The following is a 60,948-nucleotide window of genomic DNA, read 5'->3' as shown; positions in this document are numbered from 1 at the left end:
TTACAGCCCTAACCGTACCTCCAAAGTCTGCCATAAAATATTTCGCTTTTACTATTATTTTTTGCATCATTCTAGTATATCGATAGTCTTTGGAAACAAATGACATCATTTTATTTGTAGCATTCTGTTTTTAGTAGTGGTATTTCCATTTACAAAATATAGTAATCCTCTATTGCGAAAATGTCAAATCCTAGAAAGCATAGCATTCCTATGTGTGATGGTAACATCATTCTCGAACAGTTGTTAGCTGAAGATTTATTTGATGAATCCGACTTACGTATACATTTCTGTTACATTAGGATTAAAGACAAGTTCTGTTTTGAAATAACTCCAAGAAGAGTTTTTATATTTTATTTTCTCATTGAAAACCACTCAGATTTGCTTCAACCTCAAAGAGCATGTTTATGTAAAATAAATGAATGCTGACAGTGAGCTGCACTTATTTTTCCTAACTGAGAAATGGCTTAATTAGGAAATTAAGCATGAGTATGGGACCCTGATTTTCACTTTACAACAAGAAGCATGGTTATGCAATAGTTTAAGTTGGCTCATTCAGGTTGAGATCTATACCAATTTGCCTTTCAGACTCTTGGTCGCTTGAGAACAGCATGGCACTAAACCACACGGCCCTGCCCCAGGACGAGCACTTGCCACATTACCTTCGAGACGGAGATCCCTTTGCTTCCAAACTTTCCTGGGAAGCGGATTTGGTGGCTGGGTTTTACTTAACAATAATTGGTAAGCTTCCTTAAATTTTCTGTGCAAAATCCGCAACTAGAACACTCATGGGCAGACATGTTTATTTTGTACAAAGATTCCAGTATTCTCATAAATATTTTGAGTGGAGGTGAAAAGTGGGAGGAAAGCAGAAGATAGGGTGGCATTCTGGAGTTCAATAAATGTTTTGTAGAAATGACACTATTATCTTTATTATTAGGGATAAATATTCCCTTGATAATCCAAAGTTTTACGGCAAAAGAATTTATCTTGAGACCACATTTCATTTTTGTTGTTTTGATAGTTGGTTTGTCTTCTGAATAACAAAATTAATGATAATGAGCTCTTATTTAAATAAAGTGTTTTTACTTGTTAAAAGATACTTTGATATAATCAAAACATTATAGGCTTAGTGTGGACGTTAGCAATCATCTAGTTCAGCCTCATCTTTTCATGACTGACGAAACTCGGGCCAGTGCTGTAGTGATGATGGACACACTGAGTTTACTTCATCTAAAGTAAAGTTGCACCATGATAGTTTTACTAAGTGATTTTGATAAGAGTCGAAAAGATGTAATGCTAATAAATAGAAGTCAGTCCAGGGTCAAAGGCTTTTGTGTATAATTCACAACATGATGCGTCTGCTTCCAGACTATGCTTTCCAATGTGGTGGCCAAATGTGACTCCTGAGCACTTGAACTGTGATTTTTCCAAATTGAGAGGTGCTGTAGTATAAATACACACCAAATACCGAAGACTATTAGGAAAAAATAATGTAAAATAGCTCATTGATAATTTAAAAAAAAATGACTGTATGTCCCACCATTACCATTTTGGATCTATTAGGTTAAATAAATATGTTATTAAAATTAATTTATTAATATTTTTATTTTGTTTGCTGTGGCTACCAGAAAAAATTAAAATACAAACGTGGCTCATATTTCTGGTTTACATTATGGTTTTATTGGACAGCACTAGTCTAGGCAATTAGAATTCAACCACAATACTTTTCTTAAATTTAAAATTGTTGTTTTAAATTTGGGCAACCAGCATGCAGGTGGGTTATGTCTTTAGGTGTGTCTTCTGCCTTTAAACTTTTCAGATGTTGGGTCAAGCTCTCTCTCTCTCTCTCTTTCTCTCTCTCTCTCTCTCTCTCTCTCTCTCTCATCTATTTATTACTGGCTAAGAATTTTGTTTAAACTTCTGAAATAGCAAAACTCACTAGAAAAGTCTGGAGACCCCTTTATAGTCAGTACTTGAGGCAAAAAAAAAAAAAATGAAGATTGAATCAGAAATTCTGCTGCAAAAGGATTCCCTTGGTCCTTGGCTTTATTACTAGTTATTATCTAACTGATTTAAATGTGTCCTTTCAAACACAAATAGATATTGAGTGTTCATTTTTTTGCTACTATTTAAGTTGTTGGGAAAACAGCAGTGAATAAAACATTTAAGTTCTCTGTTTGCATGAGGACTGTCTGGTAGTAAAATCCACACTGCATTTTTATTAACATAAGTACATTTAGTGATAAAAAAATACAGAAAAGTAGACATCCTATAAATTGAACTTGTCTCAATCAGTTGAAAGGAATGAATTAAAAAGTAACATCTTTAACCTGCCAAAGACAAAACAGAGAAGGAGAGCAGTCCATTCTCCACCCTGACAAGAGGGATCGCAGGAAGAGAGGCAAAGTGGGGTGAGGGAGAATCCAGATAATTTCTCCCTCGACGAATATAAGGTTAGAAGGAAAATCCAGTCATTTTTCAAATGAGCATGCTGCGATGACACTAGATAAAGAGGTCCAAAAAGAGTCTTCAAACAAAGGGAGCATCAGGTGACTCAGGGATCTGGGGGTGGGGCTTAAGATGCATTCTAGAACAGTCATTCAGTCACATCAGAGTCAGCTGGAGGGGCTTGGACTCAACTTAGATCCAGCTCTTGGGCTTGGTCCTGTGTCTAATTTTCACCCCTTCTAGGATACACTTGGGGATGCTCCCAAATTCCTTTTAAGAAACCAGAGTGGAATGACATTCTTGTCTAACTTTGTTAAATACTAGAAGTTGTAGGGAAAACTGGAAGATGAGAAGATAAATCCAAGTTTGGAAGGGAGGAGAAATAAATTAGAGACCCATTTCCACCCTCTACTCTTTTACTATAAATACTTAGTTTATTAACAGTCTACATATGTGATTTTATATTTTTGTATTCATAGAAAGATTCAAGAATTTGATCATCTAAAAAGTCTCCCTTTTAGTCTTAACCTTCTTAATCTTATTTTCCTTTAACTATCCTTGAAAATAAGTTTGTATTCTCCTGATACCCCCTACAGATAAGATTGCCCGTGGAAATAATCTACATACAGGCAGCACACAGAGAGTTAACTATTTATAGGTAATGCTTTGGGCACTGGGTAAAGCCTTATGAGGCAGAGTTAGTAAAGAAAATTTAAGAATGGAAAAGTAAGAAAATCAAAATTCTTAAAAGAGACGTAGAAAGACAAAGGGCGTTTAAATGAGCTTTGTCTATCAAATGCATATGCATAGTTATTGTTTTTAATATTCTTAGATACAAAGCAGATGGCATCTGTTTATAATTTTTCAAGCCATGTTTTTGCATTTTAACTTCCCAGTGTGCCTTGCTTAGCTGGTTTTTGTTAATGAATTATAGGCTTCACTTCAGTTGGTTTGCTCTAGAACTCCATAATCTCTCCTATTTTTTTCCCTCTTCTGTCGTAAGAAAGCTAAAGAGATTTTAAGGACCATTAGGTAGCACTACTCCAGGGATTCAGAATTTACTAAGGGCACAATGCAGTTAGTTCCTGGTGGTTTCATACCATCAGCTGAAACACACATTTCTTTCCTTGCCCCCCAAATGAATTGTGGTGGAGAAGTAGAGATTAAAATAGAAAAATCTGGGTTTCTCCTGTTAATACTCTCCTTATTCCTTACTACTAAAGGCAGCTGTACCAGATTCTCATTTATACACAGCTACACTATGAAGCAAGAATTCCTGAAGAAATCTACTCTACATGTTAAGCTATGGAAGTAGGTGTATTCTTTTCTTAAATAAAGTCAGTAGTGATTGGGTCTTTTTGGATTTAAACTGGGTTTGTAAGAACTTTTGAACAGTTTCATTGTAATTCCAAAGCCAATTAGTCATTAATGAAAGGATATAAAAAAAAAAAGTGGGAACACATTTATACCATTGTCGGTAGGTTGGTGGGTTGAGGGCAGGGTCACTTTCTCTCCCTTTGGTGGGAGGGGGAGAGCCCATATTATCAATTGTCACCCACTTCCCCCTGACACCTAGTCTGGTAGCAGCTGCAGACACCTAGTGTCCATGTGTCCCCCAGGAGGCAAAAGTCCTGGGATGTGTCTCCAGGAGATGACCCTTTCCTTGCAGGGAGTTATGCCAGCCTTATCTGGCCTCTGCCTCTCCTGAATCCCTCAGGAGTCCACACTGATAGTGAAAGCACTTCATTTGGTTTGGGGTCACTTCATCTTCAGAATTTATCAAGAGCCAAGGCATTAACAACCCTCCTTATCAGAGGGAGGGCCTTCTATAAAGCCAACACTCCATAAAAATGGCGGAGAAAATACTCCACCCCGGGGGCCAGTACGAGAGCTGACCATCGGGATGCCCACACCCTCCTAGCTTCACTGGGAAGTTAGTGGTTCCCTTTTCTGGGTAAGTGAAGTCTTGTAATCCCTGACTCCTACCCCTTTGGAGACAACCCATCCCTCGCCTGTCACTCACAACTCATGCTTTTTATTTCATCTTCTTAATTTAGACTTTTATGTAGAGTCCTCTCACTACCCTCTAAATCTATGGTGTCCATTTTTCAAAATGAGAAGTGTTTCATATTCAAGTGAACTCTAAAGCTTAGTTTTAATGATGGGAATTTATATTTTTCTTTGTAGGGATTCTGTCCACAGTTGGAAATGGGTATGTCCTTTATATGTCTTCTAGACGAAAGAAGAAGCTGAGACCTGCGGAAATAATGACTATCAATTTAGCAATCTGTGATCTGGGGATTTCAGGTAACAGAACCGTGTTTTTCTTCTTTGGGGGTTTGAATTATGCCCCATTTTAAAGTCCTCACTGGCTTGGAGATCACCTCCTACTGCCATGCCTTTATGCTCCTCCCTCCACAAGTTATATTTACAGAATCTGTGGTAAGTTAATGAAGTGTCTGTCTGGCTAAAGAGATCATTCATTTAACATTTATTGAGTCCTTTCTATGTGCCAGGCATATTAGATGCCGAGGATACTCTCTGGAAAAATAAAAGATCCCTTAGACACCTGGAAGTGTAGTGGGCTAAATGAATCAGAAAACAGAAACTTACAGGCAGGCTGTAGATCACTGTTTTGAGCTCTGCTATGCCCCTTCCACACTTAAGAAATTTACTAAAATAAACATCGAGGGGTAAATAAAAGGTAACTAATGAACAAAGACAGGCTGAGAGGCAAGTATAGGAAAAGAGAAAAGCTACGTTGCTAATGATATATTTAAGTGTGGCTTAGGGACTGACTGTAAGTATAGGTGGTTTCCAGCTCATTGGTTCTCAAACTTGGTTGCACAAAAAAGTCACTTGGGGAACTTAAAAAAAATACTCATGGTTGGATTTCATACCTGGAAATTTTGATTTAGTTGCTTGAGAATGTTACCTGGACATCAGGATATTTAAAATGAGAGTTTCCAGATAAGTTTGATATGAAGTCAAAATTGAAAACTGCTTCTTCGGTTTCTGATAACCCATTAAGTAGACAATGGAATAAAATTTCTCTTTAATTATAATTCATTTTTACAAATGTGAATGATTTTGGATAAGTCACCTTCTTTTGCTTTCATCCATAGAATTCTAGGGTTGCCTAGATACATTCAAAGGTGTCTTTGGAGCCCAGCATTCTTCTCTTTAGAATATGGTCTTAAGTTACTAGAACTGGGGACATTGAATTTGAACAGTACACATTAATCCTCTTTCTGCTGGAATATTTCTAACAGTTTCACATCTAAAGCATCTCATTTTAAAATATTTTCTGATATTTGACTCTCTCGTCACAAAGGGATAGTTAAGCCACTGCCAATTTCTAAAAACAAGGCTCATTAATAAGCCTCTACCTATCGAGTCACTATCTATCACACAGCAGCAGAGAGTTTGGAGGCTCTAGGTTATTTAGAAAGCCTTTACTCAGTCTAGATGGACTTAAATACCATGAGCTCTTATGGGAAATACACATGCATATCAAGAGGAGCATGACAGTCAGGCCCCTTTCTGTGAAAATAGTCAAGATGAACTCCAGGAAAATTTTGAGGCTGCAACATGGCTGCCATTTTAGTTATTGCCATGCGATGGCGGTGTCGCAACGTGAATGATAGCTTTCCTGGCTCGCTCACCTTGCTTACTGCTTGATGGTTCTCTCCCTGGTACAGAAGGTAAAATGATGGAATGAAATCTGCCTTTTCAGCCACATCCTTCACCATTGAATCACACCAGACTCATACTTAAGGCTAAATTAGATTAGGCTTGAATAAAAATGTCCTTAATTGGTTGGATACGTGAAAATGCTTTCAACCAAGCAAGTCTGTTCTAGAATTGCACAAACCATCTCATTACTCTGCACGCCTTTCGAGCAATTCAGCAGAAAGCATTTCTTCCATGTAATAGCTTTCTCTGATTAACTCAGGTCATTTTTTCCAACTTCTCAGCACTAGCTCTAATACGCTTTTCCTTTCCAATGAATCTTAAAAATATTTATGTCTGTTTTATTTTTTTCTTGGTCAACTATATTCCGTTATAAGTACCTTAAACAAGTACATCCTAGGGACCAGGTGTCTATACATCTATACAACTAATATTTGTTATTTAAATCCCAATGGCTCACAACTGTGTATATGTATTAGAATCAACTGGGGAGCTAGAAAAAAGTATATCCATACCTGGGCTTACTCTAGATAAATTAAATCAGATCATCTGGGAGTTAGAGTCCTGGGCATTGATATTTACAATAAATCAAAACAAAGCAAAACAAAACAAAACAAACTCCTCCAGTGATTCTGATGTGCAGCCAGGTTCAAAACCAACTCACTAAGAGGAGAAGGGGGAGATATTCTAAATGACATCCCAAAGGCTCATCAAAAGCTCCGCTCCAGAAGGAAGCTTAAAATAGCTTTTGCTAATGGGTCCCAGACACAACAGACACCAATTTCACTCCATCCGAGTCACTTTCACTTGTCTTTTGCTGCCTTTAGCACCCATCCAGCAGATACTTTGCTAGAGTTTTGAGTTTGCTGTCTCCTCTGCCTGGAATATTTTCCTCTAGATATTTGCTTGAGTTCTCCTCCATTGATTTAGCATCTGCCTCAATGTCACATTCTCAGATCACCTTATGTAAAATGACACTTTCTGTCTATTTCCTTCCTCTGCTTTATTTTTATTCACAGCACTAATCACTATCATGACATATTGTATCATACTAGAAATTATTTGTTTCTTTTGTTTGCTCTCTCTATGAAAAATGAATTTGTGAATCTTGATCTCCATTTTGTCCTCTAGCACCTTGCTCCGTGATTGTTACATAAGAGGCACTAAATAGTTATTTGTTGAATAAAAACAATTCTTTTACACTCAGCTTCTTCACTGACAATGGAGTTCGACTAATTTGGATTAAGAAACTCTAATATAAAGGTGCACAGTCTAGCAAGATGGAGAGTGACACTAGCTATTTCGACAACTAGAGATGTGTGTCTAGCTAACAGAAGGCACTCAAGAAATATGTGTTAGTTGACAGCACTAGCAGGAACTTCCATATACCTTTGAATACTGAGGAAGTGGCACACCTGGGAGGGATGGGGCAGGCTGGCACCTGCAAGCTTTGAATATCGGTTACTTGGTTTTCCTAATGCAATCACTATCATATTAGGAAACCTTCTTTTGATAGATATATCAGAAAAAGACATTGAAGAGCTTCCTCAGCATATTCCTTTTAGGGAGGGTGAAGATTAAATACAAGGACTGAATAGGGAGGGTGTGGTGTATGAATTAAACTACAGATACTCCTCAATATATGATAGAGTTACCTCTCAATAAACCCATCTCAAGTTGAAAATATCTTAAGTCAAAAATGCATTTAATACACTAACCTACTGAATATCATAGCTTAGCCTAGCCTACCTTAAACAAGCTCTGAACACTTACATTAGCCTACAGTCGGGCAAAGTCATCTAACACAAAACTTATTTTATAATAAAAATGTTGAATAACTCATGTAATTTATTATGCATATTGCTTTCACACCATCATAAAGTTGAAAAATCATAAGTTGAATTATCCTAATTCGAGGATCATCTGTAGAATACTTTCTAGAAAGTCAAAAAAAAAAAAAAACCTGACAAACTAATGGAGGCCAAAGGAAAAAATAATTTAAATCCCAGAAATCTGGGTCTGATTGTAAACAAATTGAACCTAACATTTACTAAAATAGTTATCTCTTTGAGTAGGATATAATTCAACAGTGAGCCGAGGTAGGTAGGTAAATGTTAACTAGAGGGAACTTCCCTTGACAAGTTGCTTGGCCCTCTAGTTGTAGGCAAACCGTTCACGATCATCTCTTGCTTCTGTCACCGCTGGGTGTTTGGCTGGATTGGCTGCCGCTGGTATGGATGGGCTGGATTTTTCTTTGGCTGTGGAAGTCTTATCACCATGACGGCTGTCAGTCTGGATCGATACCTGAAAATCTGCTATTTATCATATGGTAAGTAGGAAGGTTTCTTTCTCATTCCCTGATGGTTAAAGCTAAGGCGATTGTCGGAGATGAACAATTTTACCCCTGAGTAATGAATAAGGATTATTGATAACCTCATTAATATTCTTGGCAACAAGAATATTTCTATTGATAATCTATCTTACTTTAACATATTTTTGAAGATTTAAAACTATGTCAATGTAGGTTTCTTTTAATATTACTTTTATAGAAATGTCTGGTGTTTGGCTATAATGCTTTTAGAAATATAATTTTCCTGTGTAAAAATGTGTAAGATTCTACCATGCTTTTTCCGTGCAAACAGAAGAAATAAAATACTTTGGAAGGATGTTAGGTCCATGATGTTTGTCTGGTTCCCCACATAGTAAGTTTAATTATTTAAGATATTTCTGATTCTCCTTTAGTACTCTGGTAGCCTATGATTTCAGAGATGAGGAATTCCAAACAGTCCATCGCTAAGTCAGAGAACCTTGAAGCTATGCCTGCAGGAAAGGACACAAATACAGACATAGTGCTTGATGTTTATTTTGTGGCATCGGTAGGTAGAAAGATGAATGACTAAGAGAACTGATGATAGATAAGCCAGCAATAAACATGTTTTTAGGAGATAGAGATTTTTTTAAATGATTGGATTAATCTACATGTTAAAATAAATTTTTATTACTTTTGCTTCTTGAGATTCTGGGAATTTATTGTGCCCAAAAGAGAAGCGTTTGGGCCCTTAAGTTTGATATTGAGAACTAGGCGCAACCAGGGAATAATATGGTTTCCTCTGAAAAAAACTGCTTTGTCTGTCATTCTGTCAGTCAGAGTAATTGTGACCGTAGGGACAGAGCAAGGCTTGGAGCCTGAAGTGGGAAAAATCAAGTTGACCTGACACTCTCAATGTGGTGAAAATTTCCTTTACATTCTAAAAGTTTACAGTCCCAAACTCCAAGGAAACTATGTGTGGGGGAAGGTCAGGTCATGATCCACCGTCTTCACAATCCAGCACTCATTTAAAAAAAATTTGCATCTTTTTTTTCTAAACAGTTTAAAACTTCCAATAGAAATAGCTTAAATATTTTAATAAGATAAAAATATACAATTATGCATATTCTGGGAGACTTTGATTTCTTTCTATAAACTTATTTTTGGTCGTATCAAATAGAACTTAAATATACCTATAGATTTTATAGAAGAGAAGGTAAAATTTCAACTTCTTGAGAATATTTTAGGAATACTAAACATGAAAGTCTCTGCTTTTTAAATGTTTTCTTGAACTTAGGCTTCGTGTCAATTAAAGAGATGATACTGCCCATCCCCAGAATCATTGCAGGACATAACTTCATATGGGAACTGTATATATTTTCCAGCTTCTTCTAAGAGTAAATCTCAATAGTATGGTTTCATCATTTGGTTTTGAAGTGCTTTTAAACCCTCCACACAGTGTTTTACGATGTTGGAATTAGAAGATAGCTTGGAGACATGTAGACCTTTCTCCCATGTAATGTGATAAACTGTTTGAAGGCATCCCTGACAGATAGCCACTTGGCTTCTTCTTGAATAATTCCAGCGACCAGTGATGGGGAGCTTACTACTGCACAAGGCAGCCCATTCTCTGATTGGTCTGCTCCCATTGTTACAATGTTATTCCTTATATTAAGACAAAACTGCCTCCCAGTAACCTCCACCCATTGGTCCTAGTTCTGACTTCTGGAGCAACACAGAACCAACCTACTAATCTACTCCCTCCTGTACTTGACAGCCTTTCACCATACTCGAATGTAAGTATAAAACACTTCACTAAGTAACCCTGACCATAAATGCTTATACTTATGCCTATGCACATTCCCACAAATCATGTACTTATCTGTGCCAATTTTTATCCATTCTAATGGAAAACCAAGAACTGACATATATTATGGTTACGAAATTGTAATCCCTATCTGGTTGGGCTTGAGAAATTTGCATTTTATAGTATAAAATGCCATGTATTTAAAAAAGTAGAGACAACAGAGAATGTAAACAATCTGTTATATTTCTTGTTAGCGCTAAATGAGACAAACACAGGAGTAAAAATTTATGTTAATGTAGGTCTTTATAGCTTGCAAAACAGGCCTCGCATTATTTCATTTAACCCTTGTTAAAACCTGTCAGCAATATAGTCTTTCTTCCTCTGTTTAACTGCTAAGAACACTGCCATATAGAAAGGTTACATGAAGGTCAAATACTAGAATTGAAGCTCTACTGACTTTTCAGACCTCACATGGCACTAAGCAGAGGTAGGCCTTGAGTCTATGCTGAAGAAATCATTCAGTTTTTATTGAATATGTTTTGATATTTCTTCTCCACTAATACAAAACCAATGCAGTAAGGAATCACTTCTCTGGCCCTTTTGGTTTGAGGTGATAGCGAGGTTGGAAATAATTTCCCATGGAGGCTGCAGCAATAGATCAGGCCAACCTGTTTGGTGGTTGTGTGGAACTCTGGAAAATGATCACTAGTGCTTTACAGCTTTTCTTAGATGACTGCAGTATTTCTTCCTCTTGGAATTCTGTTTTGATTAATGAAAACTAGTGCTGAAAAATAGAGCTATTTTTTTTTTGTTTTTCTGAGAATATTTTCAGAGTTGCTTTTGCGTAACATAATCCAATCTACTTAGGTTCTCTGCCTCTCTTTCTATTGCTGTGTGAGTGTGACTATTGTGTTAATAACATTTGAAGATTTAAAACCTGCTCTCATCAAGCAGAGTCAACCTCTTAAATGTCACACCACACAGTCATGATCATAGCTGAACCACCCCCAACTTGACAAGCACCTAGAAAGACAAATGAGATGGGAGACACAAAAGCTTTTAGGGAGTAGGGTATTCTAAAGACACGAGCAGTATCTTATCATTTCTCACCTACCTCAAAGATTCTTACCTTGGATGACCCACTAATACCTGCTTTTTTTGGGCTTGGTCCTAATATTCTACCAGTTGGTCTCTTGCATTGGATAAGATCCCAAAGGTTATTCTGCATGCTTTTTGAAGATCCTCCATTGTCTTAAGCATCTTCTCATCTTTTTACTGTCCCCCTTTCCTAGATTTTGTTACTTCCCCCTCTCAAGGCTCTCAGATGCCCAGAGAAAACCTTTTTTGTGAAATCAGTTTTGATTTTATTCTCTTGGAAAAATGCCCCATCTCTGCAACTTTCCTCCCTTCCTTCCACTCTCCTTCAGGCTTCAGTTATCTCAGCAATTCTCCCAGAATCCAGTGGAATAACTCTTTGGATGTGGAATTTGACATATTCAGGGGAGGTATTTGGGTGAGGGCAGATTACATCTTGGTAATGCTTTTCTTCTGCCTTCAGGTGTTTGGCTGAAAAGAAAGCATGCCTACATCTGCCTGGCAGTCATCTGGGCCTATGCTTCCTTCTGGACCACCATGCCCTTGGTAGGTCTGGGGGACTACGTACCTGAGCCCTTTGGAACCTCGTGCACCCTGGACTGGTGGCTGGCCCAGGCCTCAGTAGGGGGTCAGATTTTCATCCTGAACATCCTCTTCTTCTGCCTCTTGCTCCCAACGGCTGTGATCGTGTTCTCGTACGTGAAGATCATTGCCAAGGTTAAGTCCTCCTCCAAAGAAGTAGCTCATTTTGACAGTCGGATTCATGGCAGCCACATGCTGGAAATGAAACTGACCAAGGTAACTGCAGTAATAATTTACAGAGGTGTTTTCTAATCACTTAAACTTCATAGGGCAAAGAGAATAGTTTCCTGAGAAAACTTAAAACCTCTACTGTTGATGCATTTCTGAACTTTGGTATTATTTTTCTAAGCCTTTGTAGTATCTCTTTTCTCTGTTTTTGTCTCAGTCTCTCTCTCTGTCTCATTTATACACACATGCACACACACACACACACACACACACTTTTCTAATAGCTACCAAATCTGTACAATGGATCTATTCTTTTTATTGAATAGAATATTACTGGTTCTTAAAAATTATTTTTGTAATACAAATAATAAATTTTATGAATCACAAAATGCCTCACAGTACTTATGCTTCATATGGACTTTGGTGGGCATGATTAGCAACATTCTGCGTGGTCACATTACTTACGGAGTAAGAGCTTATCACATCTGCTTTCCTATGGGAAACACACTAACACAAGAGCAATATTTGTAGGTTTCAGTGCCTTGTAAATGCTAGTTTCAGAGCTGGCAACTCTTTAGATATTGTGGTATAAGGAAAAGAGCAGACAATTTGAAAACAAAGTAGGGTTTTAATTCCATCACCAACACTTCCCAGGTTTGTGGCCCAGAGATAGATACTTCTTTAAATCTCTGTTTCTTCACTTGTGTAACAGGAATAGTAACATCTATCTCATTGGGTTGTGGTAGAGATTCAGTGAGATAAAGCATACTATCCTGTCATCCGGTGCATAGAAGATGTTAAAGAAATTGTAGTTCCTCCTTTCTCTTATAACTTCTAGGAATTCTGATAAAGTCTAAGGCAGTAGTCTTTATACTTTCATCAGATCTCACCCTATGGTGAAAAATAACTTTTTAGCACATGCCTTCAATATAAATGACATACAGATCATATCATAAAACTGTGTATTTAATATCAGAACACCTGAATTTCTATCTTATACTTGAAAAATAAAAATAAATGTAGACTGAAGTTCTAGTCATTCTTTCTGGTATCCCAATCAATCATGTTGATTGATATCTCACCTTCAGCTGTCCTCGCAGCCTACTTTGGAGACCACTGGTCTCAGGGACCTATAATAATACATTTCCTTGTTGACCAGAGATGGCTTCCTAATAAATCAGAGCTTTTATTCTAGTAATATTCCTGTCTCTAAATTGTAGACTTTTTAAAGCTGTGCTAGGATCTCTTGGTTGCACAGTGTGAGCTAGAAATTCATTTAAAAAAATTAAAATATAGTTGACATACAATATTACATTAGTTTTAGGTGTACAATATATTGATTCAACGTTTATATTACTTATGATGTGATCATCACTATAAGACTTGTAATCGCCTGTCACCATACAAAGTTATTACAATAATATTGACTATTTTCTCTATGCCGTATATTACGTCTCCATGACTTGTTATTATTTTTTTATAATTGGAGGTGGTTCGTACCTCTTATTTCCCTTCACCTTTTTCCACACTCCACTCCACTCTGGCAACCATCAGTTTGTTCAAGCTAGAGATTCTTGATGGTTCCAGTTGACCTTTACTCTCTAAACTCCACATGCTGAGTAGGAGAAAGTTAGAGGAAAGTTTTTATCACTCTAAGTCTATACTAAGAAATAGAGCAGTTCCTCCTGGAAAAAAAATGCAGAATCAGGAATTGTGATCTACTTCTATCTTATAATTAATCATAAAGTAGGAAAAATGTTTCCATAAAATGTAGGATCATGAATGAAGGTATTAATTTTTAGTACTTCTTTGAGCTATTATCTGTGATTAAAAAAAAAAGAAATTTAATCCAAATAAATGAATACAAATTAAATGTGGGTTACATTTAATCTAAATGCTATTCTGTACCAAGTACTGTTCTAGGAACTGGATAAAAGCAACAAAGATAAAAAATTTTCCTTTTTATGGAAGTGTGTCCAGGGAAATATCAGGATGTTGATCACACTGGGACGTGGATGTTAGCTTACCTTGCAGCCCTGTACTTAGGCATACCATGAAGCTGCTGAGATGTCCTGTGACTTTTTTTCTCTTCCCACCATTCCCTAATGTTACTGGCCTTGAGACACTTTGATGGTCTTGCCCAGTGAGTCTGGATCCTCATACCCATGAGGCCGTTCTCCAGGTTCTCTGAATCTGTTACTCATCATCCTCTCTTCTGTTAGTTGAAATGCCCTAAGCGTCTGTTCTTTGTGTATTTTTGAGAGTGGGCAGCTTATTTAGTCAGTGCTTCTGAAGCTCATTATGCATACAAAGTGAAGCTATGCACACACCATTTAATTTGATTTGTTGTTATCCTTCTTCTTGACTTTGACTGTCTAGATTAGTCAGGCTCACCCAGATCAGATTAACTAAAGAGCTGTTAAATGAAAAGTGTTGGCACATATGTACATGATTTTATTTTATTTTATTTTATTTTATTTTATTTTATTTTATTTTATTTATTTTATTTTATTATATCTTTGAACATATATATTAAATGACACTATATTATATATAATGCCTCTATTATAATATCATATATTATGTCTACATTTCATATACATATATAAAACATATAGTAAAATAACTTAAATATACAATATTCTAGTTATTAACATTTATGCAAAAAATTTAAGTCAAAATTGAACCCACATTGAAAAATAAACAGAACTTTTTATTGTGACATCTTCTGTACTAAATTTAAACTATTTGAAGTTACTATTTAATTTTGACCTTGATTTTTTTTTATATTGAGTAAAAATAAATAGAAACAACCTCATGCTGGGCCTTTTCATAGTCTTAGAAGTCTTATTCTTCATTCAGCTACCTCTCAGAATTGGCAATTTGCCTGTTCACTTGGTGCTTCTGATCTTCAGAACAGCCTGGTCTAAAGCTTATTATTTAAAGGCTGCCTCTCTGTATTCTGGGATCAAAATCACTTACTTTTTTGTGTATTGTAATTATTTCTAGGTGAGTTATTATCTGGACCTGCATTTTGCCATTTTGGCCTCATCAACTTAAAAATTGATGTTTTATCTATAAACCTTTCTCCATGTTGTAGCTTCTCTTTAACTTATTTTAAAAAATGGTTTTGCTAGACTTTTGTAGCAGGCTAAAATTTCACAGACCACAGAAATTGCAGAGATATGCAAAAGAAAAACAAAGAAACAAACAAACAAAAAATCCCTCTTTCTATTTCTATGACTCAGTATAATTTCATTTTTATGACTGCATTTGACCTTGTAAAACAAACAATATTAAACAATGAGGATGAATTCAATTGAATCAAGAATTTCCTCCTTTTCTCATGGCAATGTATAAGTTCTAGAAAGGTCTTTTTAATTCCATGGTGCTGATTGGTGGGAGCTCCTGGTCTGGTTGTCGTTTATTGACCCTGGTATTGTTGAGATATTTAAAGTTCCTCTGGTCTCAGTCATCAGTTGTAATATGTCACCTTATATCCTTCTTGTTCCAACTATAAGGCCTCTTTAGGCCTATCAGCAATTCTAGCTACTCCTACATCTTTTGACCGAAACCCATCAGGTGGCTGTTGGGAGCTTGGTTAAGACACTGGGAAGTGAGGCACAAGTTTTCCACTCTCCTATCCCCAAATGTATTGAGGGTCTATTGCTCCCTCATCCCCGTCCCTAGCCCATCATGCTCAGCTCAGTGGAATAGCTTTAGGAGAGGTTCTCGAAGTCAGTTACAAGCTCTTCCAACGTCCTCCCTTGCATTCAGGCTGTAGGCTCGTTACCCACGCTGGCTCTTGCATCCACATGTATCCGTTAAATTGTTCACATAGTAAACTTAGTGCCCTTAGTCCAAGTCTCTGGCTATGTATGCATAAAGTCATTTTTATCACATTCAAAACTTTCTTCTCTCAACTATTTTCTCTTCTGTAAGTTTTCATTTTTTCTTTTTCTTTTTCTTTTTTTGAAACTCAGAAGCTGAAAATGAATGTTTTACTTCTTTGGGTATTTCTGCTTGTAAAAACCTTCACACAGGCAATAAAAACTCTTTCTGTTCCTTTAATGAAGGGAATGGTGGAGTCACAGGAAGGAAATATCAGAAGCATAGATTAAGTTTTCCAAATATTATTACGCTAATTCTATTAACACTTTATATTTATTCATTGAATACTCATAGACTATCTATAATGTTCCAGGCTCATATAGTTAGTACCTAGATCCTGCGGGTACCTGGCTTTCTCTTAATTTCCCTATTTCCACTAGAAAGCCTTCTTAATTCTCCCTGCCTAGTTTAAGTCTCTCTGCTATGGGCCATCAGAGCACTTGGTGCATTTACTTTACTGAATCCTGTGTTTGTTGTTGTTGTTTTTTTTTTTTTTAGAAGACAACAGTTAGGTGAGGGCAAGTACTGTTTGCTGCTGAGCCCCAACTGCCTGGTGCCTGCTAGATGCTTAATTAAGATTGCTGTAATGAATATATAATTGAATAAGTTAACCTAATTACCTTGATGAATGTTAAGCGGTCCCTTGACCCCTGGCTTGAATGCCACGTTCCCTTTATACCTGAGCAGGCATTTTGTTTTGCTTTGTTCTTCCACAGTGATTGCTAAGTCTTTTTAAAACTCATAAATATGAATGTCTGCTTATCTCTAATGACTCCTGTCCTTAATTGCTCATTGAGTATCATTTATCATTAAGGGTTCAGATTCAGGGAGCCCCATGTGAACTCTAAGGGTAGTTTTTGAGAAAGCTGAAATGAATTGTTCATTTTTTTAAACCCAAATAATTAATTCTTTTTCTCTGTTTCTTCTTACCTTAAATGTCACTTCCCAAAGAAGTATTCCTCGAATTGAATTAAAGTTTTCTTATTATAATGTTTTAATGGGGCCTTTACATTTTCTTCTTAGAACTTGTCACAATATATAATTAATTTAAAATTACATACTTATTTTTGTGATTATTTGCTCAATGTCTGGTTTTACCACTAGTAATCAGGCCCATGGGGCTAACAACCATATTGTTTTGTTCACTTTGTGTTCCCCGGACCTAACACAATGTTTCAAACATATACATAATAAACATATTATATATTTTATATACATAAAGAATTTTAAGCTAGGGGTCAATCCCAGTTTTGCCACTAACTCACTGAGAAGTCTCACATAGTTGACATTTGTATTTATTTTGGCTGCTGGTGGCTGACCCCCTTTTCATGTCTGGAATTTTCATGTTGAGGAATTCCAAACATTTTTGTCTTACTGGGGAGCAAAGATTGCCTCTTAATTTAAAAGATGTAGAAAGACCAGTTATTAATTTCTCAAGATTCCCTTGCAGCTAGGGTACAGCTATGACACTAGGCTCCAGCTACGTTAGCCTGTCTCAGGAACTAGTGATACCAGAGGAAGGGGCAGGGAGCTCTCTCCCCAGGCCATGACTATAGCAGCAGTGGTTTCTGCATTAGAATCAGGTCAGGTCATAATTTTGGGTATCATTTCTGTCCGCTTGGCCTCAATTCTAAGTCCAGCATTCCTAGTGATGCTGTGTCCTAACCAATACATTCCTCTTTATGTCTCACTCAGCCAGTCAGTTTCTGTTGCTTGCAACTCAGCATCTTGACTGATTCACCTGAGTCTACTACTTTATCTCTCTGGGCCTTAGTTTTCCCACCTGTGAAAAAGTGTGGGAGAGGAATTAAAGGATATCTAAGTTACCTTCTAAAACTCTGAGTTTCTATGAAAATGGCTAGATTAGTTGGATTGTTTAAAGGTCTATGGCAATAGTTCTTATTACTAAAACCACATGGCCTTTCCATCTGAGTATTTGTTCTCCTCCGAGTAGCAGTATCCCCATCTCAATGACCTTGGTTCATCTGTAATGATCAGTGAACTCTCCCTTGTTTTGTTAAACCAGATACTTACAAATTTATATTTGCTGTTCTTTAAGTCAGCCACTGCCTCGTGGGGGAATACTGTGTTCAGTTTTAGACTAAAACTCTAAAACAGATGCATAGTGTGACATGACCTAATTTACATCCTCTCCTTTCAAACATAGCTTTTGCTTGTTTATAGAGTAGTGGTATTTTAAGATTTTAGAAAATTGCAACTGGGAAGTACAGAATTCTCCTTCTTTTGCTTCTTTTCTTTAAGTATGAATTAATATTTTCTGCTTGGATCCCAGCCAGGGCTAACATATGGCAGACACATCAAAGCTCTCAGAAGTTTTTTCTTTATAAGTGTATGAAGGAGAGTCTGGGACAGTTGGCTTTAGTCATCATCCTGCTGATAACATAGAAGGAAGGAAGAAACTCAAACTAGACATGTTGTTGAATTATTTAATTCTGCAAAGGTAGAGTGAAAGCTTACTATCACCACCCTTGATTTTATATAGGTGAGGGAACTGAGAGCCAAAGAATGTAGGTGACAGCTGTCAAATTTTCCAACTTCTTCTATGCCATTGGTTGTATCACTCAATGACAGGCTGCAAGCATGTGGAGGGCAGTAGTCTCACAAATGGCATTTGCTGTTGCATTACCATCTTTTAATATTATCTTTCCCTCTGCAAATCTATACACTTGCTAGTTAGAGCCAAGACGGAAAATCCAAATCTTATCATTTTTATGCTCCTATCAATTGTACTCTCTCCTTCCAATTCTCTCAATTTACGGCTGTGGTGATCCCTCTTCTTGTGATGTGATCTCATCTCAGCCACTGAAACATATTTCTTACCAGTAGTCTAGCTGCCTCTGTAATGTGATTCAATCTTGTTATTGGTGGAGAATTTATTCCATATCTTTGTTCCTCCTGTTATGCCTCCACTTGCACGTTAATTCCATTTCCTCTTTTCATCTATTATTCAAGATGGCATGCAGCTTCCAACACTGGCTGAAGTCTTATGTCTGGGCAAAGGCCCCTGGTGTAAGGGATTGAAATGGCAGTTCTTAGAGAATCAGAGATTCTGTCTCAGTCGCATTAGTCAGTGGAGCTGAACTGTGATTGGAATCCAAACTCCAGAGTATCGCCTTATAAGGGATTTTCCCATGATACCACACTACCTTAGCACACAGAAGACAGGACATCCTTCTTGGAAACCTCTGCTGGAATGGTTCAGATGCATTGGGCCCAAAGGCAGAGCCTTTTTTAACTTGGAGAATTTATTTTTAACCCGATTGCTCTATTATTGCTTTAATTGGTTAATACACAGGAATTGATTGATTATGGACAATAATACTTATGTGAGACTTGATGCTGTAGCTGGAATGTTCTGATATCTCTTGGTCCTCTGCAGCAAGATGTATTTGAAATGAACTGGGTTGCAGATGTGTGATTCTTTTGTAGAAGCTAAACACGTATTCTGTGAATTTCCTCCCATGAAAACTGCCTAAGTTAAGAATTTGAAGTTTTTCTGCTTTTCCAGTGAACCAAAAGGTGGGGACAAAAATGAAGCAATTAAAAAATAAACAACAGAAAAGGTAGACCAGTACAAGTGCCTGTGTTAGAACTGATTTAAAGATATCTAGGAGAGAAATTTGGGAAAACAGAAATGAGGACACACTTAACAATGAGGACATGAAGAACAGACTGAGGAATGAAGAAACATATCCAAGCTGAGTAGAAAGTTCTCAGAAAACTGAGCGTAATATGAAAGTTTTGGAAACTTTTATAAAGTGTATCATAAAATAGCTTAACATTTTTAATATTTAATATTTTGTGGAAAATATTTTAACATGAAAAGGTTGTAAAAAAAATAAATGTGCCTCATATTCACTTTGTATTCACTTCAAAAATGTAAGTAACATTTTGCAGTACCTTTTAAATTTATGCTTTTATCACTCTTTCTGCTTTATACTTTCTTTCTAGTCATTCAGTTTAAAGTATTAAGCTTTATTTTAATCTAGAAAAACCACACTGATTCATTTGCTATGCATTTAATATGATGGTATATTTAATTCTCCTATGTTTGTTTAAAATATATAATATAATACAAACATTTTAAGTCCTTCCCGTTGCCCATTGCACACTCCCATAAAAGTAAAAAGTATGTAAAATGTGGAAAATATTATGGACTGAGTACTAATCTATTTTTTGTCAATGACTTTGGGAGCAACATAGAAAACAGCTTTCAAGATACTGTGAAATCATCGTATGACTCACTAAGGGGGAAAGGATGGAGCTATGTTAAGTTTCCAGACATCTGCTAAAGCAAGATTTTTTTATATAGTTATTGTTTATTTGGGGATTTAGAAAAAAATATTCTCAATGTGAGCCTTGAGGCCTCCATTCCATGTACAAGCAAAATTCACATAGACAAACCAAATACAGTCTCTCTTGGGTAAGCTTCTGCAGAAAAATGGAAAAGCAAGCGAGCAGGAGATTTGCATGTGTGCATTAGGCCTTGTTTATAACTGCGAAGTGCAGGTGAGAATTTTAGTTCCGGACCTTAAAGCAAGGCTGCAGAACCCTAATGCAAGGCTTTAGGGAGTATAGGAGGTCTAGGCTAATTTGATTTCTCTCTTTGGGATGAAGATTCTCAATATTTGCAAAATGAAGCAAATAAATATTGTCGAGATTTTTTTTCTGCTATAGTTAATTTTTAAAGATAAGCCTTTAACTTACTGGATGGAATTTTAGAACCTGAGACTTTAAGGTAGATTTCCCATGCTTCTTTCCTGATACACACCACACATGTGGGGTTCTCAGGGCAAACACACCCTACTGATAGGATGTTTCACATCTCCAGTATAGATGATTCCTTGCTATAATACTCTGCTCCCACAAAAACATATTTAAATGCACATGCACACAAATGACTTTCTTATAAGAAAAACTTATCCAATTGGATTTCTTAAGCACAAAAGCTTACACAAGTATTGTTGCTCTATTAATAAAACATTTTGTTTCATTACTCATCATTTATCCTCTATACTAGCTTGTCATGACCTTGATGTTGGGAATTGTAATTTCACTTCTTATAAAGGGGATGGGGGAAGAGGGAGTGGCGCCAGGGCCTTAGATAGCTCCAGCCTTACATCTTCCCAGGGTTTAAGGGAACTCAAAGGTAAAAGAAAGGCCCACTTTTCCTGGAATTCCCTTAAAAATTCTCAAGATGGGTCTAATTATGCACTTTAGAGGCATGTACCCATCCCTGTTTCTACTACTGTAGCTGGGGCCACACAGCCCTTTGGTCAGCCTGGGCCATGTGATGCCTGTGATGCCAATGTCATAACATGGCCTGGGGGGAAGAGGGAGGACTGGCAGTGCTAAGATAAAGGGTACACTGGGAAGAGGAAAATGAACACACAAACAAACCAACCAACCAGATGCTTACTACACAGAGGGCTAATTTGAAGTAGTATCTTTATAGCAGGTCCTTGAATAACGTCATTTTGTTCAATGTCTTTTTGTGATAACTTTAAGGAGATGCCTTAACAACTTAACTCTTATTTGTTTCAATTGGCCTATAGTAAAATTGGTTCTGTCATAAGAAGTTGTCTCACTTAAAGTTGCAGAATCTGTTGACAACGTTCAGTGAGGACTTACTGAATTTATCTTACAGAAAGAATATTCTCGTAGATAACAGTGAAGTTAGTGTCCTTTTTCTCAACGAGGGCCTGAAATTGCTGAAGTTAAAATTAAAACCAAAGCTTGGACTTCATTTGCCAGTGTCAGTATTCTAATTAATACTCCTCTTAAGTCTTGTGTAGACTGTTGTCTAAACAAACCTGCGAGAGTAAACATTCTATGCGGGCAGTGATTGTGTCTGCTTTGCTCATTGCTCTTTCCTCAACATAAAACATATAGGAGATGCTCAATAATACTTGTTGATTGAATGAATAAACAATGACTTTTCTATGTCTTGATTTCCTCCTGTTCCATTTCATTTTTACAGGTTAATCTTCCTAAGCACAGCTCTCATATGTCTCCTTGAAAAGCTACTAGAGCCTCAAAGCATATGGAATTAAGTGCAAGCTCAGTTACATGTTATACAAAACCCTGAATATATGGATGTTATCTTTTTTCCAGCATCATCTCCCTTTGTTGCTTTCTCGTAGGCCAAAGTGAATTGCTCAGTAGTTCCTGTGCAAACCTCACTTGTACCTATCTATTGCCTTTGCCCCGCTGGTGTCACTACTATTCCTTTATTTCCACTCACCAATGTGTAAGTTATATGCCACATCCCTCATGAAGCTTAAACTTATTCCATTGCATGTAATTTTGTCTTCCTCTGAGCTGGCACTTAAATCCTATTCAGCCTTGTACTATAGTTATTTGTATTCTGGAGGGATACAATTCAGGCACCAAGCTGTATTGGCATCCCCCACAGCACTTGCTAGCATATTGCACAGAACACTTTCTGAAAAGGGTTTGTCAAATTAAAGTGAGATGATCTATGGGGTCAGGTAGATAGTTACCGGGCAATAATTAGGACTACATTACTGAAGTGACACAGTACAGATGGTGAGAAACTATTGAGGGTGTTTTAAACCCTATTTCTAATTAGTCTTTGGTCAGAAAGCTAAGAGGCCTCTAAAATAAATACAATTTTGTGAGAAAGAAAAGGGCTTTCTGGAAAAGTCTTGTTTTATACAACCGTATCAGTTTGGATAAAGTTTGATGATTCTCTTCTACTTTGTATCTAGTGAATTTCTACCTTCTATCCCTCAAACTTAAAGACTTGAGCCAAAAGAAATAACATTTAATAGAAATCTCTGAAGAAGATTCATATTAGAATTTCAAACAAGGGTAGAGTTTCTAAGTTTCCTGAGGCAAATATGGGTGATTTAAAATTTCATCAAGGTGAGCACATTTTCCATTTAGTTTTTAAGTGAATGTGGGCTGCAAAGTCTGTAAATTGAGCAGGAACTGATGTCTTTTTAGCATGATTTCCTGCCCAGTGGAGGCACAATCTGACAAGGGTTGGTGGGGTTCAACTTTGGGGTTTTGGGTACATGCAAATTCTCCAGTGAAAAATAGATGGGATGTGGTAAGCGGGAAAAAGAATTGTAATGCCTTCTGGCCTAACTTCTCAGAAATCCATGAGAAATGAGTCCTAATGTCAAGGTAAATGGAAAGATAATAGATAGACTTCCTTGGATGTCCATTGGCTACCTGCTTCTCCCCCACACCCATCATTTCCACCAGGTGTCTAGATATTGTTCTCTGTTGCTTTCTCTCACCAGGTGGCAATGTTGATTTGTGCCGGCTTCCTGATTGCCTGGATTCCTTATGCAGTGGTCTCTGTGTGGTCAGCTTTTGGAAGGCCAGACTCCATCCCCATACAACTCTCTGTAGTGCCAACCTTACTTGCAAAATCAGCAGCGATGTACAACCCCATCATTTACCAGGTTATTGATTACAAATTTGCATGTTGCCAAACTAGTGGTTTGAGAGCAACCAAGAAGAAATCTTTGGAAGACTTCAGGTAAAATTTCAGAAGCTGGAAATGAGTGATATTCTCTTTGTTTCAAAATCTCACGGGGGTCAAGCCACTCTGATATGCTCTCTTTTTAGGGTTAGAGCTCATCACTTAGGAGTAGTGTTAGGAAGGCTTATTGTCTGTTCATCAAAATTCCTGAAATCAAGTAATCATGTATGTAGGGGTTGATGACACAGGGAGAGAGTGAGAGAAGTGATTCTGTTTTTGATTGTAGAGCAACTAAGATTTGCAGCTATGTCCATTTGAACAACCATTGTGTATCATTCTTCCTTATCCGGGACCAAACACATTTTATTCCAAGAGTACTGTTCCACATGACATCGACCCCAAATTAAGTTCTCACAACAGTAAAAGACTTTCCTGTTTGGGATGTTACTACCGTTAGTTAAGAATATGTAAACTTTGGGCAGGCAAAGAAAGAGAGAAAGGAGATGAGTTTCATTCTCTGCCAAGTTCTCAATTTCATTTTTACAAGAGCCCCATGTTATTCCTTCTCTTTGTCAGATAAGGAAACTGAGGTTCAAGTAAGGTTAAGTTACATGAGCTGCCTTTGCTCACACAGCCAGGAGGTAGCAGAATAGGGATTTAAATTCAGGTTTTCAGGTTTCAAAACTCATTCTTGTTCTATGCCATTTCTGCTGTATAGGAAACAAGTGAGTTTGAAGATCTAGCATCATTTTTCCTTAAAGCTCAGGGCGAATTAAGAATTGAGGACTATTGGTGGGTTTCTGTGTCCAGTCAGGGCCAGTCTTAGTGATAGAATGTGGGAGAGACCCCTCAGTTCACAGTCTCGAGGTGAGGGATGTTGAGAAGGCTCCAGGTTCTCTGGGCTCTTTTTTTTCTTACTCACTTGAGGTCTAGTTATTTTTCTAAACTATTTCTCTCAAGAAAGTAGAAAACAGAGAAAAATAATAATAGGAAGAAGTAGCTATGAGAAGAGGTGGGTTTTTTTTCTTTCACTATTCTTGAATAAGTGACCAATCCTTTGACCTTTAGTTCCTTCACCATGTAGGTACAGGATCAAATGAAAAAAGATAATAAAAAAGGCACAAATAAAAGGTAGTATTGTCATTGTTGCTATGGTACAGGGGCAGCAACACACAATTTGGAAATAGGAGGCCGATGTTTAAGATCGATTTTGCTATTTACAAATACTTAGAGCCCAGGATTGGAATTAGCTGATGGCAATACTCATTTTCCTGAACTGTAAGAATTTCACAAAATGCATGTGTGAAAAGGACAAGGTTACAACTGTTAGTGTTTTTTGTTTGTTTGTTTGTTTTACATTGTTGGTGGTTAATGCCTTCTCTGTTGAATTAAAACAATCCAAATGCTAAAATGCATCTATGTTGGAAGTAATAACACTTTGCCCTTATCAACTATTAATACTCTATTATGAAAACAGATAGAGAGAACATTTTTAATAGAATAGTTATGAGAGACAATAATGAGGCACATCTTCCTCATTATGGAAGTTTGACAGGAATGGCTGAAGGCAAATTTCATTTACCTCATAAGTTTGCCTCAGACTGACTCTGTGTTCTGCACATTTGCTCACAAGTGTGAGCAACACATAAATATTCAACACACAGCAATGAGAAGGGGGAAATTTATGTGGAAGAAAGCGACTTAGGGCTACGAAACTTTGGAGAAATCAGCCAGGCAAGAGACAGTTCGGTTCACCAGCTCTCATTAGCCATTTATAAGAAATATGGCAATTGCTTTGCCAGAGGAAGACAAGAGCTTTTTCCTTACTCCAGAGTTCCAACTTTTGGTGGAAAAAGCAGGTGATAGTGCTGAAGAAAGGAGGAGCCCGTGGAGTCCAGAAATTGAAGCATCTTCAGGGAAGGAATGCTAAAGAGATATAATGAGTTGCAAATTTTAGAAGAATGTTTCAGACAAGAGCAGAAGGATGAGAAGCGGCTATCATAGTTTTTTTTTAACATTCCAAAGAGGAAAAAAAATCTCGTTTGTCTTTGTTGCAATTAAGAAGCTAAGAAAGTGGGTAACATAGAGGCCCACAGAGTGTAGTGAAGTGACTTGAAGCCAGTTTAGAATGGTTAATGTACTACCAGAACAATTAAATCGAATTACATTGAATTAATTGATATCCATGTTCTTTCTTTCCTTTTCTGAACTCTGGAATGTATTTGCTTTTAATGTAAGATCCTCTTGGGAAATAGTGTGATTTCACATAAAAGAGCTAATGAGTTGAATACGAGATTGTGGAAATAAATTTTGAGTAACTGTAACAGTTCATTAAAAGTTAACTCATTCACCCACCACCCCCGCCAGAATTGAGTCCCTTGAGATTTTGGTGGATGTTGATAAACTAAGGAAAACTGTGTGTGGCCAAGAGCCCTTTTTGAAAATGTTACTATTCACCGCCACGGGGTATCCAGATGTAGTCTCTTGTATTTTGTAAGTAGTGCTTCTCTGTCTCAGTTGGGTGTAGAAGACATCCGGAGACTTTGAAAAATTGCTGCCTGGACCTCACCTGCAGAGATTTGGTTTTAATTGGTCTTGATTGGGCCTGAGCTTCAGTTGTTTGATTGTTTAACTCTTCCAGGTGATTCTCATATACAACCGTTGTTGAAAGTCAGTGCACCAGAGCCTGGGGAAGGAAAATGACATTGCACTCATGGGCTCACAGGTCTTTCACCTGCCTACCTAGAAACCAATGGTCACCTATTAAATAGTCTGTGACAGGTGAACCAGACTTCAGATTCTAGGCCAATCTTAGATGGATTCTAAAATTTCAAAAGATGCTGGGGGTGTAAAGAACTGAAACGTTTTATATTCCTAGGATTTTAGTAAAGGTAAAGAACAAAAAAGAACAAAGCCCCCAATTCTTGCATTGCTATTATCATCAAAAATCCCCTGACCATCTTAGTTTCAATGCTGTCTTTGCAAAGAACGCTCTTTCAGTAGGAGAGTCACAGGGCTCAAATGAGTGGTGGATAGATTTGCAGTAAATTTTTTTCCCAGAGAACAACAAACTCGCTAGGGCACAGGAAATATGCCATGAACAAGTGGCTTGTTTTGGAAAGCATCTACACAAGAGATTTTTTGACTTTGAAAATTCTAAATTGACTTATTATTTTCCTTCTTTTTAATTCAAGCGTTATGCATATAATCTTTATAGCAGTCAAGTTTGACATGATATATATATGTGTATGTATATATAAATAAAACATATTAAATTGCATTTCTTTTCTGTACTTAGGCTGCACACTGTAACCACAGTCAGAGAGTCTTCTGCTGTGCTGGAAATCCATCAAGAGGTATGAAGACGGACACAACAGCATCACTTATGGACACAATTGTTTGTTTATTAGCCTCTTCATTGATGTTAATGTTTGATTGTGACCACACTTTTCTCTTTATATTATATTTTTATATTTTGTACACTTTTCCTCTTTTTCCTTAAGCCAGATTTATTGGGAAATTCCAATGGTCAAAAGAAATCTAGATTATAGGATACTACTTTCAGGAATATTACTAGGAAGAACCTCTCTGGAATTCTCTTTTATAGTGTATTTATTTTATTTATATATTTATTTATATATTATTTTATATTTTGAAACCTATCGTCATGTCAAACAGCATTAAGTCAGATGTTAAGAAAAATGTTTAAAAGGTTTATTTATTAGGGTGTTATTTAATTTCATCACATCATCACTGTTATTTCTTAACGCAGGGTCGGGAGGCAGTGTCTGGGGTCCATCGAGGTGGGTGATCACTGGGACAGTGTGCTGGACCACGGCTCTTTGATGGGTAGTGCTTTTTATTCTCACAGCCATTCTCTTCTGCTGACAGAGGGTCCCACTCTACTGGTAGTGATTCCACAAAGTAGTCCTCTAGGGAATCAGTTTTGCCTTAAATTCTTTAATGGATAAATCTCTTGAACTCTCTTGAATTCCCACTGATGATAATTTTACCCATATGAATTTTTCTCATTAAGTTCTACATACTAATATAGTGGATGTATAGCAAAAATAGCTATACATGTGTTGTTTCTTTCATTCGTTACCTTTGTTTTTTCCTTCGGTTGATTCTTTTTTTCCAACAAATACCTTGTGAGGTTTATAGGTAAAGAGCAGTAGATAACAAGGAGGTGGAATGATTTCAAAGTCAGATCCCCGTCCTTTAAGAGTTAACCAAGGGGGCAGGCAGGCATGTAAATACTGGGTCCAAATTGGCCTTCAAATCAAAGCCTATCTGATCTTTTTTCCTAATCCAATGAATAGAGCCCTCTTTTTTGCAATTCTTTTAATCAAAAGCCTAGCCAAGTGTCTTCCATGCTCTATGGCTCAGTTCACCTCACCATTCTGTTATGAACCAAACCCCGCTCACCAATTCTGATCTTACCTTTCTGAAAACAGCTGGTGAGAGAAGTGAGAAAGGGAAGAGAGAGGCCCCTCTAGCACCATCGATAATCTCTGCGTGCCTTCCATTCGAGGATTTATAAAGAATGGGACCCTCCTACAAGTTTCAGCCCTAGGTAAAAGGCACCTTCAGTTTCTTTGTCTTTTAGTTTTCTCCAGAGTTGGGTCAGGGGTGAGGAATAAACTGATGTGTGTCAGTGGTTTAAGATAAGCACTAAATAGAAGTGTGTATAAAACACATTTTATGATTAAAATGAAAGAAGTTACAATTCTGCCTGGGGCTTGGAGCTACTTACCAAAGTCTAGAGAAAAAGAGGCAGAACTGTCATTTGAATGGAGAAAAAAGACACTTTTAGGCAAAGTATAAAGCACAGAGATGTGAAAAAGTGTTGGGTCACACATATGGGGGGGTCACAGGTTTAGAGCACAGAGTTAGACCACCTGTGGCAGCACCCCAGCTCCGTGTCCTTTGGCAAGCCTATAAAATGGAGATAGTAAAACAGTTCATTTATAGAATCATTTTGGGGCATGGATGAAAAAAAAAATCCATGTGAGTCACTTAACACCATGACTGAGGAAGTAGCCCCTACGTATTAGCAATAGCTATAATTATTTACTAAAGTGGGTGCTGGTGGTCAGAAGTGGGGCTGGAAATGGTGGTCAGACAAGGCCAGATCAGACTCAGGGAGCTTGTCGTTCATGCTGTTGTATGAATTTTACCTTGAATACAATGGGGAAACCCTGCAGGATTTTAGGCAGGAGAAGTAATGAAGTTTATGATTTTTAGAAAGACCAGTCCAATGGCAGTGTGGAGGGTAGATTGCCCTGGGTGATGGTGAGGTTCAAGATTAGAGGTTGGGAGACCAGTTAGGTGGTTTTATCAAGAAATTACAATTTATGAGGGCCTGAATTAAAGAATGTAATAGAACGGAGATAAAAATATAGGTTTAAAATATTATAAGAAGTAGATCTTGGCAATTGATTGCATGTGAGATGGAGGAGTTGAGGGTGCCATGGGGGCGTCTGCTGAGGAAACAGTGAGAGTGATGGTGTCTACAGGGGGAGTGGGACGAGGGGCAGACAACGAATTGTATTAGAAATGTGTTGAACACAGCATCCACAACACAGGAGAAGCTATTTAAAATAAGTAGTTAAAAATAATCTGACGTCATACCCGATGATACAGGGGTTATAGAGTTCAAGAGTTATGCAAGTAGGAAAAGACAGTTAAAGGAGACGTTGCTGTTTTAGAAGACCTGAAGAAAATGAAGTGAAGGAGTTTTTGTTTTATTTTGTTTTCGAGAGAATGATTATGGAAGCGAATGATGGAGAGAAGAAGTGTGAAGGAACATTCAGATTAGTGTTGCTTTGTCTAGAAGGTAGAATGTAATGCTGATATTGCACAGAAGTCCCTGAAGGTAGACCATACCCTGTCATTTACTGACTATCTAACTAGAATGTGTTCTTTGACATAGCTTTAAAAAGTGCGTGTAAGATGGAGATAGCATAGTTATGGGATGTTTCGGGGGTAGAGTTTAAATACTAAGAGTTTTAGGAGAAGATCCCAAAATTAACTTCTGTTTCCAATTTAAAAAATATGGTTTAAAAAGTGATCCTTTATGCTCTGGTTCCACATTTGTTTGTAATATTCTAGGAGCTTGGAGGCACCAGAATTGTTACCAGTATTGACGGGGAATGAGAGAGCTGATTCTTTGGGTAGGTGGAGGAAGAAAACAATGGTCCTTGAAGGTAGCTATCCTAGTTAGTTGTCCCTTTTCTAGGGCTTCCCATGATTTGAGAAAGCTCTGTGAAGTCCCCAAACATGTGTATAAATTCAATTTAAGTTTATTTTACCTTAAAAAAAATATTACATTTTGTGTGCTGATAGGATTGTGTGTGTGATAGACTTTGAAACCTTGAGCAGATAGATACTGCCTCTTCTCCTTTAAGTTCTTGTAACAGTCCCAGTGCCTGTCACGGGAAGAACACTTGGAAATTAAACAGTCGAAATTTGAAAAAGTAGCTATCAGGGTATGATTCAGGAGAAATTTGGAAGCATGGGATAGAGTGTTAAACTGAGAATGTAAAATCTTAGATCCCTGATTTATTCCTTATTTTAAATTAACTTGCTTCTATGGCCCTCCATTTAAAAATGACCTGTCTCATTAGTAAACAAATGAATATATAAATCTGTGAAATGAATATTAAAAATAGAAATGCCCTATTAATTTGAAAGGTTGTATTTCAAGAATCATAATAAAATCCAAATACATTTTGATTTTTTTCCAAGTAGAGTGAGGCAATAGGAATATATTACACAGTAAAACTCAATTATTCGATTCTTAGAAATGCAGTTGTCTCAAGATTCAAGCATTATACTTATTTAGAACTGAAATGATAACTAATTTTTTTGTTTTATTTATCTTTTCCTTGAGAAAAGCATTTCCACCTTTAACGATCTTTAGAATTATAATCCCCAAATCCACCAATGGGGATGCTTCTCTGTTAATTTTGTGCAAATGAGGAAGGAACAAAGAGAGGCAGGAGAGAGGAAGAGACTGAGAGTAAGCTGACGAATATTGAAGGGATCACTGGTGCCTGCAAAACAAAATGTCTTAAAGACTGGAGGATATCAGAGGATGTTTTATATTGAGTGAAGATATATGTCATTATAGAAAAAAGGTTAGCGAAGGTAGCATCGGCCTCTGATTTAATTACTAATTTTGTAGAATGCGAGTCAGGCCTATTGCCCAGTAGGCCAAAGAGTTCACCATTTTGCATTCCTCTTGTGAAAATGGGGCAGATGAGGAGAAATATAAGAGCTAGAGAGGATTTGGTAAAAAAAAATACATTGGCAGGCATGCCCATTCTCAAGCCATTAGCCTCCACCACATAGCAAAACCACTTGTCACCATGGTGACCTTGAATGACTTTTTCAAAGATTATATAACTTTCAATGTATATGTTTATTAGATTATAGCACTGTATGGAGTATATTCTGAAAATAATTGTATTCGAGAGATTTAAATCAAAACAAGCATTGGATTTCAAAGTACTTTTCTCAATTACTTTGAATGTACTTTTAAAATTTATTTTTATTTTTATTTTTTTTTTGGATGAGGCAACCCTTGGTTGACCTCACAGATTGCAAGGACCTTGTCAGCTTACGATCCCTTATTTTTTTTATTTTTTAGGCCTACAGCACCTGGTCCTCCTAGGTGTTCTCCCATCCAAGTACTAACGAGGCCCGACTCTGCTTAGAGTCTGAGATCAGACGAGATCGAGCTTGTTCAGGGTAGCATGGCCACAGACCGAATGTACTTTCTTTAATCACGTCAGATGGATGAGACACTACAATAATTACATGTAGGGACCTTCCAGTTTGATTATAGGCTATATGTATATGTATGCGCATATATATATATCCCTCACGTACCACAGGCTCTAGAATAGACATACATTATACATATTACATGAAACATATTTGAGAGCAAAAATCATCTCAAATTATATATGTTATGCGTACATATATATGCATTATTACTGGTTTTGTTTTATTTTGGTTTTAACATTGGCTAAATCTACATAGGCAAATAACGTATTCTCTCATACAGTTTTGAATTCAGGAAGGTTTTATTAGGTACCCGTAGCATATGCTGTTCTTAGAAGATACCAAAGAAGAAGAAGATGTGCTTTCAGTTCTTTAAGAATTTGAGGATTTTGGCAAAGCCTCGACCTCTGTCTACAATGTAAATGATTTTAATAGTAATAAATTTTAGATGGGGATCTATGGACACCAACAAGGTTTACTTTGATGGACTACTTTGAGAAACTGCAAAATGTCAAGACAGATCCTGGGGACTGATTTATTATATATGTGTCTCTCTGCCCCAGATGAGGAGAGAAATATGGGACTTCTAAAGCTGAATTCATGCATTGCCACAGGCAATGATCCCCTGTAATCTCTGGGTGTTTGAATGCATAGTTTGAGCAAAGGAAAAGGTCATGAATCCATTTTCTTCCTCAGGATACAACAAAATTGGACCAGCCATGTGATTTAGGGTACCTTGAATTACACATTTTCTCCCAAATAAAGACAAGGGCATGAGAGAGACAGCACAGTACAGAAGTACAGAGTACATTTTCTGAGTTAGCCAGATCTGATCTCAAACTCAGGCTCTGTCATCTACCAGCTATGCTGGCATGGCTGAGTTACTTGATTACCCAGGATCCTCAGCTGTTTTAGCTGTGTGATAGGAGCAGCCTTACCTCATTAGGGTTTGTTGTAATTTGAATAAAGTTCATAAAGCTCTTAGGATGGTTCTAACTCATTGGAAGCATACATAAATGGAAGCTATCATTATCATTATTATTAGAAGAACAATATAATTATTCCAAGCAGGTTCTGAGATGATAAGAGAGTTTTCTTCAAGATGTCTGGTCACTGTAGATCTGGGAGATGTTCAACTATTTGAGAAGGTGAGAAACATGACACCAAGATTCTGTGGGAGTGGCCACTGGTATCTCTGCCACAGGGAGCTGCTGGTGTTAGAAACCGCCACTGTGGGAAGAGGCTTGCCCCTCTGAGCCATGGTTGCGGGTAGTATATGAGACCAAGAGAGTAGAGGTTTGCTGTAGTCTAGTGGGAGTCATCCTGGGAGGAGAAAGTACCCAGAGTACCTTGTCTGTTTAGTTCAGACAAGGAGGGATCAAGATGATCAGCCTTTTGTAGATACTTCACTGAGGTGAGAACCCTATAATTTCCCACTATAGATCTTTGTAGGAATAGAGGAAGAATTAGAAATTCTCTTTGGGGTTCAAACTCATTACAGAAATTCTCCAGTCACCTGATTTTCTGGTTCCTAGCTGGAGAGTATATTTAAGCAGAGAAGATTCCATTTTGAAGTCTTTTTAATGTGCTAATGTCTATATATGATATTGTAGACAGTATGGCATAAATCCTTGTTATCCAGAGTGTGGTCTTTATACCTAGAGCCTGGTATTTCTCTGGAGGTGGTTAAGTACACAGAACTTGGACCTCAACCCTGATCTACTGAATCAGAATCTGCAGTTTAACAAGGTGATTTGAATGCTCATTGAAATTAATTAACTCAGTGACTATGTTAAGATTAATGTGGTATGAGTCTTTTCCCAACTGGGTGTGGTAACAATCAGAACTAACTTGAGTAATGGCACCCCAGCCAATGGGCAGCTGGTGCAGGAACAGGAAACTGGGGCCTTGAAAGTACCCCTAGGTATATGGGTAAAATATATTCTATGAACGAACTGGGGCAGTTCCTATATACAATTACTATAGTGTCTCATCTCTCTGGCATGGTTAAGGAAAGCAGGTTCGAAGTAATTGAGAAAAGTACTTTAAAATATGAGGCTTCTGTAAGAAGAACAGCCTCTAAGCTGTGTTCCACCCTCAGAACAAAGGTACAGTATCGCACCAGGTGTCTCAGGGGGGCAATTCTGAGATGACAGCCTCCTGTAAAATGCTGGTGAGAAGGGCCCAGGGGAGGGGAACAAGAAGCTCTTGGGTGAATCAGCATATTCCTCGTATACAGCAGTATTAGTGCAGATTGACTACTCAGAGTTAACTTGTTCAGTCAGAAAGGAGGATATTTTTTTCTTGTTACCAAAAGTCACACTTTTGTAAGTATTTTCTATTTTGAAAGAGTCATCCACTTGTAACACCCACCCTACCCACATACACAGACACCCAAATGAACAAAATCTAATTTTGTTAGAGGAAAAGAAAAGCATCTGATCCATTTGAAAATTGAGCCAAATTTGGCAGCAAGCATGTGGGATTTATCCAAACTGCCTAGAATGAAATCGGAATCTACAAATTTTGACATTCCATCCGTGTAGCAGCAAAGCCATGTATGAGCCCAGAGTTATAAAAAGCTTTAAAGCACTGGGAGTGAAGAATAACAGCATTAAGTCACTCTCAGCACTCTCAGAGAGTGGAGAAACTGGCACTCTTCTCTAAATATAGGACCAGGCCTGAAAATTGTACAAACACTTCAGAGCTAGTGTTTTGCAGTAACTTGCTGCCAGTAGGGAACTGGCAGGACATCCCTCCAACATATAATCTAATTCTGCAGTTGAGCCTGATTGTGGGCCATAGAGGGGACTTTAGCTCAGAGTTGGCATGAAACCAGGCACTCTCCAAAGATGATACCTCTCCAAAGAAGGGAAAGATTCCCCAAGGTGAGAGAAGCTCCTATCCACCTTTTTTGAGCCTTTTCCTGTTATTGTTAGCTGAGGCAGCCGGATAGGCACTAATGAGGAGCCTGCAATGGAAGGTGTAGACTGAGAGCATGACAGTCCTGTGAATCAGCAGTCAGGTCAGCCTGGGAGCTGGGAGACCAGGTAGGCCCTGCTATAAGCAGCAAGCAGCTCAGAGTTGTTCGTGGCAAGAAAAAGCCCCTGGAGTATAATGAGTTGAGGGGGTAAGGCAGAAATAAGAGACAGGGTAGAGGAGCAAGGGAGTTTCCTGTCTCATGCTGATTTGAAGAAGTCATTTTGTGTCCAGGCCCTGTGGGTGGGCACAGCCATTTGGAAGATCAGATAAGTTGGGACCACGTGGGCAATGGAGAGCAACAACTTCTTCTAGGAAAACTACAAAAAAACTTGCTTGCAAAAGTTGGTATAAAAAGGAGGCAGGCATGGCTTTTTAAAATTCATTTTTAAAATGATTTATTTATATTTCGCTCCTGGAGAAAATGCCAGAATTGGTTAAATCATTGTACTCATAATTTAGCAGCACAAGCACCACAACTAGAACATCTAGCTGTTGCTTTACTCCTTGGTCTCCCTCAATTTCCTGAGCTATAATACTGAAGCCATGACTTTCTAATCAGAAATTTCTGAAAAATTCTGAAGGTTATATATATGGCACTGTTAAGTATAAATGTGATACTGGAGGGAGGAAAGGGAGTGATTTATTTTATATTCATTAGTTTAATGGCTTGGTTTCATTAAGTGTTATCTTGATTTAATTTAGTGCAATTATTAATTAACATAGTTTATCATTCAACATCAATGATTTTCCAATGAACAAAATCATTCACATCAGTCAGGAAGCTACTATCAGGGCCTCTTTCCCAGTATAGTGTCTTTTGGGGTTTTTCAAATTAAGTTTTGTGTTTCAGGATGTTTGGAATTACAAGGAGAGGTAATTATCTCAGAAAATACAGGTTTTATTTCTGATGATCAATATATAAATTAGGAGTGGTGGGAAATCCTCTGACCGTGTGTCAGATGAGAGCTCATTTTGTATTGATTCCAACACTGACAGTATTAAGTTTAACCTGTACAAATATTGTGCTAGTGCAGAAGTCAGCAAACTGCATCCCTCAGGTCCAATCAGGCCATTGCCTGTTCTTGTAAATAAAGTTTTATTGGAACACAACCACACTCATTTGCTTACATATTGTACCTGGCTGCTTCCCCTTCTGAGTAGTAGAGAGAGAGACTGGCTTGCGGAGCCTAAAATATACACTTTCTGAAACACTACAGAAAAGGTTTGCCAAAATCTGCTCTACTGTTTTACATGACTTAACAACTATAGGAGATATTCTTTGTCCCCAAAGAGGAAACTGAGGCACAGAGAATTTATGCAACCTGCTCAAAATCATACGGCCTGTCAGTGGAAGAGCTGGGGTTCCATTTCTCAGACTGCCTCTGAACCCTATGCTTCTTACTACCATAGGGGATGAGGTTTATTCTGTATTTAGATTTTCTCCTTTCCTCTTGCTTACTTTAAAATCCTGCTCTAGATCTCTTATAATAATTCTATTTTCTTGTCTGACTTGCAAGTGGAATGAAGAATTAATAACTGTAATTTCTATTCCATTTATGTTATAAGGAGACCAGTTATATGGGGAATTATTGAGGTGATAGCAGGTGAGAGTAAATTCAAGTAAACATTATTTAATGAGTGCTTCCTATATAGGAAGCTAGGCAAAATATAATGCATGCTCTTTATATGAAAACAGGTCATGGTCTGGTGAAAAGCAGAAGAGTAAATAGATGATTTCAATATATCGTAAAGAGCACTATGATAGAGGTTGCACAAGGAGCTAGCTATAAGGGCATACAAGTGTTCTCCTGAACCTTATTTTCATGGGAAGGGGATGGGACCCAAGACATTTTGGAAGAGGAAATTCCTGATAGGACTTGGCCAAAAGAAATTGCTGGAAGGGTCTTCAAAACTGAGAGGTCTTTGTGAAAAAGAGCACTCCATATGTCATGGCACAATGCGTTATGAAGGCTCTGAGAGTGTGGATCAGAGACCAGGAAGGGGTCATCAATTCATGAAAGCCTTCGTACATCATGACATTACGGCCAATAGTTTTCTTCAAGTTGACTGTGGGAAACTATGTAAGTGTTCTTAGTCCATGTAGATTGTTTTCAGATTTCCATTTTGGCCCATTTGAGGTCAAGGTAGTCTGCATTTTCATAAAAATGTGGCAATTGGAACACCTGTGTCAGAGTTGCTTAAGATGATTGTTTAAAATGAAAATCATCAGGCCCACTTCACACCTCCTACATCAGACTCTCTGTGGAGTGGTACCTATTTAAATCTGCATGATGTTTAAATCTAGTGGGTTTTTTTTTTTTTAAATCTGTACTTAAATAAATAGCCCAGGTGATTCTTACACATTCCAGAGTTTAAGAAGCATTGGAAAATAGTTTTAAGAAGGAGTTGGAGAAAACAATTAGTCTAAGTGAGAGCTGATGAGGGTCTGAATAATGGTGCCTGGACCACAGAGGAAGGGATGAATTTTAGATGTATTTTGGAAATAAAAATGGACAAGAGCTGGTGATTCGTTGGATAAACATAGGCAGTGGATTGCAAAGGAAAAGAAAATGTCCCTCTTGCTTTGAAAAGTTTTGGCTTAAGTTATTGAAATGAGTTAGAGAATATTTTTCTCCCACCAAAAACTGCACCTCCTCATTCCTTCTCTCCCAGATCAGTTCAGAAACTTGCTCAGTAACTTCCCTGTTTTTCACTCTGGAGGTGAGCACTGAGTTTAGTCCTCCAGAAACTAAAAAAACAAAACAAAACGAAACAAAACTATGTCCAGAGTAGTTGGTTGGAATGTATACTTATTGGAATGAAGATCCTGATATATAATGTCATATTTTTGAATTGTCATGCCAAATGTGAGGGAGTCTGGCAAGAAGAACAATTTAGTTAAATTAAAGAATCTGTTCTGTAGGTAGATTGGCCACTAGAGAGCCAATGAAGACTTGTTTATGAACCAATATCATATTTTTTTTTGTGAGAAAATGTTATTTGGTTGATTGTTTTTATCATTCCGTGCTTCTGTTGATCAGATCCTCCAAATTAAATCCTCGGACTTTACAAATCTCCAAGCTAATCTGTCATAGATAACCTAGAAGTAAGATAAAAGGTCACTTCTGTGTATTTGAAGGAGACACTTTTGAGGGTATAGTTTGCATTGGCTGTTCTCAATAGCACAAGAGAACAGCAACAAACCCTGTTGTAATTTCAGCAAAGCCCCATGCAACATGCTTACTGGAAAGAGTTATCAGAACTGGGTTCTGCTTCTGGTTAGTTGTATGACGTTGGCCAAGATGTGAGAGTGATTTGGAATAAGACATGAATTTAACCCTCAAAGATCCTATTTTCTAACAGGAAAGGCAGGGAGGAATACATAGTTTGGCTTCAAGGAGGAAGTACAGTTTGAATAAAAACTTAAAAGATAGATTAAGATTTCAGGCATAAAAGGAGACATGACTAGAGAATTTAGAACAGTTTGTGTTGAATGGATCAGTGTATATAGGAGAAAATTAGCCTGTACAGATGAGCAGGGAGCAGATCCTCTAGAACTTATGTGTTAGTTTTAGGAGGTTGCATTTCATTCTTGGTAATGCATTGGAGTAAAGACAAGGACATGGGTTGGGAGAGTATGCAAGTGAGATAGATAAGAAAGGAGGTCTGAACTAGAATAGTGGCCATTAGAATACCCAGGAAGGGAACAAGATAAGCTGCATCTGGAAAGTTCAAATCTACAGGACTAATTGCATCTGGATAAAGGGAGGAAGGAGTTTGTAGAGAAATTGTACTTAATGACAAGGTCCATCCCCATCCCTGTCCTTCTGGTGTATGCATGTGGTATGATTAGGGTCTAAATTTAGTCTTGGAGTCTCTCCACCTATAGGCAGTTTGCTTTTTCCTGAAATTCTATTTTTTCTTTTCTGCAATGGAAATAACAAACTTATTGGTAGTGAAGAGTTCATCTAAAGTGCTCATGTAATTTCTGGCACATACAGAGGAGGTAGCTTACAAAGGTTGGTTCTTTGACCTCCCACCACCACCATATATACCTTACCAGGAGAAAAGTAATTACCAGGGAATATCAAAATAACGATGCACCCTAGGAATGTTGAAGTCAAATATGTTAGGTGAAATATCCCATTCAACTATAATGGCAGAGTTACCAACTACAGAGTATTAGAAACCTGCACTTTCACATCCTACAATGTACCTATACCTCAGTCTCGTAAGTAAAGGACTGATTTCTTACTCAATTGGAGCTTGTGGAAGCTGATCTGGACATCAGCTGATTGAAGGAGGTCAGTCTGCGTCTTCATCTGGGGCAGCATCACCCCACATCTGTAATTTAACTTGTTCTCTTACAGATGAAGTGCTGGGCAGAGGTGAGTGTGGATTGGTGAAAATATATTTTTATATAACTGATAGAGCAATGCAGAGGAGTCTTCTACTAATAGGAATGGTTCCAGAGTCTGAGGTGCTCTCTGGAGTTTTACCACAGAGAGGGGTTCTCTGGAGTTTTAGGCCAACTCCAATTTCAGTGAGGATAGTGTGGGTTTTCTGTGCAGAAACTGTCCAATTCTTGCCATTGAATTATTTCCTCTTCTTTTCCTCCTTCTTAAGGATCTCAGGAATGCCCCTATTAGAAGTCTCTGGAAAATAAGAAGTCAGACCAGGGCAACCTGAATTAATTTTTTGTAAAGGAGAGAATGGAGATTCATTATTCCTGTAACTCAAAAGAATAGCTTCCCCACCGCCCTTTCTTTTTTTTCTTTGTTTGAATTGTTCAATAGAAACTAAAAAGAAGAGTTACCTTAATTTCAAGAGTAACTCTTAGGTGAAGAAGAAGGTCATTGTGCATGACCAGAGGGAGAATGAAAACAGAAAACTTAGAGCTTCAAAACAAACTTAAGCAGCTTATAAATATTGAATGGATTGTAAACACATAAGAGGTGAATAAAATCAGTCCGCTAGAAGTCTATGAAATAGTTTCATTGGGAAATGACTAATGTGTGAGCACAAATCTTGGTGACAGGTGGGTTAGCTATCTGTGAACTTTCTAAAGGTTAAGTGAACAATAATAGGATTTTGTTAATGCCCCAAAGCGAGTTTAAAACATTAAATACGTGATGTAAATATGCAAGTAGCTTTAATTGGGCATAATTAATAAAATGAGGTATGTTTAAAATAATGACATTTAGAACTAGAGAGCAGTTAGGGAGAATTTGCCTAAAAAGCCAAAAAGTAGTAGTTGCTTTGTGGCTTCATTATTCTCAGTAGAGATATCTCTCTTAATATCATAAATTGTCACTTTGGCAAGCAAAATAGGTTCTAGATTAACTGCAAGTTTCTTGAGATTCCTTGGCAGATAGAAATGTTGGTATTCTCAAAAGACAGCTTTAAATAAAAGATGGGCGTGAGCCTTCAAGTCAAGTCTATTATTTTTTGCATCAGGTCAATTGAATGTTTGACATATTTAATTTTCTATTATCAAGGGCTGATTCTGTTTTTCCCTTCTGCCAAAACTTTGGTTGATTTTGACTGTAGTAGCATATCTTGAAGGCATATGAGAAAAAAATTTAAGCCAACTAAATTCTCCTTGACTGTTGTCACCACAGGTGACCTCTTCAATTTCTTTCAGGTGTGTGAAGAGCTTCATCTCCAAGTTAGTGAGAGAGGCAGATAATTTACCTTTGCTGGAGTGGGTCTGTGAACCTCAAGAGATTAGTCATTCCTTGTAGACTTTCTGTGTGCGCACGTGTGCGTATGTGTGCGTGCGTGCGTGTGTGTGCGCTCTTCTGGTTTGCTTAATATCTTTTAAAAAATTTCATGGAAATTTTCAAACATATGCAAAAGAAAAGGAATAGTATAATCAACTCCCATGTATCCATTAACCAGTTTCTACTACGATCAACAAATAGCTTATTTTTCTGTATGTATACTCTCCTCCACTTTCTTCTCTTCATTGCCCTCTGATTATTTTGAAGCAAATAACATTCTGGGATTTCATAAGTTTCATGAATGTCTGATTTGTGAGAACAAGATTACCCAAAATATAATCTATAGAAACCTTGTTCCACAAAGCTATTGCAAAAAACAAAGAGTTCTACACTTCAAATTCTTTGGGCAAATGCAAGACACCATCTCTGCTTTTCAAAGTGTTGCCCTGTACATTAACATATTAATGATTGTAGCAGTTAGAACTCATTTAAATCAGTATCTTTCAATCTTAATGTTGAGTCTGGAACTTATTTTCAGGAGACCCTATTTATATCATATGGTAGAAATGTTAAAAGATAATATTTACAACGCTTACTAGGCACTCGCTGTATGCCATGTATTTTGCATGCATTACCTCATTTAATCATTATAGGAATTCATTGAGATAGAATTTGTAGATGAATATATTGTCCCATTTTCAGATAAAGAAAATGAAGCTCAGAAGTATGATATCACTTTACAAAAGTCACATATTGGGTCAGAGACAAGGACAGGATTTTCACCCAGAACCTGAGCTCTCAACCACAAAGTTATACATTTGGAGAGGAGGTGCTAGTGGCCTGATGTACTTCTCTAGTGGCCTTGATGTACTCCTGTTTTCTTATAGTGGCATGGGAAACAAAGGTACAACACACTTGGTCAGATTCATCAGGCTAATTATTTTGTTTAATGATATTTTTCTATTTTCATTGTGCTATATATTTTTTAGATTATTCTCATATCTATTGTTTTAGATAAACTTCCTAATGTCGAGAAAAAGGTAGGACCAGCATTATTTTTATTGAGCCAATAACACACAGAGAAGGTACATGTCTTACTCAAGGTCACAAATTCATTACAGAGTTGGAATTAGAATCTAGATATTTATGTCCAGTGCATTTTCTTTCGACTGTACCATAAATAGTGCATTGACAAATAGGTATGCCTTCGGCTCCTGGCTTGTTCTGGTTGAGGTAAACTGGGAGGCAAAGGGAAAGGGGTGGTGATGGACAGACTGCCATAAACCAGAATTACTTGATAATGGAGAGTCTACAAGTGGTAATGCTCCTTTCGAAATATTCTAGAGGCAAAGTCTGGTGCTCCTTTTGGAATCTAGATCACGATTTTTTATGTTTTAGAGTAGAAAAGGGTGATATCTAAAGGTTTAGTTTTCTTAGGATAACCTATGACTACCATCACATCACTTTGCTCCTTCAGAACAGGGAAAAATCCAACAGTGCCCATTGTGATTCCAGCTCTAACAGTGCTCACTGTGATAGCAGCCAAGGTCAATGTACTGCCTTCTAGAGTACATGTTTGGTATATTCTCTCTTGAGTATAAATTTATACCAAAAACTTTAAAAATTATGTAATTATTTTCAAATGTATCATGGGAAGGGGACAGTTGTATAATAGCTGCACAGAATTAAGCATCAGCATTATTAGAGCTTTCCTGAGGCTCTAATACACCTCTGATTAACTGGGCATTTATTTTGCCTGGAGATAGGGAACATTTGGATGTGTGGTTGCTAATAATGAACATTATCGCTTCATTAAAGTAGTTCAAGGTAAGAAAATTTGATAGGTTTTCCCCCACATGTTGTTAATTACAAAGGGCAATTCAGTAGGTTTTAGTCCTGCATATATCTAGACCATAGAATTACATAATAAACAATAGTTCATTGCAGGTGATTAAAATACATGTCTCTGCATAGATTAAAAGAAGAGAGATACAGAGTAAAGCACCATGATCTCATTATTTATTATATTCCATCTCATAATTAAGGAAGGTATAAATTTAAAACTCATTAAAAATGTGGAGGCACCATGATATAACAAAAAGAATATTGGTCCTTGGATTGGACAACCAGGGTTAAGGAAATAATTATTGTACTTTTGACGATGTGGTCTTGGGAAAATATTTAATTTCTTTGAGCCTTGGTTTGCTTATTTGAAAATGGAGATAATAGTAAACACTTCAAATGCTTTTCTGGGGATAAGACAATATGATATATGGACCTGCAAAATCCTAAACAAACTATTATTAATAATAACAGTTTTTAAAATGGAAGCAATAAAGCCAGAGCAGGAAGACAACAAATGACAACAGAGTCCCGTGTAAGAGTGGTGTGTGTAGATATGCAAATATGAGTGCATTAGGCTGCCTCTGGGCTCATCGGAGAGGAAGATCAGCCAGCCCAAGAAAAATGAGCCAGGGAAGAATAGAAGAGAATCACACGCTAAGTATCAACATAAAAGATATAGTAAGTAACGACCTTGGGAACTGTGACACTAGAAAGATGCTTTTTTTCCCCTGGCCCGGACACCTGATTCCTTTTTCCAAATATGTGTTATGATAGTCAATGGTTATTGTGCTGTGAGAGTGTAAATCTTGTTTATTTTCTGGTTGCTTTAATTATGTTGTGATAATTCAGAATGAAAACGCCCATTCTGTTCTCCTAGGGGGTTGCCGCTAACACTAAATTTTCAAATCAATGAATGTTCAAAACCCTCACTTGCCCTAGGAAGTTGGTTAGCCACCCATGATTCACTTCTGGAAGTGTTTGACGCAGAGAGCCTCAAAGGTTCCCTAAAAGCACAGAAAGCTAGTGACGGAGTTAGAGAAGCCTTTTTGAATCAAGGCTTTTCTGCCTGCTTTATCTACTGAAGGTTAAATGGGTGTTTTGTAAAATATCCTGAGCATGCCTGCTGCTTCACAAGGAGACTATCATTAAGCAAAAAGGAGACCTTAAAACATAGCAAGGGTGTGTAGAAGTTTCTGGCATATGCTGAGGGTAACTTTCAGAGGGATTTGTGGAGATCTAGTAAAAGAAATTAGAAAGTCTGTGGTAATTGCTTCCTAAATAAGAAGTTAGGCTATATAATCTCTTCAAATTAAAAAGGAATGATGCTTTACCAGAAGTCCCTGGAGGCACACAAGGTTAGCCGAAGAATACTTCTTATAATTTGGTGGGTTGGTAAAAAGGGTAGGTCAGCTGAAGGTGAGATTGTTGGCACTGTGGGGAATTTCATCTCAACTTAGGGCAGAAAGGAGTGGGTGGGAGGTCTTTGTGGTCTTAGAATGGGCTCTAGCATTTCTATCACCAGTAACTGTCCTTTTGTTGTCACCATACTATTTGGGGTGAATTTGCCATTTGAGATTCTCCACTGATAAATCCCCAAAGGGAAGATTTCCAGTTACTTTTTAGAGCAAGCTTTGTGTAGATTACAAATATTTGGCAAGTTCAATTGTTGAAACATAATTATTTCCTCTGTAATTAAATTTATTTCTTATGTTATACATCAAAATGAGAGAAAATATAGACATATCTCAATTCATCCTAAAAAGGCTACGAAAAATACTAAGAAGAATTTTTTAAAGTTTTTCATTTGGCAATATAAAATTAAAATAGTGATACAATCTCACTGGAACATCGGAACAATATTGCACAAAGATGTATAAAAGCAAAGATAATCAATCACCTTTCCTCCAGTGTTATGTTAACATTGAGGTATTAACAGTGTGATATCCATTCTTATTCACATATATGTAAAAGAATTTTTAAAAAGACAAAATTTCAGAATCGGAGAGAAAATCAAAGTTCTGAAGACTTTTCAGCAAGATCAGAAATAAACAGAACTACCTTCTTTGGGGTTGAATCTTAATATAAAAGAAACTAGACTGAAGGCTTTGGGTCTATAATTAGGCAGTGGTCACAAAAGGGCACTGAGAGAAAGAGATCCAGAAGTTATTTCTAGAATATTTGCCCTGAGCAGAATCTTAGATGCTAGTTGCCTCATTTCAACCCTTATCCCCCATTTCCTTAACTAAACTTCACAGAAAGAAGTATGTGATGACATGACAATCAGTGACTCATGTATCCTTAGAAGAGCTCTTATCACCAAAGTTCATTTAATACGCATCTTTGTGAGCATGGCTGTATGGTGCCAAGTTTAGAAAATCAAGCTAAAGAGACAGGATCCTGACTTTCAGAACATAGAAAGAGAAAGCAAGGACCTAGAGACAGATGAACAAGTAAAATAAGTAGCAGAAAGAACCAAAAAATTAATATATTTGTGGTGTGTATGTTTGCATTCTCTGGAATGGGGAGAGAGGAGAATCTGGAGTAGGTACAAATTTAGACAAGATGAATCTGGAGAGGATTAGCAGCCTTGATTCCAGATATGCAGCTACTTCTTCCTAGTGAATATAACACAGGGGACTGCTGGACTAAAAGGTGATTTTCTCATGCAGAGGTAAAACTTCAATTTGAGTCTAATGGAGCATAATCCCATTATACCTGAGGTATCTCTTTGGGGCAATTGACTTGCAGCGTGTTATCCAAATTGTGGAATAATAAATACTATTATAGCTACACAATGTATCTGTTCACTCTGTGAGAGAATTTGAGGAAAAAACCTGTCTGTCTGTCTGTCTGTCTGTCTGTCTATCTATCTATCTATCTATCTATCTATCTATCTATCTATCTATCTATCATCTATCTCTTTCTATAATTCTATGTGTGTATGTATATACACCTACGTGTAATCAAATGTACGCCTGCATACAATAGGCCTATTTCTCATCCAAAAATTTTTGTAAAGACTTGTGGTGAGTAATAATTCATTATTTCTGGAATTCTTTAAAATGGAAAAATTGTGTATTTCTTACTCTTGTGACAATTAGTTTTATTTACAGAAAGCTTAGCAGTAACTTCTTAGCTTAGAAATTTTACATATTTCTTAGTGGGATACAGTACAATAGGCCATTTTGGTTATAAGTTTAACTGAATTTGGACTACTCGGCGTGCTCTCTCTTTTCATTGGTTTTTCATCCTTAGGATCTCTGTCTGAAGTTATGGTAACCACTGAACTTGCTGCTTTGTGAAAAATCAAACAACTCTTCAATCCATCCCAGTCACAATTGCTGAGGTGTGTGTAAATAAGTAAATAAGTGAGAGACTGGCCTCAGAGAGTATGGCTCAAAGATTTTAGTGTCCATATTGTTCTGCCTTCTATGAGCAAGTGTGAAAAGCTTTGAATAAATGCTAAAATCAATGTTATGTTGTAACTCAAAATGCTGTTGTCCTCTAGAGCAGGTACAAATTTACTAGATCTTGTGAACGGATGGAAGGAGTTGTGGTCATAATGGTGACTATGATAAGAAATAGAAAGCTGTATTCTGAGGCCAAAAAACCCTACATCTGTTTATCAGAGCGTCGGAAAAATATCAAGTTCTAATGTATTTTTTGAAATTCTGTAACAAGTTTAGTGTGTTATTGTATTTTTTAAGCTTGAGATAATACATGGACAATGCTAGCTGAAGTGTTGTTATTGAAATTTAATCGTCGGAATGTTACATATATTGTTAAATAATTACTTTTCAATATTTATAAATGATTAAAAAATAATAACCCAAGACAGAAAGGACATTCTAAACAGTGGGAAGGCAACTGGTAGCTTATGCTTTTTCATTCATTGTGATAGCAATTGAGCTTCTTGATATATTTATTATTGTGAAAATGTCCTTGAAACTAGCAATTAGGTAGTTAGAATTCTGAATATTATCTGGGAAACTTCTAGAAGCATATTTGTCAAGTCAACTTGCACAACGCATTTGTAAGTACTCTCTATGAGAATATGCAGAAGATGTTTTGGTTTCTGATTCATTATCTCTAGCCTAGTTATGTGTTGAACTGAAGGGTACATTTGGCTACTGCACTGGGGAAAAATAGATTAGTTCTTTTCATCTCTGTCAGTTTCTCTTTATCCACACATTTAAAATAGTTTCTCTCTCTTTTCTTTTTAAGCCACAGCTGTGTTATTCAAGTGAATTTTTTTCAATAAAGAAAATATACTGCACTGACATTCTGAATCATTTCGGTTTTGTTGGTATTATTTATTTTAAATCTAAAGATTCAGCAGTGTAGTGGGTAATAAATAAGAGTCTTTGACAGAACTAAAATAAGGATACCTTACATTAAAGGGACCAACCAAATTGTACAATTCAGTAACTCTCTATTTGCTCATTATGGTGATTTGTGTTGACTTTTCTAAAACCACAAGGTTTAAGCAAAAATGCTCACTTGTTAGAAATATATCTAAACATTTGGTAGCACTGAGAGTTATCCAAGAAACTTAGAATATCTCTGAGAATTATATCACTGATTTCCTTGTCTAAACAAAAGCAAATCCCCCAAGGTCACCCGCTAAAAATTAGAACAGTAAATAAATATTCTTTTATAACATTTATGCCTTCATCTTGGAGGTAGCATTGTCTAGTTCCAAGGAAAGCCAGTTCTCCCACTGATAAGTAGAGCAGTCACTGCATATTGCAACAGGGGCCCCAGAAATTTAGAGAGACATACTATCCAATAAACCAAACACCACAGCAAACATTTCAATTCTAGACTATGTCCATTTAAGAAAAAAAAATACATGGGAAAGAATATTGAAGAAAAGAAAAAAAGGGAGGGTCAGAGAGAGAAAGAGAGAAGAGATACAAGAGAGATTAACACAGATAAACATAAATAAGCTTTCATGTAGTGGTGACCACATTTTAAAACCTTTTAAAAATATTGCTACTGATAAGTTTTATTAAAACAAAGGCTAAACTATGCTGCAGTAATGACACACATGCACAACAAACTCCTAATCTCAGTAGTTTAACCTAATAAAAAATTATTGCTGGTTCATGTCACAACCCATTGCTAATGAACAGAAGCACTCTTCTCCATGCAGTTCTTCAAGGTCAGGCTCCTTCCATTTTGTGACATCTCCATCTTCAACATGCAGTCTCCGAGGTCACTGCAAAGGGAGGAAGTTAGAGTGAAGACCTAAGAAGTGAGATTTTCTGAGTTATGCCAGGAAGCATTAATTTATCACTTCCACTTACTTTCCATTGGCCAGAACTGAATCATATGGCCCAACTAAATTGCAATAAAGTATGGAAGAATGAGTCTTCCTGAGTGCCCAAGAGGAAAATAAAATGGTTTTGTTGAACACATGACACAAGTGGTGGCTGCTGTTTTGTTTGTTTTATTTGTTGGCACCAGTGATGATATCAAGTCTTAATATTAGTGCAAGTCTCTTTAAGTCCTTGTTAAGATATAGTGAGGGGTAAGTATTATCTATGATGTAGACCTGTAGATACAGTAATCAACTTATCTCACAACATTTTTCTTATAAAATCCTAAATAGAGAATACAAACAATAGTGGTTCAAGTAAGTCAGAAGTTTACTTCTCTGGTAGATAGTCTGGTAGAGTAACAGGCTCCCTCTATCTGTTATTCTGTCATTCTCAATGTGTAGTGTCCATGTCAATGACCAAGATGGCTGCTTTCATTCAGAAAAGTGTGATGGGAAGTACTGCATCACAGAGCCATAGCATTGGTCAAATCCAGCTACAAACTTAGTACCTTAAAATGACACAATTGATTATCTCATAGCTCATAGCTCTCTTATCTTATTTTGACAACCTGAAATGGGCTAAAATCAAGGTATCATCAGGGCTACATTCCTTTCTAATGGCTGTAAGGGAGAATTTTTTTTTGTCTTTTTCAGCTTCTCAAGGCAGACCATCGTCCTTGGCTCATGGACCTCTTCCTCCATTTTCAAAGCCAGCAATAGATAATTGAGTCTTTCACATGATGTCATCTCTCTACTTCTGATGCTCCCATCTTCCTCTTCCCCATTTGCAGGGGAAGCAATCCTCTTGTGATTATGTTGGGCTCATCTGAACGATTCAGAATAATTTCCTTATCTGAGGAAAGGTCAGTTGATTAGCAAGCTTAATGCCATCTGTGATGTTAATTCACCCTTGCCATATAACATAACATATTCTTTGGTTCTGGAGATTAAGAATAATGGGGGCCATTATGCTGCCTATCACAGAGAGAAAACCGGCAGGGCATAACATTTTAGGTAAGTATTAGATAATGAATTTATTTAGTCCATTTACTCATTTATTTATTTAGGAACTATGAATTCTGTGCCTACTGTGAATTTGGCATTGAGCCAGGTTCTAAGGTTCTCAGAACATCCAACTACAGGGGCAATACAGAAGCAGCAGAGACACAAAGGAGCAGCCTTGAACTACAGCATATGAGGTGGAGGAAAAAGGGAAAGTTAGTCTAGGGATGAGAGTCTGGAATGAAAGTGGGGAAGATATACCAGGCAGAGAAAATACAAGTGATTGACAACTCAGTTTATAAGAATAACTAAAAATAGTAGTTCAGAATTATAGAGGACAGGGACAGAATTTAGGAGATAGGAGAATTAGGACATCAAGCTGGGGATGAAATTTGAGGCCACACCTTGGGCTTTGTAAGTGATTTTGAGGCTTTGGCCTTCATCCTAATAGTAACGGGGAGCCACTGAAGGTTTGGAGGGTCTATGCAAGGTCATGGCATAGAGCGGTACCAGGAGAAGGGTGGTAGAATTAGAAATGGGAATAAAAGGGTAGGTTTGAGACATGTTTAAAAAAATATGAGGAGACCAGAGGACTGACTAGATGTGCTGGATAAAGAAGAAAATAGAGTCATTGACTCCGAGACATTGTCCTTGGTGACAAAGCAAAAAGAAGGTGAGTTTGAAGTGAAGCCGATATGTGTGAAATGTGCAGGGTCCCTAAAGATGATCAGAAACAATTAGCTCTCCACAGAGGGAGCTTTGACAGACTTTGACCGATACTAAATGAAAACATTCATTTTTTAAAAAATTAGAACTATCTGTAGCCAATAAAATTGCCACTTTCTTGTTTTTGTATTATGAAATATAAGCAATATAGATTTCATGTGATTTGAAGATCAAATTGAAGGTGAAATATGATAACAAGCTTCTCTTATAAAAAGATTAAAGCATTTTCTCTCTTTCCTCCTATGTCCAATCTAAATATTCAGTGATAGAGAAATTACTTCATCTCACTAGGCAAAGTGACAGGGGATGTCATGAAAATCTATTTACAGTAGTACATTTTCAGCCCCATAAAGGTAAAGCAGCAGTACACCTCCTCTGGAGGATTTCACACTTTAGTAATTTATTATGTCGCAGGTTCCTTTTGGTGTGAAATTCCCCTGATTAAGAATTGCTGATAGAGGCAGGAGAATGAAGTAATTCTCTTCTCCTCTTCTAAACAAGTCATACTTAATATTTCTTCAAGGTCAAGTTCAATTGAAAATAGGACAGGGTGATAGCTCCTTAGATTTGTACTAATAACTAGGTATTCTCAGCAGAGGCCTTTTGGCAGGAGAGCAAAGTTAACTTATCAAAATGCTTAAGAAAGCAAAATTATTTGCCAGATAGGAGATCCAAAAGTTTCAGGGCTTGTCATAACTAGATTTGTCTTTCTTTTCTACCAGTAAGAATAAGCCTAATATATGAATAGCAATGTTTTTGTAAGTCTGATCCTAGATGCAGAGCAAAATGTTCTTAGGATTTTGTTTTAGAACATACTAGAAAAATTATGAGGGGCGAATACTCTTTATCTTGGTTGTGATTTTTGAGCCATGGCTTGCAGCAGATATTCAAAAAAAACAAGTGTCTCCTTCATTAGCTTTTCTCAACTAACCCTTCGATCATTCTAGGCAACTGTTGTGACCTGTATTCAAAGCCTTGAAGGTCTGGAAAGTTTATCTTGGTTGGCTGTGGATTCAAGAGCATGTACTTATATTCACTTTAATTCATAGGTGGACAACAGGGGCTCATATTTTCAAAACTGGTGCTGAGTCTCAAACAATACAGCATGATTAAGAGAATAGGTTTGGGTGCCAGCTCCGGGTTTAAGCCCCATCTCCACTTCTTCCTAGCCATGTGATCTTGGGAAAGTTACTTATCCTCTCTGAACGGCAATTTCTTAATCAGGAAAATGAGGATAAGAGTAATGTTTACCTCATGATATGTTTATGAAGATTAAATAAGATAAAATTCGGAAAGCATTTCATCCAGTGGTTGGCACATAGTGAGCTCTAAACAGGAGGCAGTTATTTTTTATTTAATCATGAGCTACAAAGAGAGAGAAATGAAGAGACTCTCAAGGTTTGAAAAACTGTTCGAAAATTTTCTTTTGCCTTTATAGCCCCTAATAGTTTTATAATTTGGAACCACATGTCCTTCTATAATAAAGACAACATCTGTTAATAGAAAATGCATATCTAAAGAGAAATCAATGAAAAGAGAGGATATGCGTGAAAAAGTGATATGTAAGAGAGAAATTTCCTGGTAAATGTTAGGAGGCTCGAAGAGAGCACAGAGAAAAGCCTTTTGGGCTTGGAAGTGCTGAATTAATTAGATCTGAAGATTAGATCCAGAGACAAGGTAAAAATCATAAAAGAGCCATCATTCTAAGATACTCAGAACAAAGAACCACGTGTAAGCGGGCCTGGTTGAGCATTATTTCTCAAAAGGGAGTAACAGAGAGGGGATAAAATGGAAGATTAGTGTACGGGAAGTCTTCTCTCTTCTGTCTCTCTCTCTGTTCTAATTGCACCCCATGTTCTTGGCCCACATCAGTTTTGCCCCCACACTGGAACCCTCTCAAAGTAGACACCAAAGCTCTTTCTGTCTGCTCTTGCCTCTGAAGATCCACAGCTCCTGGACATTTGAGACCCAATTTGATATTTTATTTCTGTCTTAACATTCATCTCAGGTTGTTTCGATTTTGATAATCGGGGTGCCATATATGATTCTATGCCACTCCTCATGGGCTTGAGTATATAAATATTTCCCAGCACTTTAATTTAATTTTTATATCTACTTTGTATAGTAGGATGCCTATATACATTTTCTTTCCACAGAAGTAATTCAGGCTCAGGGAGTTTATGTAATCTGGAAAGGCCACATATCTATGCCTTCCCTGTCATCTGTTATCAACTGGATGCTCATCTCCCACTATTCTGTACACCCCCTAAACTGACCCAAACCTTAGCCTCCTCTCTACACTTGTCTGTGATTTGATGAGTTTCTGTATCTTCAAATGGCTTTCTGAATTCTCCCTCCACATCCTTGCCTTTTCTTTAACCTGGCTCTTCCATGATGACAAAGCTTCTCCTGTGGCTCTCTCAAATTAAGACTCTGCTTCTCTCTCACATCTCATAAATCTCAAGTCCAGAAAATGGTGTAGATGTATTCCTGAGTCTCAGTTGCTGCTTCCAAACCATTTCTCTTCTTTGCTACATCAGAACAAATAAACAAATAAGAACAATGAAACAAAAACTCAGCTCCTCTGAAACTCACTGCATTCAACTATTCTATTATCTTTTTTATCATTGCTGCTGACTACTGGCCTCCCCATGTCTCTTCTCCCTGAAGATTTAACCCCTGGTTTTTTATCTTCCTCTCTATCTCTAGTCCTGTCATCATTTATGAGAACTATAAGATCCACACAATTGAACCAGTCTACACCCTGAGCTATCTGTTCTTTAATATCCACACATTGTATAATCCTTTTCTCCGTTTTACCTCCCAATCCTTGACATCAATGCTCCTAAAATCTGCACTTATGGCAGCAAAATAATCACGTTTTGTAGTGGGACAAAACTAGTTAAGGATGATCCGGTCTTAAAAGAGCTTTTTAGTTGGAGCACAGTGGCAACTTTATGGCGGTTTGTGTGAACTCAAGACTTAAGATCAAATAGGAACAAAAACTTTTCGGTGGATGCCAGAGAGATTTTGATAACAATTAGGTTACATCCCTCATGCCCTGCCACTATTTAAACCCCAGCCTATACCAGAAATCAGATGTAGGCTTTAAGAAAAGAGTGTGATCCTGAATTGATGTTAAACTTTTGCCACTTAGTGGAGTGAGGTCCTGGGGTAGAGGTGAAGTTCCTTTATAGAAGATTATAGAAAGTTACATTTCCTGCACAACAATGCCATGAGGTGAGATTTGTACTGCCTCATTCACCTTTCCACTCTTTAAAATTCCTTTGTACTTTCTTCTCTTCACACTTTTGGTGTCATCCCCCATCACTTTCTGCACATTCTTTACTGAGAAATATAAACCAAGAGAAACTTCCTTGTATTTTGAGCCAGACCAACACTTATATGCACATGTGCATTCAGTTGCTCCCTCTACCTTTACAATGTGTGAAGTGCCCGTGTCTATTTTCTTCTCACTGATATTGCACTGGAATTGTATACTCTCTTCCTCCTCAGCATAAAACTTGGTATTATTTTCCTTCCTTGGCAGATTCCACACCACCTTGAGCTACCACCTCATTTTTCTGCAAGAGTATAGAAAGGTTGTCTCCTCTGACTGTTATCACTTCCTTACTTCCTAGTCACTCTTCAAATCCACTGCAGTCCAGTTGCCTCCCCCAACTCCACTCAGGGGGCACTTTTCATCTTTTCCAATGATTTACATCATGCAGAATTCAATAAACACGCTTCTCTCTTCCTTCCATTCAAGATTTTAAGCTGCATGATACCCAAGTGGCAACTTATTTCCCTTTCGTTTCCTGGCTTTGTCTTTGACATCTCTCTCTCTCTTAGTTTTACATATATCTCACTGACCATTCCTTTTCATTTCTTTTCCCGGCAACGACTCCTTTGCCTAATTATTTGATATTTTAAAAAAGAGTATGTTAAGTACCAATGTAAATTTTAGTGGATTTCCACTGTATTTAGAATGATATCCACATTCTTTAAAGTATCTCCTTCTCCATCGTTCCTTGACTATTTTTCTTCTGGTCTTTGGCCCCAGCTCGACACATAGTAGGTACTCATTAACTGAGTAAATAAATAAATAAGTAGGTAGCATCAGGGCAGGAATTAAAACTAGGTTTAGGGATTCCAACTCCCACGCCTGCTTTAACTACTAAATGACAATAACTTTAATAGTGTAATTCTTGGATCAGCGACTTTTCTTTCTGATCTGCAGGACAAGCTGTTAGCCTATTCCTGGAGTGGGATAGTTGAAAGAATTGGACTCAAGGTCCCTAGCTTGTTGCTGTTTGCTTTTCAGTCCTACTCCTTTCCTACTAATTTTCAGGTGGTGGGCCAGCGTTTGTTTGTGTGACAGCTACAGAATTGAGGGGTTAATGAGCTGCTCCCATCTACCCAAGATGATTTATCACTGGACCTCATGGAGATTTAATAAATTATTTTACAAAATGGTTTAAGCTAATATTTTAAAACACTATAAAATCAAAGCACAGGGAAAGTGCCTAGTATATATAGCTTACTACATTTTTTCTGCACAAGAGGTCAGAGCCTTGTTCGTAGCTCTGTGGAAGATACCTGGCATAAATATTCCATCCTTCCCTCTCTCTGGGTTCTTCTGTCTGCATGGTTTTCCTACAGTTCTTTCTTTTATCCTTTCCCATCTGTTCTTGACTTCCTGTTTCTTCCCACATCCCATGGCTTTCTTTCCCATAAGACAAAAAAGCCTTGCAACCCATTCTCAGATCCCACGAACTTAGTCATCTCTTCTGTTTCATCTCCAGTTGACCCCATGCTGAGAGAAGAAAGCTCTGGTATATTGGAGAATGACTGGGTGTGGGTGAATATTTTAACTTTTGATTTTAGGCCCGTTCATACCACAAACTTGAATGTTACATGCTCTTTCAATCCTTGAACTTTCTAGAGTTCTGTGGTGAAAATTGGTGCACTTCTTGTTAATCACCTTCTTTATAGTCTTAGCTTTCTGCTTTATTTTGTCTTCTAGATAAGCTATCAAATTTCTATCTGTCCTCAAACTTCCAAAGTTTTGTTGACATCTCTTATCTGCTATTGTTGCCTGTTTGGTCCTTCTTGCCCTTGTGGGTATATGCCTTCTTTATACTTTAATGTCTTCTTTGTTTGTTTTTAGGTTTTGTGAGGAAGAATTAATCTGAGGTGTGGTCTTTTATTGTCTCTAATCTTTATGAATTCATGCCTCACCATAAAGCAGAATACATTGACTGTTGACTTGATATGTCAGTCTCTTCTGATTGATATAGCCTATTGTAGTCAAATGTTTAGTAAATTTAAATGTAACTTCCTATCAGTGTCGGTTTAAATAATCTCTTTGAAATCACTCTTTTTTTGTTGTTATTAAATGCACAGTCTTTAAGACGTTTCACTCTCTCCTTTCTTGCAACGTAGCCTCTGAGTGCATGATGGGGGACTTTGGGTTTATACGATATCCTCTGGATCCTCCTGGGTCTTTGCTATGAAGTGGCTGGTTTGGTTTGGCTCTTGGACTAGTGATTGTAGAGATGTAATTGTCCCATTTGACACTGACTGCTGAAGGCTGTGGCCCTGATCATTTGCTACCCATACTGAATGTTGAGCCTAACTTTCAGGATCCATTAGACCACTGGCTCACTCAATGTCTCTTAATTACACTCTCAAGACACGTAGGAACTTATGTCTCCACATGCTTTGTGCATGCTGTAGAGAACAAGGAAATCATTTCTCTAGACATTTCCCTGAGATACTCTGTTGTGCTATAGTGCCTCATTTTGGTTTGAGTTAATCATCCCAGCAAACTCCTCCAAAGTTTTCAAAGTAGATCAGAGAAAAATCTCTTTTGCTCCGTTTTCCCTAACCCTCTATAAAATGTCTTTCCCAGCTGGAATTTTGCACAAAGAAGGGACTTTGGAACACACCTTTCCCATGACCTTCTTCTACCTTTGCCTCTCTTTACACTCTAATTAACCTAAAAGAGCAGGATTCCCCTGCTGCTTTCTTTCTGGCAGAATAGTTCCCCTTTGTTATAATCCCCTCTTGGGACTATTAAGTCCTGGCTTGGCTTTAAGAATGAAAAAGTATTGACTTGAAATTATGCAAGGAAACCTTTTTTCTGCTAGTTTTGGCTTTGATATAGTTTCTGCAGAACAGAATATAACTGTGGATCACCAAAGTAAAAGCAAAAACAAAAACAAACAGAAAAACACATAATAAGTATAATCTCTTTTATAAATGTTTAACTGGAATAAAAATATATCCTGAATAATTTTTGGAAGAAGTTTTTAAATAAGTGAACCTTATTTCAGAAAACAAAAGAAGACATAAACCATAGAGATAGCCAATGAAAAGGTCCTAAATAATTGAAAGAAAATGGGAATTATGTATGTTCTAGTTGTGAAAGTTGTATTCCTTGATAATAGGCAAGTCACTTGACTTCTTTGACCTAATAATGTCATCTATGAAAAGTAAAGGACTATCTTGATAGCCTCCAGAGTGTTTCCTACTCCTGATAGTCTGCCTTTTAGATTTTAAATATTATAGTGTAACAGTAATCTGGTTATCTATTACTGAATAATGATCACCCCCAAATTTCGTAGTTTAAAACAAAGATAATTTATTTTTCTCAGTAATTTTCCATCTGGGCATGGATTCATGAAGAAAGCTAATCTTGACATCATATGGATTGGCTTGAGGAGTATAATAAAGAGATTAAGTTGAAAGGAAGAAAAATTCAAACTGAATTTTTGGAATTATTTAAGTCATTATTCATCTCAGTAGCTGATAAAGTATTTTCTTTTCTGATAAATGATGGAAAGTAAAATTATTCAATCCATAATTTTATGAACTAGAAAAAATTACCCCAGCTTTCATGTTTCCACAAGACCATGATAATTGGAGTTCCACTTATGATTTCAAGGTATTTAAGAAAGATTGCTCTATAATTAGTAGAATGTTGATGTTAAATGAAGGTTATTATCTCTTAACTCTTTGATACTGTGAGACAGATTATCAGATTCAAGCAGTCAAAAAGTTCAACATACCTGGTTTCCTCAGGATTGAGGACTGGGATGAACAGAGGATAAAAAAAGAAGGTAAATTGATTTCACAGATACAAATTCAAAAATCAACAGAAATAAATTTTCCATGTAATAAAAAATTTTATAGGCCTTTTTTCAAGAATGGAGGAAATAATAGTATCAATGGCAATGGAATACTTCAGTGGTCCCCAACATTTTTGGCACCAGGGACCAGTGCTCCTATGAGAATCTGATGCCTGATGATCTGTGGTGGAGCTGAGGTGATGATGCTAGTGTTGGGGATCGGCTGCAAATACAGATGAAGCTCCTCACTCACCTGCTGCTCACTTCCTGCTGTGCGGTCCGGTTCCTAACAGGCCCCGTGGCCCAAGGGGTTGGGACCCCTGGCTTCCTCAACACTTATGTAATAAAGTCTGTATTAAGAGTTTTACATTAATTACTTCAAACAAACCTATGCACACCAATAATAATGTATGACATAAATATTTGATGAATGAATAAGTGCATAAACAAATGATAGATAATGATCTCTCAACGTATATTTGTTGAATCAATGCATTCACATTTTAGGAGATTAGAAAACCAAGACAATGAGAGATTAAATAGCTCTCCCAAGATCATACTCAAGTAGGTGAGTGGCAGATATAAGAATTAAAATGAATCCAGATTATTTCAAATTCTAAATTTCATGCACTTAATCTCTAAGCTATACCTCAGAATGGCATACTGCAGTGAGGCAAAATAATAAAAATTGGAACAATAAAAATGAGAAATGTTGAAAAAAGAAAGCTTTGTCAAGCAAAGCTTTAGCCTCGCTCAGTAGCATATGATGAAGTAAACACTCATTTCTTGTGAACATTATTTATAACCTCCAATTGTCATCTAAAATGGGTGGGCTCAGGTAACCAGAAGGTTCTTTTTAGGTGTGTGATTGGGTTAGAGTTGGTAAATATGGAGGTTACAGCACAGAGATAAACACTGATTGCTCTCTATGAAAAAGAAGCGAAGGCTTGAAAAGTCTGAGAGAAGACCAGAATTTGGAATGGGAGCCCCCGTGGAGAATGGCTGAGAAAGAAGACTCCAGGTGAGCAGCACTTGGAAGAAAACACGTATTGCTCAGGGAATCACAGTTTTACGTGCTATAGAGTTTTGAGCATAAACTGTCTCATCTTTCTTTAAAAATTTCCCCTTAATACTATAGCACTCGTTAATGTTTTAGGTATATGCAGATATTTTTTTTTCTGAGGAGAAGTAAAAGATGTTCTGATCTCTACTTCAGACTTGGCCTGAGTGAGAACAAAAGATACAGGCAGGGGCAGCTGATATCCAGGTGATATTTTGCTTTACTTTTAGCGACAGATGATGGCCCATTAGATTCTATCATAGCCTGATGGAAATATCCTATAGACCATACAGTTTCCTTACCTTTGAATCCAAGCTCACCGAAGAAAACTTATTGTCCTGGTAACACTCCCTGCCGGGGAAAGATAGTGAGGGTTAGGGGTGGGATCAGTGTCAGGGGCTACACAAGGTTTATTCTAATTAGACCTTGATTGCAATCAATTGCACACACTCTTCCTGTAAGAAGAGTCACGAATCTATGTATTCTGGTAAAAGTCCTTGTTTCTCTTTCCTTATAACTTTGCCTGCAACTATGGACAAATTGTATGTCTCAGTTCTTTGGTTCTTGAACCCTCTGCTAGGTTCCGGGGAGAACAATGGCAAATAAGACAAATAAGTCTCTCTCGTCACAGAATGTACAGTCTAATACAGAAACGTTTTCTATGAAGTCTTTCTTCTTCTTCCCCACATCCAATCAGGTAGAAGTGAACATTCTTTCCTTTGTGCTCTTCCATACTTTGTACATACATAACCAAATAACACATTATTCTTTTTAGCACTTTTGGAAACCATGTTGGGCTCCCCTTGATAAAATGTGCGCTACTTAAAGCAGAGTGTTCATATCTCCAGTGCTTATCCCATAGCCTTTCATACAGTAGGTGCTCAATTAATGATTGCTGAGTGTAGATGATTAAATAGAAAACTGAACAAACATTTCAGTATGGCAGCTCCGTGGACCAGGAAAAGAACCAGCAGTCCCGGAAGCTGGCCTTGTAGTGATTGTAGTGTTTCTTCATGTTCTTCAGCACCTGTGGTCAGGAGAGGCTGTAGAGGGGCTGTGATGCAATCATCTGAAATCGCATTACAGGGCCTTTAGGCCATGAAACATGTAATGACATATGTACATCATCTTATTAAACTATACCAAGAGATCAAATTTCAGATAGCAGAAAGGAAGGAAGAAGTAAAAGAACATTGGGTTCTAGGTACATTATTATTAAAAAGAATTTTATTTTTTCTGAGGAACAAGAAGTTTGGAGGCAACTTGCCACATCTCTCATGGCTTGCAAATTGTAGAGTCAGAATAAGCACAGAAGTCCAGGAGGCTCAGAAGGCCAACTTGCCTTCTAGAAAGCTGATGCCATTATGGGCAAGGTCTCCTAAGGAGAAGTTTTCACATGTGAGATAGAAGATGACTTCTTTCTTTATTTCAGAGCAAATACTTCAGAACCCTCCTTTATGTCTTAGATGCAGTCAGCCAAATATGTAATAACGGTTCCTAGAAGAGGATGGGAAGGGATACATACGGTAGTGCTTTAAGGAGAACTGGTTTAATATACTGTGATTGTGTAAACATAATGAAAATAGAAAGTGAGATTTTTCTGTTGCTCATTTCTTTCTGGAGCCTAGAAATTATGAAGTATTTGTTCAAATCAGGAATTAATATCCCAAATATTAAATAATGGAGGGGGTGCATCATAAACATTAGCTGCCTAAGTAAATAACTTGTTCCTAATAGAGCTACGTGCACTGAAATTACTCTTGGATAAATCTTTTAAGGACATTACACAGTGTCTGAGTCAGGTAAGCTGGCAGGGAATAGTGTCTCTCCTGTGGCTGGTTTTGGCTTCTCAAGAAATTAGCAGCTAACTGCAATATGGATACCCAGGGCTTTTTCTGTCTTGTTTCCCATCAGTAAATCAGAGGAGTGGCTTCCCAGAGTCCAATCAGTAAGAAGACAATGGAAGAGCTTCTGAGAAATAATAGTGCTCTACTTGTATAATAATGGACCAACAGTGTGATGGGGCCATTGAGACAGATAACTTGACCATGGGCTGCATGAAAGAGGTGATAAAGGTTTTGCCTTACTGTGCAACAATCAGAGACAGCAGCTGGCGCTCTGTGAACAGTCTGGGCAAGGTGCTTCCACAGTTATCACTTATGAGCAGGAACGTGTTTAAATGGAGAAATCATCATCATGAGGGGACAGCAAATCGAGTCATCTGAGCAACAGATGAAAGGGCTGGAGATTTTATTTTCTTGAAGGTGACATTGTTCAGGGGAACAAGAGCCATCTCATCAAATATTTGAGAATATGTTATGTGAAAGATGAGCTAGATTTATTTTGATTGGGCCAAAGGATGGACATAGATATCAGATCAATGTAAAGAGCAATTTTCTAACAATTATATGAAGATGAAGGTGTTGCCTCATGAGGGTGTGAGGCTTCCACATAAGATGTGTGTGAGCAGAAGCTAGATGTTTCTAGAAAGAATTTCAGTTTGGGGAGTGGGGGGAGTTAGGCAATAAATACTGAATTGTGCAGAGTGCAAGCTGAAAGGAAAAAGTTCTCAATTTTTTGGCATAGTTCAGTCAGTAAGTGTTAAGACAGGATATGATGGTTTTCATTTGTCAAATTTGCAGGGGCTAAACCTGTAGTGATGAGAGTAATGATAATTACATTATCATTAATGTAATTCATTCATTCTATAGACAAGGCTAACTGTTTTTGCTCAGTTATTTAGAGGCAGAGATAAAGGAGAGTTTCTGTTTTTTCGCTTACCAATGGTTTTCAAAAATTTCCGGGAAGTTTGAGGGGTTAGAAATGGAATGGTGGGAGTAATGGGTTCCTGGCCTCAGAGCTGCTGTATTCATCTGCTCTACATGTGCAGTTTTTGCATTGATCTTGGTTGAAGAAAGGATTCCACAACTAAAAATTTAGAAACTCTGGTTTATACTAGTGTTTCATTCTATCTCCTTCAGGTCTTACAGTCTCAGTGTAATGAAACTCAGTCTCTGCCTCTTGAAATGCCATCAGCTGCTTTTTTGAGCACCTGTAACCATAAGAACCTAACAGAGAGTGAAAAGTGGTACATATTTTGGGATTTATTGGCTCAGATCTATTCTTTTCATTCTGACTTGCTTCACCACTGTGTGTCACTGCTCTATTTTTCCTGAGCTATGGCTTATTTTTATGAGTGTATTCATCTAACTGCTTCTAATCTTTACTCTCACTATTGATCCTTCCAATTTGTCTCAAACTTTTTTGGAATTGAAAATGGCCAATCCCCCATTTCAGTGGTCTATAAAAACCATTTCATCTCTCAGTTTCATGCTGCATGCCATCCCAAATAGCGCTGGCCTATTTATGTCTTATAAAAGCTACAAATGCCTTCTCAGCTTGCTTTCTCATAACTTTGTTGAGCTCTCTTGGCTATTTTTTTGCATATATGTTTCTCCTAACCTTACCCCGAAACCCAGATTTCTCAGCCACGTTCATTTGTGTTCTTTAATGCTTGCATTTTTAACATCTTTATGCCTGTATTTCTTGATTTTCTTTCCTTGAGACGTTTAGGAACACTGACTGCTTTATTACCAGTTGCAGATTGGGTTTATCGTTGTTCTGAATCAATAATGAAGATCTAAAACAATGTTTGACTCTAGAGGTTGCAGATGACATCTCCCTTCAGCAAGATTCATTTCTATTCATTTGTTGATGCTGTCAGCCTTCCAATTCTAGGAATGTGCAGAGCCCAAGCAATTTGCAAGTAAGATTTTTTGCAATATTATCTAAAATGCCTTCTAAAAATCTGACTAGATGGGCATATTGCTTATATATTCATTTTCTCTCTCATCCTCATTTAAATGATTTTTTTTTCATTGTGTGGTCCTCACA

The 60,948-nt window shown here is 37.3% G+C and overlaps 1 protein-coding gene and 1 pseudogene across 1 annotated transcript; one reads left to right on the top strand and one right to left on the bottom strand.

Annotated features, from left to right (window-relative positions):
• Positions 1-468: 468 nt before the first annotated feature.
• On the top strand, positions 469-26,831 carry OPN5 (opsin 5). Its single transcript, XM_039854345.1, has 6 exons — positions 469-738; positions 4,636-4,755; positions 8,300-8,470; positions 11,815-12,149; positions 23,285-23,526; positions 26,768-26,831. The coding sequence occupies exons 1-6, from the start codon at positions 609-611 to the stop codon at positions 26,829-26,831; spliced, it is 1,062 nt and encodes a 353-aa protein (XP_039710279.1). The 5' UTR covers positions 469-608.
• Positions 26,832-31,122: 4,291 nt separating this feature from the next.
• On the bottom strand, positions 31,123-31,241 carry LOC120596443 (uncharacterized; annotated as a pseudogene).
• Positions 31,242-60,948: the final 29,707 nt, after the last annotated feature.

This window comes from Pteropus medius, unplaced genomic scaffold, assembly GCF_902729225.1.
Source record: "Pteropus medius unplaced genomic scaffold, Ma_sr-lr_union100, whole genome shotgun sequence".
NCBI classification, from domain to species: Eukaryota; Metazoa; Chordata; class Mammalia; order Chiroptera; family Pteropodidae; genus Pteropus; species Pteropus medius.
This window is presented reverse-complemented; position numbering and strand designations above follow the sequence as displayed.

What these genes read in the sequence shown, in the direction of transcription:
- OPN5 (XM_039854345.1), top strand. Translation starts at nt 609, where the DNA reads ATGGCACTAAACCACACGGCCCTGCCCCAGGACGAGCACTTGCCACAT. An exon ending in GTTTTACTTAACAATAATTG is followed by an intron (nt 739 to 4,635) that starts GTAAGCTTCCTT and finishes TTTTCTTTGTAG; the next exon opens with GGATTCTGTCCACAGTTGGA. An exon ending in AATCTGCTATTTATCATATG is followed by an intron (nt 8,471 to 11,814) that starts GTAAGTAGGAAG and finishes TTCTGCCTTCAG; the next exon opens with GTGTTTGGCTGAAAAGAAAG.